The 71,140-nt window shown below is 41.8% G+C and overlaps 2 protein-coding genes and 1 long non-coding RNA gene across 11 annotated transcripts; 2 read left to right on the top strand and 1 right to left on the bottom strand.

Moving 5' to 3' along the window:
- Positions 1 to 16,376: 16,376 nt before the first annotated feature.
- On the top strand, positions 16,377 to 34,793 carry LOC112986815 (very long chain fatty acid elongase 7-like). 5 transcript variants are annotated; one of them, XM_064517606.1, is made up of 9 exons: positions 16,377 to 17,596; positions 17,880 to 18,018; positions 19,647 to 19,712; positions 21,480 to 21,667; positions 22,773 to 22,899; positions 24,923 to 25,037; positions 25,826 to 25,953; positions 27,859 to 27,996; positions 33,297 to 34,793. In XM_064517606.1, exons 3-8 carry the CDS (start codon positions 19,655 to 19,657, stop codon positions 27,972 to 27,974), a joined length of 732 nt encoding a protein of 243 aa, XP_064373676.1. In that variant the 5' UTR covers positions 16,377 to 17,596; positions 17,880 to 18,018; positions 19,647 to 19,654; the 3' UTR covers positions 27,975 to 27,996; positions 33,297 to 34,793. The 5 variants fall into 5 exon arrangements, with proteins under 5 accessions (XP_064373676.1, XP_064373681.1, XP_064373686.1 ...); XM_064517611.1 differs by lacking the exon at positions 16,377 to 17,596 and having other exon boundaries at positions 17,627 to 18,018; positions 33,474 to 34,793; XM_064517616.1 differs by lacking the exons at positions 16,377 to 17,596; positions 27,859 to 27,996 and having other exon boundaries at positions 17,627 to 18,018; positions 33,474 to 34,793.
- LOC112986816 (uncharacterized) lies at positions 29,784 to 35,420 on the bottom strand. The gene is made up of 3 exons (XR_003260118.2): positions 35,338 to 35,420; positions 34,729 to 34,930; positions 29,784 to 30,476 (listed from the first exon to the last, which is right to left on the bottom strand). It is a non-coding gene; the product is annotated as an uncharacterized LOC112986816 (long non-coding RNA).
- LOC112986813 (potassium voltage-gated channel subfamily A member 5-like) lies at positions 35,392 to 64,905 on the top strand. 5 transcript variants are annotated; one of them, XR_003260117.2, is made up of 5 exons: positions 35,392 to 35,468; positions 38,994 to 39,113; positions 46,810 to 46,905; positions 47,278 to 47,456; positions 64,209 to 64,905. XR_003260117.2 is itself a non-coding variant. In XM_026106283.2 (5 exons), the coding sequence occupies exon 1, from the start codon at positions 35,769 to 35,771 to the stop codon at positions 37,644 to 37,646; it is 1,878 nt and encodes a 625-aa protein (XP_025962068.2). In that variant the 5' UTR covers positions 35,567 to 35,768; the 3' UTR covers positions 37,647 to 39,113; positions 46,810 to 46,905; positions 47,278 to 47,456; positions 63,055 to 63,122; positions 64,209 to 64,905. The 5 variants fall into 5 exon arrangements, 4 of the variants coding, with proteins under 4 accessions (XP_025962068.2, XP_025962069.2, XP_025962070.2 ...); XM_026106283.2 differs by lacking the exon at positions 35,392 to 35,468 and adding an exon at positions 63,055 to 63,122 and having other exon boundaries at positions 35,567 to 39,113; XM_026106284.2 differs by lacking the exon at positions 35,392 to 35,468 and having other exon boundaries at positions 35,567 to 39,113; positions 47,281 to 47,456.
- The last annotated feature ends 6,235 nt before the right edge of the window (positions 64,906 to 71,140 follow it).

The raw sequence follows: 71,140 nt of genomic DNA, 5'->3' as shown, positions 1-71,140 counted from the left end.
CCACAGGTCTCTTCTCAGCCAGTGATCATCAAAAACCCAAGAAGATTTGCTATGGTTTACAGTGATTTCCTGTAAGAAATTGAAGGCCAGCATAAGCAGGGTCAAATCAAAACTGAAGTAATTGCCGCTTCCACAGAAACAACCATTCTTTTACTTCCCAGGCTGTAGATCACTGGAAACTTTAGGCAAATTCTATTTAAAACAGAAAAAAAAATGTTTTAGGCTAAGTAAGCCAAGTACCTGAGTAAATCCCAGAATGGCAAAAGGTCTGAAAGGAAAGAAAATAGTCATTTCTACCCCACCTTTCCCCAAAATAGTCCCATAAAAGCTAAAAAGGGTTTTCATTCTGCCTTTACTTACAGCATCTTTACATGAATTTAATACTATTGACCATAACAATAAACCTCAACATGAAGGACTGGACTTAAGACTTATCTAAGACTTATCTAAGCCACAGCTCTGGTCAACAGGTATACATTTCAGGGGAAGGGTTCCTAAAGGGTTAAACAAGCCCTTATCCCTGCTTTCCACAGTTCCCTACCTCAGCAATACAAGAAAATGCAGTATGTCCTCCTGCCCCATGTGACTTTTGCTGTCATCATCCCCCTTCTAAATCTGGATAGGTCATCAATGGGGGGAAAGGGAACTAAACCCCCAAAGGGCACTCCTGTTCATTGAGGCTGAGAAGAGCAGATCTCAGGTGAAGCGAATGCCAGAGCAATCCATACCTGAGGTAGTGCAGTTCAGGAGTGAGGTGCATTAACAGCACTGCAGAGGCTGTTTACCCAGCACCTGACTGTTCTGAACCTGTCTCAAGTGAAAAATATGAGTCTATGGCTTCTCATGAGTTTTAAATCGAGCTGTTCGTTTCAAAACCCTGTAGTAATTTGCTTTTTCCTCTTTTTTTTTTTTCATCTCCCCCACTCAAGCCTTCCCGTCAGTGACTTTGCTGTGTAGGCTTGGGAGGGACACTGGGAGCAGAGCATGAGCTGAAGGCTGAATCTCTGCAGCCCACTCCACTCCTGGCAGGGAACGGAAAGGGGGCCACTGCAGCAAGAGTATTGTTAATGACCTTTGCAGGCTTCCACTTCCACCAAATACGTAAGCTGTGTGTGCACATGAGGAATCTCTGTGTTTTACCAGCCCGTTTTGCTCTATAGCTATATGAGTTCTGAGTATGTATGCTAAATGGAAAGCTGGTAGAAGCAGAACCTCTGTTAACTTCTGTAGATTTGTACCTTAATTATATTCATAACCTGAGAAACTGAAATGAGGGGAAAAAAGTGAAACTTATCATTATTTCAAAGGTAAATACATTTTACTGCATGGACCACAGTTAACAAAAATCTCTGTGTCTGGGTATATACATAATGAGAGTGAGCATATTTGCAGGTCTCTGTTTTTCCCATCAGTCTTGGGAAGTCATACTTCTCTTGGTAAGCAAGTGCATGATCACACTGATATCATCAGCGTCGTCGAAAAGCATACATTGGACAAATATTTTCTCAGCACTGGTAAATGTACATGACTCTCCTGCAAGGCTTGATGTCTTTTCATAACTATATTTTGATGTAGCAGATTCTTTTAATATAGAAGGCAGAGGTTGTTCATGTTTTTAATGCAGTAGCTATGCTGCCTATTTTATTTCCCAAATATTTTGCTTACTTATGGTTATAAATATTTGGTGATTTCCTGGCTTGCAATATCTAAACACTGGTTAAGCTTATGTTCTAGAACATGTGTAGCTCCAGCACACCCCTTGCTCATCTTCAACTCACTGTCCCATTTTCTGACAGGTAGCTTTTCACAAAGTTATTTTGGCTTTATACCAGTCTTTTTCATCAGTTAACCTCACAACAGAAAGACAGCTTTCTAGCCTTTGTCTTTTCTGGCCCATGATAATTAGCCACATCACTAAATAGGCTTAGTTGGGACAGCTTGTACATTTAAATCTTATACTATGAACACTGGAAGAATGTTGCTTTTCAGATATACTTGTAAAGAATAATCTTTAGAGCTTTTTAAATTATCTTTGGAGGGGGAAGAAGCATGATTGGCTTATTTTACTAATTTAAATTTGAGCTGTGTGATATAAAGGGACAGGTGTGAAAATGGAAATCCAGAAGTCCAGCAGGAAAAATGTTAGGACTGTGATTAAAATGGGGATCAAGAACAGAATAAGCTCAAGTCTCTTGTGTAATTTGTTTATGTAATGGGTATGTTTCCTCTTGTTTACCTCATCCTTTCCAGTTTTGCTCTGAGAATAAAGCTGCAGCCATAAAGCCCCATTTTAAAACTACCTGTGGTCTGTTGCCTTCTACTGCTCAGGTGGTGTGGACATATTGGTAATCTTGGTAATAGTAGATGAGCCTATATGGAGTTCTTCTGGAGACTACCTTTATAATGTTGGGCAGATCATTTAACCTCTCCGTAGGAGGTAGACATATAGTGCTGCTGCGAGGATAAGTGTGGTTGGCTCTAAAATGGCATATATAAGAAGGAGGAAAAAAATAAACTGTTTTGGAAGACGCCTGTTCCCAGTGTACCAGATCTGAAATGAATCAGCTGTACTCTTGTGCTCCCTGCACAACTAGTGCAGCTCCACGAATGGACTGAGGAGGGATCTAGGGTGCAGCGGGAGCTGGTCTCAGTCCCTTTCCATGAAACACGATGCTTTCAGTCCTGCAGTTGAAGCTCTCAGTTACAGCTGTGCCAAACAACAGGGTATAAATGTATGGTGTTTGTAGATGTCATCAAGAACAAAATTTAGCCTGCGGAGCTCGGATCCTGACTGGTTTTGCAGAAGTGTCAGTTAAACCTTATAAACCAGTCCTAATAGATCCAGCATCACAGAGGGGTGACGTCCTTAGAGCTCAGTTCAATAGTCATCTCTCAAAGTATAACTATCCTAGGTCTCAGACAGTTGAGAAATGCACAGGGATTATCAAGCACATGCTTGTTGTACAGTTTGGGTCTTTACTTATCTGTGCTGTTGTTTCCTAAGTATAGTCCTGGCTGGAATGATAGAGATGCCCAAGATAAAGTCCTGAAGAGGAATAGCCAAGACCTTTACTGTCTCTCTGCCTTGGGCTGCTTTGTGATATACTATGTAATGTGGTGCTTAGTAGGAATCGCCTTTGTACAATTAAGAATCAGATTTGCCTAAATGGTATTTTGCTGAGGAGATTTTTAAAAATTCCAAAGCACTTAATTGCCAAAGATCACCTATCAAAGACGGTGTAAACATGGTGGAACAGAGCTGGCTGTGTGTGGTCTACAAACCATTGCTAGATATTGAAGGGACTGAAGGAAGAATGCCCCTATCAAAACAAACTGTAACATCAGCATTTCTAAGCTTTTGAAAATTACACATCTTGGCTTTGCATACTGAATATGTCTTGTAAGAGCAAGGCCTTCCTGCACATCAAACAGAAGCAATGATGTCTTATTAGCCCCTTCCTAAACATATTTACCTCCAGCTTAATATATTAAGTTTTTGGCCCTCATTACACCGGTTAGAAGACTGTTCTGGAGCCTTGCTGCTCAGTGTTAGAGAAGAATCTCCAGCCCCCAGTAACTTATTGATTTATGGACAGATTATACTCGTGCCATTCCCTCTTGCGCTGATATTTCTGTTAAGCTTAAGGAGTCTTCCTCTTGTAGACATCTGCTCTCCGATAGACTTTCTGTGGGCATTCAGCCCCTCTCCACATCTGTTTTGCTAATCTAAACAAGACAGTTTCCCCTAGTCCTCCCTCTTAAAAGCCTCATCCCTCCAATCATCCTTCTGTTTTTTTCTGTATCTGCTTTCTTGAGCCATTCTTTCCTAACCAGAGAACCACAGAGTACTTTGGTCAGATAGGGATCTCAGGAAGTCTCCTTTCTAACTTCACAATCAAAGCTAAGATCAGGTTGTTCAGAGCATTGCCCAATCAAGTTTTGAAACTCCCCAACAATGGTGATTCAACCATATCTCTAGGAGTCCTGTTCCAGTGTCGCACCACTCTATTTTTTTTTCCCTTATATCTGTTCGGCAAATCCCCTGCTGCAACTTCTGACCATTCCACATGAAATAAGCAGAATATTTTGACAAGGGTTTCATGAGTCTGAAATACCTCCATGGCTGTGTTGGAATAATTTTATTTTGTTAAATCTTAAGTACTTTATTTGAATTTCGATCTCTTTTAAAGTGTTGATTAGTTTAAATTGAAATTGATTTTAAAGGAAATTTGAAGCTCAAAGACATTCTAAACTTAGGGAAAAAACATTTTCACTTAGACAACTTCTGTTTTAACTATTATAAACATTTCTAAAGTTTTTTTCACATAAAATAATAAAACTCAACTTTTTTTCTTTTTTATTTCAGTATATCAGTGTTTTTTGCTCAAAAAGGCCACTTTAATCAAAATGTATCCTACCGTATCAGTTCAGAAGTCCTTGGGAATGTCTGCACAATCAGGTACAGATAAATCTGATGTTAACTACACACTGGTGAGACATGATTTAGCTTTGATCCAGAGCTGTTTATATCAGTTAGTGCAGGTCCAGGCTGCACAGGAAAGTCTGCTGAGAAAAATTATCTCTTGAGCAGCATGTCAGGTAGCTTGAGCTACTGAGAGAATTGACCTTAAAGACCCTGCTTAGTCATTGGGGAATGAGGAAATGTTTCTAGAGCATGAATACCTAAGCTAGTAGCCTAGGCTAGTAATCTAGCCCAGCTACATGGTATAAACACTTCCCTCCCAAAGAGGATGGACAGAAGCAGAGAAGGTGATACCTGTACAAAATTTCTGAGTGGTGCTTTGAGCTTGCTTTTCTAAAGGATATTGGTGTGAATACCTTCTTCTGTGGGAAGGCAGGGGATTCCCAGAAATGGTAAAGCAAGCCTGTAGATGGTAAAGCAGAGTTGGGGTGAAAACTAGATTTGGGGTGGCAGGTTTCACCCCTGGTCCTCCCAGTGTAGGGAGGGGAACAACTGACGACTGAGTCATGCTGAGGTGTTCTGTCTCCAACGCCAGTAGGTTTAGTTATGCTTTTTATTAACTGCATGAGTTGAGTGACTGTTTAAAAAGCAAGAGTTTGGCTTGTGAAACATATGGGCCCACAAGTACCCACTGATGTGAGAACAACTACACCTGCTTCCAGCAGCTGAGAGGGCTAGTCTCTTGTGTGCAAAGCTAAGCTATTTGCTTGAAAGGCAGCCTTGGTCAGGTTGAAGGACTTGTTCTGGGATGAGAGAATGGGTGGTTCTGTACTTCCCACATATTTATTGCAGTGTTTCCATCAGCTTGCTGATGAAGTTTTGAGAAAGAGAGAAAACAAGCCTTCCTCGGTGACTCCAGCTGTGCATGCATTCTTTAGTAATCCCCAAAAAAGAATTCTAACTTTTTATGGCAAGAATTTCCTGGAGTTAGAAGCCGATTAGCTTTTCAGGGTCATTAAGTCCTCTGACTCCTCTGCATTGTTAGAAGAAGTAAATATGCTGTGATGCTAGGAACAGTGAGACTTAGATGGACTTTATCTCCCAGAGTTACTCTACAGCTGGCAGAAGAAAGCATAATTCTGCTTTGCTGTATTCTCCTATTTGAGGCTTTAAGCCTGAAGATTTGTTTATCAGCTTTTCGATATGCAAAGTGAAAATTCAGCACGTTATAATACTAACTAGAATGATGCTTAATTTTAGAAGACATTTCCCTTTCTGTGTGTGGGAAGATGGGTTTTGCTGTGCACTGAAGCGCACAATAATGCTCTTATCAAGCATACCCATGCTGGTGTGAATTAGAAGCAGCACAGTTTAAAATCAGAAAAGCTGTACCCAGTTAAAATCAGTCTGTGTCCAAAGTCATTACAGTAGTATTTCTCACTGACTGTCTCAAGTTTGTATTGAGGGTCATTTTTTTTGGAGCTACGTCAGTTTGTATCTGCTGAGAACCTAACTTGGAATGTGTATTCTACCAAGTGTATCAGATTTGCTATGCTGTTTTGTGGTAAATTCTTAAAGGTTTGTATGGTGCATGGAGAAATGTGCTGGCAAGCAGAATAACGGGACCTGGATATGCTAGTGACCAAGCAGAAAAGATCACTTTCTGGGGAGGGAATGATAGGGAAGTCATTCACAGGGAGAAGGAAAACTTTTTGGATCACTTTCCCTGGGAGGAGAAGAAGGGAAGAATAGCCCATGAAGCTCCATGTTGCAGGAGCAGTGCAGGAATCAGTGCAGGGGCAGATGTGAGTCACCTGCAGGCTTTGGCTTGGATGGCAAGGAGGTGTTTCCATCTTCCAAACTCCCCCTCCAGTTGCTTTGTCACTACTTTTCTGCTCTCATACTCGGTGGTGACCTTCGGTTCTCTCTGCTCAGAGAGGGATGGTGGCAGCTCCATACAAAAGGAAAGAGCAGAACAGGAAGGCACAACCCCTGCTACAAGGATCTCAAAGTCATGCCTTTTTGCTAGGTGTTCAGTCAGCTGGTAGGGGACTGGCCTATGGGTCATCGGTAAGTCTGACGCTCCTGTGTTTTATAGTCATTTACACCCACAGAAGTTGGGGAGGAAACACTGGCAAATCAAAGCCTCCCCGTTGCTTCACAACTAGAGAGACTCAGACCCACATATTCTTGGTGCTGCTGTCAATATACAAGGCTGGAGGCAGTCAAAGGGACATTTCACCTGACTTGAACTATCTGATACTTAGGCATAAAGTCTGAGTTAATTGCCTAGGCTCTTTCTTTTGTTAGTAAAAAAGCTAAGCACTGTTAAAGGGTGATTCATACAACCCTGAGATAGATCTAACAAATAGGCGTCATGACTCACGTTCTAATAACGCCAGTATGTCTCCACTGACTGTGGGCTTGCTAAAGACATCTAACTTCCAGGTGGCTAAACTTAGATGAGGTGAAGCCCATCTCAGGAAGCAGGTTATGCTGCCATCTCTTACCTTCCTCTGCAAGTTCTTCCAGGGAAATGTGTGAGGTGACTTGTGAAGAAGTGTGCTCTTCAGTATTAAGCAGGGGAATGAATACTGTGCAATGTTAATGGTCGTGCTTACATCAGACCCAAGCAGCCTGCTTGTGGGGGAGTCTGAGAGCACATGAGTAACTCTTAGACCCAGAGTGGCAGCTTAGAGGATGTCAGACCTAGATGACCACCAGCCTGTTTGGTTTGTTATTGCACAGTGAGATTCAGTTACAGACTGATTTCTGAAATCCACAGAAAAGTGTTACTTACAGCTAAGGAAAATTTAGCCCTCTCAGAGCAAAGCAGAGTTATCTAATGGCCAAATTGACATGAAAGAACGTTAGAAACAGAACTATTATTCTGGAAATGCCCATCTCTTATGACTGTTTTAAAAGGAAAAAAAAACATTGTCCCAATAGCATTAATGCAGCATTTGTGCATAAGAGAGCTACATTTTACTGACTGCCAAAACCAGAGAGGATGTCAGCTAAGTTGTATCTTCAAATCAAATGCAAAAACATACTAGATGTGAAGACTTACTTCTAAACTCCTGTTTATTCCTAATTTGAAAGAAGCTGTCTGGAACTGGTTTGGTAGATCTCAGTCTGAGTAGTATTACATAACTGATTGACCCATCAGTTTTAAAGAGAGCTCCTCATCTGTGTGAAGTTATTTAAATGCATAAATGTTATTTGATTTGATTGTTAAAGGTCCTCTCTTATGGTCTTATGATCAAACCATCAAATAGTTGTTTATCTGAACTTTTTATCTCATTAGCAGAGAGTTGTCTTAGGAAGTTAAAATGAAATACGTAGAGATTTCTTTAAAAATGTAAGTAGATTTGTATTCAAAGTACTGTTGTGTCATTGACAGAAAATGTGGATTTTGCCACATATGCAGCACATCACAGGCATCTAGTGGTAGAAATACAGAACATATACATATATAATGATGTTACCTGTGTAACAGTTCCTGATGGCTCTTATTGCAGCCTTAAAAAACTGCCAACGCTTTCTATTTATAAATTTAGACTGCTAGTTTGCTCACTTGAGGGAAATGGAAATTCTGAAGAGGCACGAGATGTCAGGAACAATTTTCTGATAGTCTGGAAAATACAATGGAAAAGTAAACTAGTTTAAAACAAAAGTACATCATGAACAGCTCGAGTCCTGCTCAATTTCACAGGCTATTTGCACTAGCCAGAAGAAAGAAATACAATTCAAGCTTTCTCTGTGGGCCTGACAGGTTACATCCATGCCACATTGTACGAAAGCTCAAGACCCAGCACCCCTTTTTCTGCCAGTTCTGTGTGTGCACAGGGCCCTGCCAGTACATCTCAAATTCTGGCCATTGCCTGCTTGGTATCATGATCCCTGACAAGTTTTCAGGTGGTTAGTTGTCCAGCAACACCCTCCTTTCAACCCCTGAAATGAAGCATACGATGTTGCCAGGTTGATTTGGTAGCATTTAATGTTTTATTTGCCCAGCGATAAATAACTGTACAAATCACTAAGATGGTGACTAATCATCTCCCAGAGGTTTTTTTTCCTTTTAAAGGAAAAATTGTCTCTAATACTAAGAATAAAACTCTCAACCACAATTTCATTTCTGAGATAAACATGATATGAATACGATCCCCAGGGATGGGACTCGTGTACTGTTTCCATTACTACCTGTACTGTTTCCATTACCTACTTTCTTCTCAAGCATGTGTTCAAAAGAAGTCAAGAATTGCAGGTGAAGAACAGAAAAAGTGAGAATATGGAGGATGTGAAAGTAATGATTCCTGTGTTGTGGATAACATTAAATGGAGAGTTCTATGAAACACATAGAAGATTTGGGATGTGGGGGAAACTTTGTCTGGGAAAACAGAGATAGGAATACTTGCATATGTTTAATAAACATTAATGGTAACAAGGCCACTTGTTGTTATACCTTGCTCTTGAATGAAAGGATCTCAAAATACCACATAAATGTTAGTGAGCTAGTAAGGCTCACAGATTTGCTGTAGTGAAGTTATCCTTATTTTATAGGAATAAGGCCAGTGAAAGAGTAAAGGCAAATGCAGCCTGGCTCACATAAGAATAACTGACATGTGTGGGCAGTAGGGTTGTAGTGAACTGCACTGAAGCAGTATAAAACAGGATTCAGGCTTTCTAATAGGTAATGCATGCAACATCTCACCTTGTTACTATATTTTTAAGGGAGTTAATGGTGTATTAAACATTATTGATAGGAGTACTGTATGTAAAATAAGTGAGGAGGGTTACAAGTAATCTAAATAAATTATTCCACTCTTTTTTCCACTTAGGCCCTCAGCATTGGTCTACTACATTCTGGTGAAGAAGCAGGCAAATTTGATAGAGTTTGGAGGAGAACAATTGAGATGCTAAATATTTGGAGAACAAATACCCTAGGCAGAAAAGGTTAAGCAAAATGGAAAAGGTCACTCTGGAAAACAGATGATAGAGAGGATGTGTAAGCAAAATCTACATGCGACCCCACAGCAGGTTGTTGGAAAGGGGAGGTGTTAATTCTTTTCAGAATAAAAGCGGGGGGTTATGAGAGGCAGTGGAACAAGTTTAGTTGAAGATTGGGAAAAACTCTGTGGCCATTTTCCCCATCAATGTTAGTGAGTACAAGTGCAACTCAGCTGCAGTAACTCCTTTGGCTTTGTGACTGCCAGTTGGGTTGGCCACATGTACTAGTGTGACATTTGGGTTTTGAACCCTAGGAACAGCATGCACAATGGAACAAGTGACAGCAGAAGAAGATGAAATTTTGTTGAGGTAGATGTTCAAGTCAGAACAGCACATTTGAAAGTGAGCATGATACTGTAAGATACATCCTCTGGTGCTTAGACTTCTTTAGGTCCTTTTACTTCTGCTTACCAGAGAGACAAGCAAGTATCTATACTGTTAGTTTGTCAGGTAGATTAAAAAAGAACCCGCTCATCCTTTCATATACTCTTTTATTGCTTTCTTTTGGCTTTGCTTGTTATACTGTGTCCTGCCCAGGTGATGTATGAGTTGCACCATTTTGGTTTCTCAGAGCACCAACTTTTCTCAAACATTCCTGCTCACAGTCCCCCATGGACTTCTAGTGATCTACAGTCATGAGCTTGGAAACCACTGTTCTTCATTTACTTTGTGTCACTTGTAGTCCCGTGCTTGCTTATAGTGAAGTTTAAAGACCAGGTCAATTAATTCAGTTGTTGTCCATTGAGATGAAATCCTGTGGCCTACTGGAAATCAATTCCTTTCCAGAAGATTTCATGGGCGAGGGAAAAAATCCTACCATAGTATTAAGTAGTGCCCAGATATGCTATGAAACTTGCTTCATTCAGCACAGTAATCCTGGTTTCAGGGCATCCTGCCATTGTTGCTAAACCAACTTACACCAACTTTTAAAACAGATTATTTTTGCAGTAGTTGCAACTGCTTAATGTTCCCAAGTACAGAGAAAGAGATTGTGATGTCTAAGACATGAATAAAGGCTCATGGCTAGAGTGCAAAAAAATCCTTAGTTAATAAAGTAACTGGCATCAGTCCCCAGTCCACAACTGAGTCCTGGCATCCATAGCTGACTTCCAGGTAGCTCACAGAGAATGAATTTTAGCCTGAGATCTACATGATAGCTCTGATAAACCATTTAACTGATGTTTAGGGAACACAATGGAAATGATTTGCTGCTACTGCACAGAGGCGGGTTATTCTGTTGATTTAGGAACAAAACTGGTCTAGCCTCTTTCCGACGGGTCAGTGCCTCTCATGGGGGTAGTAGCCTTCTTTCCTCCTCCCATTGCAGAATGAATTTTCTTGCTGTATTGCCAACTTCCTAGCATATGACTGCAAGAACTTGGATGTCATATTAGGTCCTTCACTTGCCACCTTTTACTGTAGCAGCTGTTTGGCTAAGCTGTTATTTCTGGGGAGCAGGAGTGGGGAGATAAGGCTGTAAAATTCTGAAGTGAATCTATTTGTAAGTGGGGTGGGAGCAACCTACATAACTGACAGATTTTGTGGAGGGCTATTACTGTACTGGCCAGAAGTTTGCTGCACAAAACAGCCAGATGCCACACTTCTGCTTATCAGAGCCCTAAATGCAGTTCTGGGTATGCTTTTGCAGGGAGCAGCAGGAAACCTTTAAATCTGTGCTTCTGCCTTACCCGTGGGGCTCAGTGTGTTCTCCTAAATTCAGTGCACAGGGAGCACTGTGGGGCTCAGTGTGGGGCTCAGTGTGTTCTCCTAAACTGGGTGCACATAGAAAACTTACTGAAGGAGGTGGTGGTGAAAAGCCCTGGGGTTGTAATCTTGCTTCTAGGCAACCTTGAACAAGTCTATAACTTCTCTGGTTCTTAGTCCTATTCTGCTTTGTCAAGATACCCTCTAGTCTCTACAGTGGCATCCTCACCCTAAGCAAGCCTAAGAACAATATAGACTCTTCTGTAAACAAAAGTCCTTTTTCTTCTGGCTCTACCTGCTTTCTTTACATCATTATTTTTGGCATTGCTAGCTGTGCAGTCACTAAGTCACATTTTACTTGTCTAAATCTTCTCATGACAAAAAGTCATTTGAAAGGCTCCCTACCTATGTTAGACATGAAGGGAACAAGTTGTACACCATCCATTTTTTAGCAAACAAATGAGACAGAGGTATGTGATCTGCATACTCAGAAATAGTCCTTTTCAATGTCAGTGCCTGCTTTGCATTGCATTTTATCCCCTGCAGCAGAGATCAGCATTTTAATCTCTACAGAGTAGCATATGGACTTCCAATTAGGAGTATATGCTATTATTAAGAGTGTTTTTCCTATATTGATATATAGAATATTGTGTCCCAAAGCACTGGAGGGCAACAAGGACAAACCTGCAAGCTCAGGAGCTTCTGCAGTCCCAAACAGATCAGTGGACCTCTTTCAAGTTCCAAACTACTTACTTCAGATAAGAAAATAGAAAGGAAGGCTGAAGTACGTTGCATCTTAAGGTCTACTCAGTTACTAAAGCATGATTGCTAGCCCACATCATCACTCAAGATTTTTCCTGTAGCTTGTAAAGATGAAATGATCTATGACTGTAATCTAGGTTAGCTTTCCCTAGTATGTGACTCTATTGCAAAGGAATGCAAAGCAGTAGGTTGCACATTGCAGCAAATGCAGAAAGACTTCCCTCATGTTACTCTGGCTAATTTGTTGTCACCATTGTGAGGACTACACTAGCTAGCAGCAGTGATAATAATGATGCTTCCCATGAACATATTGTCTTTTATTTAAGAATCTCCAAGCATATGTAGACATTAATTAAGCTTCAGATCACCTCAGGGAGTTACAAAGGGCTCATTTCACTCATTTCTAGGATGCAGTTTTGTGGCTGTTTGGCTGCATATGGCCTTACTAGTTATGGATTGATTCACCACGAGCTTGGAGAGTCTGCCTGCACTGGAGTCAGAATTGCATCCTTTTTCTGAGGTAAATTACATATATATGTACACCTATATATGTGGGGGAATATCATTTTCCCCCATGCTGCTTTCATTGTTATGAAGGCATTATATAAAATCCGGTTGAAGTCCTTCCCAGTAAGCAAGTATTCACTCTTCCAGTTTGAAGGAAGATGTGCTGCCCCAGCAGAGAGTTTCACGTCATCGTGCCTTTCGTTATGGATTATATTAACTCAGGGCAAAGCCTTCTGTGTCACATAGGCCATGCACAGATACAGATTAAGGATGGGCCATAACAAAACTAAATCCCTTTTGCAATTGTAAATGCAAGGATCATTTTAGGAAGGTGTCTGCTGTTTCCCAAACTGTAATTACATCTCAAAGACAGAGATCAGAACACTATGTATTACCTATTGGCTACACAGTCTATCATTAGACATTGGAAAGTTGAATTGTTCATTTTATGGCTCCTATAAGTATCTGCTGTATCTGGCTTCCAGATCACTGGGAGCACATGTATGAGAGTATCATTGAAGGAAGAAAGAGGATTTTGCATCTTCAATTTTTACTGCTACTATAAGTACTTTGGTAGACAGTATGCAGGGAAGTGGACCCTGCAGAGCTTGCAATCTTCATGTTAGACATGATCAAAGTCTTTGCAGACATGGGCAGAATAAAGGTAGGAGTAGGCAAAAGGAGAGTAGGAAATAAAGTGGTTAGAGTTATGGAGACATTTTGGTTTGCCAGTTGCCTGTTGACCACTACATGCCAGTGATTTGCAGGCATTATTAGAGAGAAAGATTTGTAGATGTAAAGGAGTAGGACAGTAGCCTTACAAATTTCTGTGGGGAGTTTCCTCCAGGTGTGGGACTAATCCAGAAGGGGAAGAACACACAGTAGCATTGTAAAGAGATTTAGGCAGAACTGACTTGAAGTAGAAGCCTTTGCAGAGAGAAGATGAAATCAGTATCTGGTAAACCAGAAGAGGGAGTTGTATCCAACTGTAGGTCACCTTCACCATGTTCCTGTGAAACAGGCAAGTTTTCTGTCTGTTTTTCAGACGTTGAGAATGAGACATAGAGAGGATGATTGACTTTTCTGAGACCACAGAGCATATTTCGTATAGTTTTTGCAGAGTAATTGCACTGAAAGGTCTATGCTGGCAAAATTAAAGCTCTGTGTTTATTGAGGCCATGATTTACACAGGTGCTGCTGCTGCATCTACCATTCCAGTCCTATGCACAAAGGCTGACTGCTCAGTACCTCTCCCAAAGCTTTCCTTCCTGTAATCTGTGCTAATCTTTCCAAGGTCCATGCAATTGGTTGCATGGTATATCAGTGAGGCAATACAGAAGCAGAATCTCTGTGCAAAAAGGAGCTTCTTCCTTCAACTGCTTGACTGTTATTCTTTATGGGCTCCTATTCACTCTAAATAGGTAAGAGTTGGGTTTTTTCATGCACAAATGTTTTGAGGACTAGATTTGGTTATATTCAGAGTTTGGTTAGGTTTTCAGAGTCTGTTGATGATTGTTAATTGTCACTTGAAATCTACTTGAAAAAGTTCACTGTATTTCTCCAGAGATATGTATGAGCTGGTAATTGCATATTTACATAACAAACTGAATGATTCAATTATTTTCTGTAGGAAATTCTGTTGCTGTAAAAACGTCTATTATTAGGTTACCCATTATTGAGAGTACTCAAAAATGCAGCTGTTATTTATTTCTGTCATTAGCAGAAATGCTAATGTGACCATTAACACAGCGAGGTAGGGTGAGATTGCATTAACCTCCCTCAACAAATATGCTCATGATGATGCCAGTTCTGAAGTTCAGAGCTTTGTTTGGAGGACAGTCTTGCCAGTGAGCCAGGTAGTGCTTCCTCCACTGGTAGTGTTGATAATCTGATCTTATCATCCTTGAACATCTCTTGACTTTGGTACACTCATCCTAGGAGGTATGTTATCACATAAGTGGCTGTAGACCTTGTTTAGCAAGAACGCAGACATGAGCTCAATGAGAGACTTGGGTTCTTCTGGCTTTCCTGTGCTGTGGCATCTGCACCTCTCACACTCACATCTGATTGAAGTCCTTCTCCTACTTCAGGACCCTCCATGCTAGATGTAACTGGTCAGTAAAGAAGCAGCAGTGCTGTATGGTCACCTGGGATGTGTGCTGCAAACTAGTGCTGTAAGTTCTCCCTTGGACTTCATGGTCAGCTGGCCTGAAGCATGATTTTCATACACAAGTTGCAAGTAATTTTAAATATCTGCATATAACTAACACATGCATAAAAAACTTCAGAGTTCAGTTAAATTGCAAATGAAGTGAATTTGAGGCCATTCAAGTTGCCCAAGGGTGATGGCACATGTAAGTTTTAGAAGGTATTTGACCATCTTGTTGTGGTAGTTAAGGTTGGAGTGCCTTAACTGGCTAGATATTCTTTGATCCAGCTTAAAAACTCTACTGTTACTGCTTAGTATTTGATGTAGTGTATGCCTCTTCAGCAGGAAGAGACTGGATGTTGTCTTTCATTATTTGCACTACCACTCAATGTATCTCTGCAGTTTAAGATCTGAAAGGCAGCTTGTTTGATTGGCAAACTTATCATCTCAGCCACATTTTTCAGGTAGATTTATTGTTGCTTACTGGCATTGTATGAAATTAAGGAATGAACATGGCTTAGAACTTTGTAACATTAGGAGAATGAACTTCAATGAAACATTGGATTTGAGACTTTCCCACCCTGTAGGTCTTGGTTTAGACTCAGTGGATAATTGAAATAATAATATAATAATGTTTTAAAGTTTAGAAAAGTGAAAAATAGGACTTAAATTTGATGTTACAACTTCTTTAATAGAAAGAAGAATGTTTTTTTAAGCAATTTTAGTTATATTAAAATAAAATTGTTAGGTGGGTGAGTAATTTTGATCTTATTTTGCAAGAAGGTCAGCTAAATTGCTCACAGCTACAAGAGCTACAAGAGATGAGGTTTGAACCCGCTAGGTTTCGGACTTCAGACACATACTGCAGTGCATTTCTTTCATAAAAGTTGTAGGTGGGTCACACAAAGCACACTGTCATCTCTGATAAACCCCCACTGTGGTGCTGAAAGCATCAGCAGAATGCAGCCTAGGTATCTAGATTAAAATGGCCCACTGCTCTTTGTCTTTCTCAAGTATTGAAAGAGTTTTGGTAATTTGTATTTCTTGGACAGTTTTGTTCAGAAGGAGCAGCAGTAGAAGGACCAAAAAACAAACATTGCACTGTGCAGAAGCACTCAATTATTTTACTGTTGGTCTTCGTTACTGATAATTATTCCACAGCAAGCACCCAAGTAATGTGTGAGAGAGATCCAGGTTTTAAAATAGTTTTTGAGCATGGAGTCTTTTAAATCTTCCCTGACTGACTTGCCTAAGCTGACTGTCACATTTTGTAAATATTTGAATTGCTTATTACTGTGGCTGCAATCTATGTTCCTACAATACCCGTTTTTCTTGACAACTGACTGAATGAAAAACAATTCACTTTGGCATGCAGAGCTCCCTAAATACTATTTCAGGGAAGGAACAGTGTTATCTTTTCTACCAAGGTTTTGCAGAAACTGAAAGCCCGAAGAACTTTTGTGTGTGTTGAGTTGCCCTCAAGTTGTACTGAAACCCATTAGAGGACACCTCTTTTTTGGAGTGAACAAAGTACCATGTTAGTGATGTGATCTATCCATCAGCCAGTCATGTAACAGTATCATTGGGAATGCTTCAGGAATAAGGCGGGTTTTAAAAAATGAAATGTACTTCATCAGCGTTTTTGAATAGCTCTTTTCAGTTTGCATCAGCGATAAAATATTCTCCTCTAAATGAAATCTATTTGTGAAAATTCACTTCAGCTGAATTTCTTTTTCTCCCAGGGTAAAAAAGGTTTGTGTCTGTGTTTGAGTCTGATATGTGAATATAAATAGCTCAACAAATACTACTTAAAATTACCAGATAGGAATAATAGAATGCAGTCCTGTCTACACATAATAGACAGATAGAAAAAGCTGGTCCAATCTATGACCTCCACTGATTCACACAGATAAATCGCCCAACCTTTTTAAGAACTTAGGTACCAACACTGGAGAAACGAATCCTGTTGGTTAATGAGAGGATTAAAAACTTTGAGAAAGCACCTTTGTCATCCTCTCCCTGAAGCCTGGACGGACAAACCAATTGTTAGCGATATTATATCAAAGTTCAGTCAAACCTTCTCCAAAGCTTGGCTGCTCTACTGGTTCCCCCATCCCTGAACTGAAAAGCCCACACCATAAACCACTTTTTCCAAGAGTATGTCTTTAATTTCTCTTATAGTTTCCACAGATACTAGTTATTCAGGAGAACTGAAAGAACAATGTGTTTCAACCAAAAACTACCAACACATGCAATGTCTAATTCTCCCACTTCTAAAATCTGAGCTGTGGTGTTGTGCCCTTCAGAAGGGCTTGTGATGTGCTTGGTGACGGACACAACATAGTGATACAAGGCCTGATGCTAATCTCTTTTTCAGACTTCTAACAAACTGTCCACTGGGAAATTAATGAGATATGTCTACACCCCAAGTTCAGGTACACCCCAGTTGCTCAAGCAGAACCCTAGCTCTTGATGTTGTGTTGTCTCTTGGTGGGACAAGACCAGGATGCTGGAGCTGAGTTGGTACATCCACACAGCACTGAATCCCATACATTGTAACTTCTGACTTGAGCCTGGGCCTGCTAATGGGTCTCTGCATTGTTCCCTGACATGGTTGCTGGAGATCACAGAAGGGAAAAGTTGGCAGCACTGTCAAACTCCTCAAGAATTTTCCCATATCTTTAAAAATGGTAAATATGACTCTCCCAAGGATGGAGGCTGGATATGAGGGGGTGGTTCCAGCTGAGGTCTCCCTGCCTTGTCTGAGTGAGTGGTGGGTGTTGCCACCATTCTCCACTCTCTCATTTTCTGGCTTGTACTTATTCAATTTTGAGCATACCAAAGGCAAATTGACAACCCCTTGTGATGGCTGAAGGAGTGCTTCAAACAGACTGTTTGTCTAGGGCCTTGTCCAGGCATGATTCCTCATCTTTTTACCATTTGAAAAGCTGCCCTGACACATCCTGAAGAAATCTGCAGGAGAAATGCTGCCTTTGTTTCTGCAAGAAGATTTGGCCAGGCTCCCACGCACAAGGCCAGAGGTCAGTGGCTCATTGCTGTGGAATGCCAGTACTGGTCAGCATTCATTTCCCTTCTCTTTCCAGTCTCTTAATCTGATAAATCATGAGAGGAGGGGTGGGAGGGGGAGGGGGAGGGGACTGTATTTAACTCAGCTCTGGGAAAGTTAAGAGACTTCATTCAACTGTATGGTGCCTTCAACTTGCAGTCATTTGGGGTACCACGGGAGAACCCTGAATCATGCTAAAAAGGAGTGAAGATGGAGCATGTCTGTGTGAGACCCAGCTGATGATGTACTCACTTCAGTTGCAGCAAAGAAAACTGAGCTTAACAGCGCACACTCTTGCAGCTTCTTGCCTTGCTGTCTGCTGTGTGTACCCAGAGTGACAGGAGGACTGGCTGTTTTCTGGAGAAAGGGAGAAGCAAAGTTAGCTATACTTGTGGGGTAAGTTTGTTCCTGCTGCCTGGACTTTTCTCTCTCATTTGAGGCTTAAGCTTGTTGTTTGGGGGAAGGAAGGGACATGGAGTAAGTTGGGATGTGTGTGAAGTGTCTGAGGGTATGTAACCATCTGAAATCCTAGCTGGATTGACTCTGAGACAGCTGATAATCGCTCACTAATCCCTCTGCTGGCAGATCCTGCTGAGATTACAGGGCCATGTGTCTCTGTGCCAGGGTGCCTATAAGAGGTGTTTGCAGTGGGGGTCTTGAGGCATATGCCAGAGAAACAGACCAAAAAGTGTTTTGACTGCAGCAATTGACTGTAGAACAGAAATATGTGTGTGTATGCTCATGTCACTGTAACTGCTGTGTGTGCGGTTACATGTCAGGCTGGAGGGGTTAGCAGGCAGAGAGGTCAGTGGGTATTGCCAAATTTTGTTGCATGTTACATTTCACCAAAGTAAATCTGTAGACAATCAGGATACAGTCAATCATGTTAATTTTAACAGTTTTGGTTCAGATTTGCAAAATATACCTGGTCAGTAGCATCGGATATGTTTTAAGCATTTGTAGTTCTAGCAGAAGTATGTGATCTGTGGATTAAAAAGCTGCTTACACTAGTAAGGCCCCTTAAATACATTTATATCATGATCAAGGGCCCTGTACTAGGCTAGTTTTCCCTTCCCTGTAATGCACAAGCTACTGCTTTTGCTGCCAGGATCCAATGGGCACAGAAGAGCAGGAGACAGATCCAAAGGACGTGTGGGCACTCTGCTCCCCTTGGCAGTCAGTGGGAAGTTAAAGGAGAAAACGTGCTTTTGTCAGTACTAGGAGGACATGAAACTGGGGGGAAGCTGGCGCCATGTATTTTCTAATAGAGAGAACTAGTGCAGGTAACACAGCTTGTTGTCAGCAACTGCAATATGGAGTTTTCTAGGTGAGCTTTGGCCCTTCCGAATGCCACTGAAGAAGTCTGCCTGCTGGGGGAAAGGAGGGACAAGGAGGAGTACCATATTATATATGGCTGTTATATGGTATTACAATATAATATGTTATATTATATATAGTAGCTAAAGCAAAACATATCTAATGTGTAAACAAGGCATCAGAAAACCAAGTAACCGACATAGCTCAGTTAACATGTATGGAGTTGCAGTAGCAATGAAATAGTCCCAGATTGCCTATTAGCGTTGCAAATGTCCGAGAATGCCTGCATGAAAATACCGTTATGACACCTGCTGTCTGTCCCAGCATGAATGTTGTGCCCGTACTGTTCTGGGATAATATCACTCAGTTGATTTCCCCACATGGTACACAGAACTCCTGGCTCTGGTATTTTGAGTACAGCTAGTCAGAATATTTCTAGTGATGAAACATCAACAAGATATTGAAATCTGGAAATAGAAGTTATAAAAAGAAAGCTAATCATTGCAGAGGGCTTCTTTTTCTCCCTTTTTTAAACATCACTCTAATCCTGGTCCAGAACTTCAGTTTCTACAGAGAACAAAATACTTGCTTTTCATTAGCTGTAGTCCTGATCCTTTATCTAAGGAGCCTCCTTTTTCAGGACTCAGTCAAGACTAGGATAAATGGGGTTGCACTGACTCTGAATGCTCATTTTGATTTCTTTCCAGAACTTGTGATGGCTTCAGCTTGGCAGAAAACTCAGGAATACTACAACTGGGTCCTTGAAAGCGGAGGTAAGTGCCTTAAATAGGAATTTACACATCACTAGTGTGATCACCAAGAACAAACTTAGAAGGAAGGTGATCCTCATATGAGTGCACATTTTTTCACTGGGCATATTTTCACTTTTCCCTCCCCATGATCATGAACTTCCTTTAAGTCTTGAAATACCTATGAGCGAAATTCCAGCAGGATCATAATAAGGATTGAAGGGGTGGGAGATTTCCCTTGTCCATAGTGGAGAACTCTTGGCAACTTCCTGTCTCAAATACAATGGCAGACTGACCAAAAAGACATGCTCAGGACTGCCTGTTAAATTTGACATATTATAAAAAATGATTTTTTTAAAAATGCATACTGATGCATCATTGGAAACCTTAGTAGAACAAAGAGTTAGTACTTTGAGGTTTAAACTCATAAAGATGCCAGTAAGATCTGATATCTAATGAAATATTGACAGAAGCCACTGCTCAGTGTTTAAGGGTTTTTTCTCTTTTCAGTCAGGAGACTTCAGGACTTCAGTAGCTAAAGTTTCTGCAGGTCCAGTTTAGTAGAGCCTTGTGGCATCCCCAGAGTTAAATGTAAGGACATGCCACAAATTGGCATGAAGGTGGAATGGCAGGCCTGCATGGTGACCCTGATAGGGGAAGGACATGGGGCCACGTGCATAGGTTGTAAATATTTCAGGACTTGAATTTCAGAAGAGAGTCTAAATTGGGATTCGGGACTTCTGACAGACTGTCAAATCCAGAACTGTAATATCAAAGAGCTCTTGACAGAGAAATCATAGCAGGAATAGTAAAGGATTTGCAGGTTTAGAAGGAAGGGGGATTAACAGAGTTGTGTGGACAGGAATGGTGCCTTTAAAAATCCCTGAGGCCCAATGGCAAAAATGTGTGAAGAACACAGGAAGGGGAAGCAGAGTTAGTGTTTGTGCCATGTAACTTACCAGTGAGCCAAGGACTGATTTTCAGTAGAGGACTTCTGTGATGGTCCAAGGGCTAGAATAGTGAGAGGGGACCTGGGGCATGGGACTGGTACATCAGGAAGTAAAGGGAGATGTTGAGAGAGTTTAGCAGAGCAGTGACCACATTGGGAATAGGAGAAGAATGTGTGAATGGGAAATAGGATATTTTTCTCCTAGGATTTGGGGGAGGTGGCAGGACAGAAATTTTGTTGAACTTCCTTTCCTGAAGGGCTGAAGAACAGTTTTAAGAGAGACATGTTTAGTCATTTTCCAGTAAAACTGTATGCTTTCAAGGGAGTGCACTCTGTGAGTAAATATAAAAAGAAAGATATGGAGAATTTCAGATGGCCTGAACATTGTGGAGAAAAGAGGAAGTAGCCTCTGTGACTGAAGCAATTTACTACTGTGCTTTAAAGACTTAAGCTCTTGCAGATCCTGGAACTGGTTGGTTTGTTCTTTGCTTCCCTGCTGAACATGTCTTTAGCTAATTCTTTTCTCCTGTGAGGGACAGTGTTGCAGCCTGTCATGAGGAGTCCGGCTTGTGACAGGAAAGGCCAGTTCACCAACATGCAGCTAAAGGCTGGCACTCAGCAGGGGACTCTTCTAGGTCCTACAGCCCCAGCCCTAGTGTAGTGTCAAAGCCTTTTAGTAGAGGCTGGCACAGGGAGTCCCAAGCTGGAAGAAAAACAGTGGATCTGCTTTGTGTAGATGCATGAAATACCAGTTTACTGCCAGAGGACATGTGGGAGGGAAGCAGTGAAATCTATCTGCTGTAAAAGACATGTTGAGTTTAGCTGTGTGTTTTGCTTTTCAGATCCAAGGACAGATCCATGGCCCCTGGTCTACTCTTCACTTCCAGTCACCCTTTTCTTTGCCTTCTACTTCTTTGTTGTGGCACTGGGGCCGTGCCTCATGCACAAGCGGCAGCCGCTGAAGCTGAAAGGTCTACTGATTACCTACAACCTCACTATGGTGACATTATCAAGCTATATGTTTTATGAGGTGAGAAGACTGGATTGTCTCCTTCCAGGTAAACACCTGCGAAGTGTTTGAAAGCCAGGGCCATTTCAACAGCTTTGCTGATGAACCCTAATGGAGGGAGTGGGAACCAACTTGGACACATCCGCATTTTGCTGCAAGAGGGACAGTACTACCCTTTTGAAAGTGATGAATTATTACCAAAATATACCTCATTTCCTCTCAGTTCTCAGTCTTCCTGTTATTCATAAAATTAATGGTGAAAGGTTACTTAGTGAGCAAACTAAAAGTTGGAATCTCACAGGTGGTCACAGAGCATATGGAGGACTCCTCATTTTGTCTCAGACCAGGCTGATAAGGGGTTCATTTCTGAAAATGAGGGAGCTTCTTTTCTAGACTTGCACAATCCTCTCCAAGAGTATCAAGTGCACTGTAGCTTCCTGCTTCCATGAGAGTTGATGGCATTGCTTTCTGCTTGTTTTTAATGTGTGAATGTTTCTACAATGTTCTCAGATGAGACCCACTGACTTATCTTATGTACATCACTGAATATTCTTCAGATAGGTAGGGCTGAACAGATTTGATAAACATCTTGATGTTAATAAATTTTCCAATTAAATTTATGGCACTGTTCTTAGGTTTAGTTAAACTAAATTGCAAATTTTTTGAGGAAATACTATTAGATCTGCAGACAGGTATGAAAATTGATTGCCTATGCACGCTTGTTCAGTAATACTGGTTACTTGGTATAGCTTTTGGCTTTCTAGTTAACAGGCAAACGCAACCAGCCAAAACAAGTAGCAAGATGTTTACAAACCAAAATCCTATTTTCAGAGAAATTCTGAAGTCTAGGATTCACTGTTCCCACTAAAGTATTTTTGACCACTGCAGTAATTGCGTAAAGAGTTACAAACATGACCAAACTGAATATTCATTTTCTGATTCCAACAAGGACATGAAGTACTTTCTTTCAGGTTTTACTATTTACTCAGCCACAAAAGTTGTGTGGATTTTCAGTCAGTGAATGCTAGATTGAGACCGTGTGGCCTCTATCGTTAATGTGTACAACTTTTTGGAACAGATGATGTTGAGCAGAAAACGGATTTCTACTGCTTTTCTTTCATTTCAGTTTCTGGTAACTTCAGTCCTGGACAACTACAGCTACCTGTGCCAGCCAGTGGATTATAGCCAAAGCGAACTAGGAATAAGGGTACAGTTCTGTACAAAGCTTGCCTTAGACCCTGCTCCGTTTCTGGGTATGCACATTGTTTTGCTGGTAAATGGCAATTTGCATCCCTAAGAAGCGTTTTGCTCCAGTTTATTTGCTTGCATATTTATTGCACTAAATTGTCTGCTTTAACAGTTGCACTTAGCTTTATCTCTTTAGAGATTAATCACCTCATTTGATATAACCATCTAAGTTCCCTCCTACCATTTGAAGACAGATGTCTAATATATGTATTGCACATTACCTCTGAAAGATATGTGGCTCTCTCCATTGATTTTGTAAGGATTCTGGGTGATCATTGTCAACTAGAAAATCAATTTTTATATCCTAAAATTTGCATGACATAAATCTCACTCAAAATCTCTGCAAACTGGGGGATTTGGCTAAAACTATTTCTTGTTTGGCCATCACAGGAGGATTTAGGTCCCACCACCCTCAGCTTTTCAAAACACTGCATGATTTTTTGTCTCTGTCTGAATTTGGAACTATTATATTTTGCCCCTGGATAAAATCAGACTTCAAACAGATTAAAGCATGGATATTAGCTTTTCAGCTTTCCAGGTACTTGCCATCAGGCTAGAAACTGTTGTTGAACAGCTCACTTTGCCTTTTCAAAGAACAGACAACTTAGCAAACAAATCATTTAACCAACAAAAGCTACTAAAACACTAACTGAATGCTTCTCCTCCCCACAAATCCAGACTCCTTTCTGAGTGCCCACTCTGAGGAAAGCAACAGCCATAAAAGACCCACTTAGTTTTTCACCTTAGCTGTTGATCCCAGGTGGGCAGCTTTCACATACTGTATGGATCAGTGGTTAAAAATCTAAGACAGTAAAACTAAGCAGTGATTTTGCCTTGAAATCTAACAGCATTTCCTTGTGCTGCCCAGCAGATGGCAAGAGTGTGTTGGTGGTTCTTCTTCTCCAAAGTCCTTGAGCTGCTGGATACGGACTCTGTTCCACAGCAGAACTGGCGCTCTGAAATAAATCACTCCCTCATCAGGAAAGGGCAGAGTGCCAAAAGCTAATGTCCTAGGTTGATCCTGTATTGATTTGGTTGATGCTTTTCAGTAAATGCTTTTTTCATGTGTTCTGCTCTGCCTATTTGTGGGAATACAGCTTACACTGTCAAAGAGGAGGGCACAGCTTCAGAGTACTGTTACACAGAGATATTTTGCCTGCAAGAGTCCAGCACTGCCACTGGATATCATGCTGCTATGCTTCCTCAAAAGCCTCTTTCCAAGCAAACAAACAAACAAAAATCCTGAACCTATGTCCAATTTGCCAGTCTCTATCCCAGTGACTGTATACATGCTCCACTCCTCAGCACTCTTTCTGTAGGTGGACATTCCCTTTAAACCACAAACAGTCCCTAGGAGAGAAGCTTTAACCTTTGCTATTGCCAGAAGGTCTGCCAAAATTTTAGTTATTAGTTGATTAAGGCTGCTGGAATATCTGCTTCCACACAGGAGCTGTCATTGGTTGTCTGGACGTATGATAGTGGTTAGTTGTTCAGTAAAGGGACTGCAAATATACATGTGTCCTGGTATTTTTGCTGCCACAGATTATTCCAAAGCTGTGGGTTAAAGGTTTGTATCCCAGGTGAAATCAAAAGTCCATGTGAAGGCAGAACTATTTCATAGCTTGTATGTTAGGTGTTCTCCTATATTTCAAATAGTTGCCTAAACTAACAGGGGAATCCCATTTCTCAACTTGATTGGCCAAGGAAGGCTGTATTCTGGCCTGTCTAGGACTCCACAGTCTAGTGTTCTTCGGGGGGATAACCTGACAACAAACACGTTGTCTGCATAGTGAGTCAGCATGTGAAGCCCATCTAGACCTATTGCCAGTGGAGTCACCCAACCCCTCTGTGTTCTCATCAGCAAGGGAAGCTGCTTTTCATCATGATTTTGTTTTTTATCAACGGCAGAGAAAATGAGGTTGGGGAGATCCAGAATCACTATTAACTATTCTTATCACCTTCTGGTGTAATATCTTCCTCTGTCTAAACATATCAGCTCAAGACTTTCCTTTGTCTGGTTTCTTTCAGGTTTTCTTTATTCTGCGCAAGAAACAAGAACAAGTGACTTTCCTGCATGTATATCACCATGGAACAATGCTGTTCAACTAGTGGTCAGGGGTCAAATATGTGCCTGGGGGACAAGGTAAGTTTCTGTGGACACTGTGTGTTTCAGTTTTTCCTGTGCTTTGGAGATAACATAAACAGTGCAGATGGGGTGACTGATAGGCAGGAATCTCACCTATTTCCAAAGGTATGAAAAACAAGTGAGTTTCAGTGGATACCATCTGCTCAGTTCTTTGGGCTATTTAGATTGCTATGTTCACTGCACCATCTAGAACAAGAATGTGCCAGTCGTTCCCTGTCCAAACAGAAACAACAGTATCATATACAAGGTCTGTTTGTACTTCACCCAGACCTTTATTTCCCATTCAGCTGGGCCAGGTTCAGCAGCCTAGATTCTGACTGTACCTTTCTTGCCCTGACTGTATCCAGTTTATATCTCTCTCTAGTCTGTACCCAGACTGCTGCTTCTTTCTGCTCCACCTACACAGAAGCATCTGAAGCTGACACAGAGTACTAGACCATTATAGGCAGGTCCTACAGAAAAAGCTGGGTTATTGGTACTATTTTGGGGGGAAGTCACTTTGGCTAAATGGCCTTGACATCAGAATGGTATGAAATGCTTAGGCCAGATCAGTAATTCTTTCCTCTGCCTTTGAAGTTCTCTGAAAATGAGATATGGGATGGACACACACTGGACAGAACAGGGAGACTATGAAATACTTCCTAAGCAGAGACTAGACTGAAGGTTCACACGAATGGGTAACGTGATATATTTTGAGAGCATTATCACTGTGCATATCAGCTCATTGCAGGGTTAATCTTGAATGGTTTGTGTGTCTTGCTCATCCTGACTTCTTTACTCCTCAGCCTTCTTTATTGGGATGTTGAACTCCTTTGTACATGTCTTCATGTACACGTATTAGGCCCTGGCAAGCCTGGGACCACAGATGCAGCATTACCTGTGGTGGAAGCGTTGTCTAACCATCATGCAGCTGGTAATCAATTCCATGTATACATCTCTGCACTTTCATTTCTTGGATATGATGGTCCTTGCTCTCTGTCTCTGTCCCCTCTGTTTGTTTCCTGTGAAAATGATCATTTTCTTAGGTGTCCTAATGTCCCACAATGAGAGGTGAACTGATCGGTAATGTGTGCTGAATATGACTCTCAGGAAACTACCAAGAGGCCTTCAGTGACCACATTAGCTTCCAACTAATAAACTCCATTTCCATAATGGGAAGAAAAGAGAGAAAAATTAAAAATTAGACTTCTCTCTCTTTTGTTGTATGTATCAGCCTTTAGTCCTCTGGAACAGCTTGATTTTGAGGTGTTGGGCAGTAACTTGGTAGAGCTTTGGATTGTCAGTAGGGCAGAAAATCAGGCAGCTTTCATTCTGTTTCTTCAAAAAGGAAAGGCATGTCTAACTGCAGGCAAACAGAGAAGGGTTAAAGAAAATAAATATGTGAGTTTTACTCCCTTTGTGGAGAATCCCCTCGGATTTTCTTTCCCTCATCTCTGAAAAGATGGCAAATCCTGACAATTCCACTCTGCGTTTTTTCAAAAAAAAGCATAAAAGCAATGTTCTAGGCAAGGACAATGATTACAGTAAGTATGTGGGAGAGTTAATTCCACATGAACGGAGATTATGGAAACAAAGAGTATGTTGTTACCAAAGAAGAGAAGTAGACGTAAAATAGTCATGTATAGAAGGCTGGACAAGAACTCTTATTTATGCTGGATGGTAAAACCAGAACAAGAAAGGGCAGCATGAAATCAAAAGATATTTGTAATGCAAAATATAGCACAGGACATCAGTTTTTATTTAATCTATTCTCTGTATGTGGAACTTTCTAGTTCAGGGTATCAAGGCAAGTTCAAATGAAGAAAAGTAGCATCTGTAGTTCCTTCCTATAAGCTAAAATACCAGTCATAATGATTATGGGTATAATCTGATGGCCATCTGAGGAGAGGAGTCTCCCACCTTTAGTTTCCATATTCCAGAACAGAATTACTGGCCAGTGGCAGAGAAGGGACCCAAGGGCCATGGTCTGTTCTTACATGTGAGATGCTGAACTCCAGACCTGCTTCTTGTAGCAATGAACAAGATTCAACGTGATATCCTTCTGTGTTGTGCAAAACACTGTTGGGCTTGAAAGACAAGTTTTTCAAGGCATGCAGGTGGTACTCTGGGTTGAGGACACAACTAGTATGAGTGATGCTCTTTATGCTGGGCTAAAAGGTCAGTCTGGGTATGTCTTATGTAGGATCCCTAATCTGTCTGCTTCTTTCCTCCCCCTCTTTCAGTGCCAATTTGTGGCCATTGCTGCTCATTCTTCCTACAACCTCTTCACAGAGTACCTGTTCCCTGACAGCTTCAACGCTGCAGTCTTCCTCTACATTCTCAGCCTTATCGCACTCTTCCTACACTTCTACTGTCAAACCTACATTAGGAGAAAGCAGAAGCTAACCTAAAGAAAACCAAAGAGGAGAGTGAGCACAGTTTGATGAACTTGCACATTCTCTGCTGCTTCTACCATGATGGTGTGAAAAAAGTGTATTTAGAGAGGGTGTGGGAGAGCTATTTGTGCAGGCTCTTGGGTGCATCAAAATATTTCAAATTAGGAAGAGAAAAGGAAATACCTAAAAAGAAAAAAAAAGGGGGGGGGGGAATTAGAGTATTGAGGAGTTCACTTATTTGATGCTGATGCAAATCTAAGCCAAATAGTCATCAACATAGCAGCCTTTGTGAAATTAGTCTGAGAGGATCCCCTCCTGCCCCTCCATCTGTCAGCTCAGTTTGCAAGGTCTAGCATCCCACCATGACTCCTTGGCTCATTTCTTTGGCTACAAAGGCTTTGTTTCCATTCATGAGCCCATCTCAGTTTATCTTCCTTTATCAGGCAGGGTCAGGTGCCTCCAGCCTGGGAGTAGTGTCCAGGTAACAGGAGAAGCCAGGAACTCACTGGAACTGCAGGATGCACTCTCCTGTTTGCTGCATCCCAGCCTTTCCTATTAAAGATGCTCCCACCAGGACTAGGGTGAGTTACAGCTATATAGGCCTGATGATTTCACTTTACATTAGTGTAAACAAGATGGAAATTGGACATTATATGTGAAAAGCTGCCTCTGTTCTTTCACTGTTCTGAAAGTAAAGAGAAGGCATTATTAGTCTCTGGTCTGTCATTCAAGCATTTGCACCCTAAGCAAGAAATTAATGTAGTGAGAGTCATGGACCATTTTCTGGAACACTTATTTGTCTTCAGTTGCTCTCATAACACCAGAGAGAAAACTTTTTATGCATGAGGTTCTTGTCATTGCTGCTTAGAGATGCCACATTTTTGAATAGCCAGCATGGACTGAGGTTCCACATTCATAACTTCTTTCTCCAATTTGTAATAACTGTTATTATTTTAGTCTCTCATTAAAGGTGAAAAAGATTCACACCACCATAAACAATCACCTTCATGACTGAATTCTACTCCTATTAATACAAAATTTACAGAGTCAGCTCCCTGGCTAGTGTAAAGCTGCATAGCTCCATTGACTTCATTACATCAGTTATTGGCACCTTTTGGCTCCTAAATTGGCTATAATACTAGAATTTGGCCCCTATATTCATCTATAGGCACTTAAATACCCCTAAAGTTTTGATCTGGTAGCACTTTTGGAAATTCTAAATTTAGATTTTAAACTATAAAATAGTATTTATTTATTGCATTGTATATTTTGTTTTAGAAATACTATTATGCAGTAGTGATTTCTTTTACAGATAGCCCCTAAAGGAGCATTTTAGCTTTAAAATTTGTCACTTCAGGACATTGCTATTGCCAAGACAAATTCACCTCAAATGTAAACAGGCCTAACTCCTCTGGAAAGGAGTTAGAGGATTATATTCTAGCTTGTACCTAGAAAATGGGTGTATTCAAAAAACTGTGTGCTTTGCACCAATTTGGAATCCAGTGGCTATGCAAAATAAATGCAGCTTGTGCACCACTAGTCTGCATGCATATGCTATCCCTCTCCCCTTAGCTACTACATACACATCTAAGATAAACCAGTATTCTTCCATTCCATGCCCTCCTCCTCTCAAACACATATAGAAAGGATTTGTTTATGCTACCACAGTAATATATTATGAATGTCATTCCATTGATTTCAGTAGTCCTTTTTTTTGAATTTTCACTGGTAAATATGAAAAGAGATGCACAGCTTATTTTACATCTCTTTTCTAGCTGTTTTTCTTCCTGCCAAGTATTTCTCCACCCTACTTACTAAATAAATTGTGCTGCTTTTGCATACTAGAATATTACTATTTTTAGAGCTTTGAACAATAAACCTCTGGGCGAATCTTCTGTTCTTTCCCTCTGTTTGGAGAGGTGGGAGAAGAATCTGCTGTGTATCAAATACACTCTACTCACATTCAGGTTTTCTCCAAAGGCCTCTCCAGCACTGTATGCTTAGTGCAAGTAAAGCTGTTTTATTACTTCTGTCCACTTAATGATTCAGTTACAGCCCTATGATGCTTAAATCATCAATGCATTTGGCCCCCTAGTTTTATGGTAGAGCATAACTCTTCCTGCAGCTGGCTAAATTATCTGTGCTTAAAAAGAAATCCTAATAATTTCAGCTCATTTTCCTGTATGTGAGATGATCATAAACAGATCCTGACCTGAGTTTGCCCTCACATAAGCTTTCTCAGTTTGTAGTTACCAATTTGAAGGGCTTCACCAGAGTGATTTTATACCAGAGTGATACTCAAGTATTTTGACTTTCTTTGATTTATTCATAATTCAAGACAGCTTGAAAAACAGAAACGAGTTGGAAATTTGGATGAGATTACTGAACATCTTTGCAAATCTTTTTATTTAAATTTGTAAATATGTCAACTAGCTTTTAAGTAGCCCATCCAGTTAAATTTGCATCTGTGTAAGACAGAAATAACTGTAATGGGTTCTAGACCAGGACTGGCCTCACAGCTTGTAATGAAATGTGAAAGCTTCAAATTGCCACTTGACAACTTGTAGTCAGCAACCGGTCACCTAAATCACATGACAATTACTATTTGTCCTAATTATGTAATCTTCAGTCTACCTATCCTTGTCCCTCTTCCTCTCAGCCTGGGTTAGTGGCCTGATCTGGAACTTCTGAATTGGTAGGAGCTTTTTGCTCTGACTTCAGCGTGCACAGGATGAAAATGAACCATTTTCACCTGGGTGCTAAGGAAGGATTAAGTTTGCCCACAGACAACCTGCCTTGCATACATAGATAGATATTCATATGAAGCACAAAAACATCAATGCAAACAAAATCTATTTATGACAGTGCTTGCATCAACAATGAAGATAAAATTGCACAAGTACAGCTAAGTGGCTCTGCAGATCTTGATTCTTTCCTCTGTTAGATGGTATTCCTCCATCTTCATTTTTCTAGTTTAAATTGGGATATCAGAGTTGGTATTGTCTGCTGGGGGCATCCTGTTGTGACAAGAGCAAAAAACACAGAGTAGAGATATGTGGTCCTGGAATTAAAAAAAAAGAAAAAGAAAAAAGGCACAGAATGAGATTTCTCCTTTAAGATCAAGTCCCTAGAGTTACAGATTACATCACAGTAATGTACCGTAAGTCAAAAGGGCTGGAAATTACAAATTGCAAGTTCAGATGATGCATGCTGTTTGGCAGAGACCAAAGCTTTGAGGGTGAATTGAAAATATCCTGTGGCAGTTGTATTTATAAAAACCTTTGGGCCAAACGCTGATCTCATTGATATCAATGACGAAGCCTTCAGATTTTACTGGAAACAAGATGGCACAGCTGCATGCAAAAAAGGATGCATTCAGCTACATGGCCTGGTTTGTGTGGCAGGAGACCTGGGTGTTATTCAAGCTTGACAGATGACTTTTAAGGGCATAGTTGTGTGCAAGTCTCCCCCTTACAACATGTGGGTCATTATACCTTGTTAGAGCACTTTGCATTCACAGGATGTGAAGCATAATGTAAGTAGTGTATTTGAATGAATAGGTTTGATTTCTGGTAATGCTCAGCATTTTTCCTCCTTTAAGATACATGAGAGATTCTTATTTTAACCAAAATAAAATACAGAAAATAAAATAAATTATTATTTAATTTTTTCCCCAATCAGTGTGTGATAGAAAGTTTCCAGAGGAACTTAGGCTTATAATTGCAAAGCCATGTAAAATACTGGAATGTGGTTGGGTTTAACTATTGGATTTTTTTGGGATACTATCAAAAAATATGGTAGAGTTTTTAAAAAGGCAGAATGACTCTAAACAATTAATTAAGCAAAAATAGGATGCAGTAGGTTGTTATGTAAAATAAACAAAAAAATTGTTGATACAGATGTAAAACACCTCCAAAACAAACATTAAAATAGACCAGCCAACAGTATAAATAGAACAGTGTGAATTTGCTGAATTCATTAATGAATCACTTCATGGATTAGGCCTTGATAGATGGAGTGCTCACATCCAGATGTTTACTGTGATTTGTCAATGGCCTTGCACTTAATCCTCCTGGACAGGAAATAAGAGTCTTTGCTCTGGGGTCTCCCTCAGGGACTGCAGCAGACTCTCTTGCTCGCTCATGCTCTGGCCTGAATCATCACAACACAGGATCAGGCTGCTGGGGAATTAACAAAGTGGAAGGGGAACAGATTTGCCTTTAACCCCTTCAGGTTCTTTTTGGCTTCAAATGGCTTTCTCATCCTCTGCCAAGGTGGGGATGCTGTTTAGCCAGTGCGTGGAGAAGACTGAGAGGCATGACACACAGCCTCCCAGGATGCACATTCGTGGGATCCCCATCCCTACAACCTTCTAGTCTCACCAATGCTGAGGGGTAGTCCTGGGGGCAGAGCAGACCCCGAGAGGTTGGTGGATGTCTTCCACATCTCAGCATCATATGTTTATTTTTGTGTTGCTGCAACTCCACAGCAGCTGTCACTGATAGGGTTGGCCCAGTAGGGAGTATTTGTGAAAAGATGAGGTGTCCCTAAGGTGCCCTTAGTCAGGTATACCAGAGTGTGTGTAGAGTGCACACATGTGTATGGGTAGATGAATGCAGAGTCTCTGCAGACTACCTCAGTTTCTCACCTTACAACATGTGAGACCGCCACATGGGATGCATCACTTTTTTGGTAAGAAGGCCATGGCTTAGTCTGTGGAAGTGTGCCCCACTGAACGGCAGCCACACACACTATCACCACTCCTGTTCCATAACACAGTCCACTGGGTGCTGCTCATGATGGCCTGGATCAGCCAGTTGCATCCACCCCAGTACCTCAGTGCAGGGAGAGGCCACCATGCAATGCTGAAAATGCATCATAGGTAGGCTGCTGCTGAGGGAGCGGAAGATGGGAGATGGGAAACAGCTGCAGAAGTTTCATATGCGGTGCACATGATTTTACAGTTCTGAGCATGAGGTGTATTATTCATGTCCCTGGCATGATATTGTAAGGGGCAAGAGGATATGGTCCTTCTTTTCTCCTGGTGAAGGCATTGGTAAGTTAGTGTTGGGGATGCAGGTCTGCCTTCGCAGAAGGATAGAGACTTCCTGCTTTGGACAAAGCTGCTGCTTCTGCAAAGCATTACTCTTGTGTGAGCCTCACACAGGCACTAGCTGGTAAAATAGGGAATCTCAGAAGAATCACATTCAGATAGCGTCTCGATGTTACCCAAGAAACTAGGGCAGTCCCTTTTACTAGCCTCCTGTCCAGTCTCAGAAAACCTGCAAATGAGGTTGCAGGATAAGCCATCACTGATGCTGTGGGGAACCCACAGGGGAAAAAAATAAAAATAACACCTCATCCAGATGTGATGGCAACAGACCTCATGACTGGATTAGAAAAAATGATAGAAGTGGGAGCTGGAGAGAATGGTAAATTTTAGTGTGAATGTGCTGGAGTGTAAGAAACCCCAGGGAGCCCCTGGTTAAAACATTAGTAGCGCATGACAGCATGTGCTATGTCACACTATTCTGCATGCTCTCCTCCCTCTCCAATATCTTGGCTTTCTGCTGGTAGCACCACTCTTCAAGAAAATGTTCAGAGTCATTTCACCATACTCAGAAAATCAGGGATGCTACATAACAATTACACTCTAAACTTCCTTGCTTGGAGGAGAGGTTTTTTCCTCTTTAACATCACCCTCCCACTTTCTCTTGACTCTTCCTCTTATCTTCCCTTGCACACACTTATATGGATACCCTGTCCTAAATTCTCAGTGTTGCTGGAGCTCAGAGGAAGTAGTAGTTTTCTACTCAAACACTATACAAAGCAGCTGTATTTTACTGCTACATCAATTAATAATGCATATTTTCTTCATCAGGTTTTCAATAAGGTTTTCACAGAGATGAATGCGAGTGAGTCTGTCTCTTAGCACTTTAGCACAATCCCATCTGCCTGCAGATTCAGGATGTGAACACTGCCCTACGACATTGAGAACGCAAGCTAGAAACTTGTTTTTCATCAATGTAGAATTTAAATTCAGCATCATCTCTTCCAGGCATCCAAGAAGGGCTGCTACAGGACATAACAGAACGTGGCTTCTCTCCCTGTTGTTGATGAAGGAATGATGGGGATGGGTACAAGGGTGTATATGTTCAAATATGTGCAGGAACAGCAAGTTAAATGAAAAACCACAGAGGTGAGGGAGTACGCACAGGTGCTGACACATTTTGTGTTGTGTTACTGGCTATATTAATGTGCAGATGAGAGCACAGTTGCGTGTCTGTGAAAGGGAAGTGCTCACTGAGCAGGCTCCAATGGCGTACACAGTGCTGGCCATACACGAGAGTTCCTTGGGTGCAATTTTTTAATTCTGGACTGGCATTGCCTCCAGGAAGTCTACGTGGATGTGTCCAGAGATGTTTCTTCTTGAAATGAATGATTATTCAAGGAAGGGTTTGGAGGGACAATATCTTGCTTTAGACCAGCTGACAGAGCTGGAAAAACAGACAAATTTTCCAGCACGCAAGCCCTTCCTTCGGTTATTATCCCTGAGATGCATTGATAACAGATCAGCTGCTATGGGCTGGGGTGCACGGGTGTTTACTGTCAGAGTTTGCCATTCCCTAAGGATATTATACTATATTTTGAAGGTTTGATGTATTACCCTGTTAAATAACTGCTCTTGTAAATCAGATGACCATTGTTTTCAAAGGGCTGCTCTAGAAAACACACCTGTAATTTTGCATCTAGGAATTACTCATGTGAGTAAGTGGATCCTGTTTCCACCTGCACAGCTACATAACAAGTCAGTGATTCTATGCTCAGCTATCAGAGGGAAATTACAGAACATGACCACGTCACTGGGAAATCCTCACTTATGATGATTTCCCCATCAATATATATGCCATATAATTACTTTTTAAAAATGGCAGTTTTTAATATCTTTGGGCATATTTCATACAAAGAGGTAATATCTTACATTAGGTGAAAACCCACTAATCCCCATGAATCTAGGTAAAATCTCTGATGCAGCTATGAGTACTATTGCAAGGATTCAGTAAGAATGTCACTGCAGTGATGCCAATTGGAAGGCAAAATGGTTTTCCACTTAATTTTATATATTTTACAATAGTTTTTGTTAGAAACCTAGAAATTTCAAAGGAATATGTATGTCTATAGGTTTTAATGCTATAGTATTTGTATATGCATATATTATATTTCCCCGCAGACCTTCAATAGAATAGATAAGCTCATGATATGAATACAGAAAACAAATAAGATCTTAGCATTGATTGTATTACTGAACTTACTAAAGTGATCATGTAAAGTTGGTTCAAGCCCTTTTCTCTAATAAAGTGCACACCTATTGAAATTTATCGGCTTTAGATGTGGGTTTAAGAATGCATCGAAGGGAAACCATGCTCCTGGGTTGCAAATGCTAAAATGCTAGGCAGGAAGGTAGCCTGGTAGGAAGGCTGTGTCTTTCCCTGGCTTTGGAAGCTTCTTTTGGAGCTGCAACAAAATCACAATAAGCTTGTGAGGAAAAGCAAAGCAAAGCAAACCGACCCCCCCCCCCCCCCCGGCCAACTCTTTCTTTGTTCTTATTATGCGGGGCAGGGGAGGGGGAAACAAGAGGCCCAGGGAAGCCCGGGAGCATTCACCGCCAGTACCAGTTAAGTGGGGGGTTACCGCCAGAGCCCTGCCCGCGTCCGCCCACTCCCTTTAACAAGTAATCCACGCCTGGGGCCGCTCCGTAATCCCCTGGCTGCGGCGCGGGAGGGGGGGTCGCGGCGGTGCGCGGCTGCGGTGATGTCCCTGCCTGCCCGGGATCAGTCCCGCACAGCGCTCCGCACATCCCAGCGGGGCTTGGCCGCCCCTCGGCGTCTTCCCCCTTCCCGGCGCAGCCCCCCGCGGCACACCTAGGGTTGCGCCACGGCTCCCCCGGCGGGGTGGGGCGGGGCGGTGGGCGCACACGGAGCTTCACTCCCCGGAGAGGGCTTTCGCGGAGTCCCCGCGGCGGTCGGCCGGCTGGGCAGGATGCGGCAGCTTGGTAGGCGGAGGGGCTACGGGCTGCTGTCAGCGGGGGCGCGGGGGAGCTGGGATCCTCCTTGACGTCAAGCGCTAATAAATGCCCGCGCGTTCATATCCGGGTCCCTGCGCAGCTCCCCCGCGCTCCCCTCGGCCGCGCGCCGCCGCGCACTGAGCGCGGAGGCGGCTCGGGCCGCGCCGCGCCGCGCCGGGGAGGGCGCCCGCCCGGCCGCCCGCGCGCCTGCCCCGAGGTGTCCGCGGCGGCGGGGCGGGGAGCGCAGCGCAGCATGCCCGCCGCCGCCCGCTGCCGCCTCCGCTGCCCATGGAGATCGCGCTGGTGACTCTGGAGAACGGGGGCGCCACGACCATCGCGGCCGGCGAGGATGCTGCGGCAGGCGGCGGCGGCAGCGCCCGGGCTCGCCGCCGGGGCGACCTGCTCCGCATCGCCAGCGCCGCCGCGCCGCGCCTGAGCGACAGCAAGGAGGGCGCCCCGTCGCCGCCGGCGGACGAGGAGCAGCAGCGGCCGCCGCCTGCCCCCCGCAGAGGCGGCCCCGACGGGCGAGCGGTGCGCGGAGCCTCGCCGCCGCCGGCGCCCCCTCCGCGGCCGCCGCCGCACGCCCCACGCCCTGGCGCGGCCGAGATAGGCCCCCCGGAGGAAGGTGGGCACCGCCTGGGCATGGCCATGGCGGCGGTGGGCGAGGAGCAGGAGGAGACAACGGCAGCGGCGAGCCGGGGTGCCATGCACCACCAGCGGGTGCTGATCAACATCTCGGGGCTGCGCTTCGAGACCCAGCTGGGCACCCTCAACCAGTTCCCTGACACACTCCTGGGCGACCCGGATAAGCGCATGCGCTACTTTGACCCACTCCGCAATGAGTACTTCTTCGACCGGAACCGGCCCAGCTTCGATGGGATCCTCTACTTCTACCAGTCCGGGGGCAAGCTCCGCCGGCCTGTCAACGTCTCCATCGACGTCTTTGCTGATGAGATCCGCTTCTACCAGCTGGGTAAGGAGGCCATGGAGCGGTTCCGGGAGGACGAGGGCTTCATCAAGGAGGAACAGAAGCCCCTGCCCCGCAATGAGTTCCAGCGCCAGGTCTGGCTCATTTTTGAGTACCCTGAGAGCTCCGGCTCAGCCCGGGCCATCGCCATCGTCTCCGTGCTGGTGATCCTCATCTCCATCATCACCTTCTGTCTGGAGACCCTGCCTGAATTCAGGGACGAGAGGGAGATGCCTGTGCCCCTGCCTCCACAAATCAGAGGCTTGAATGGCACGGCCGGGGACTCCCAACCCATGCAGCCACCTAGCAGCCTCTCTGACCCCTTCTTCATCATTGAGACCACCTGCGTGATCTGGTTTACCTTTGAACTCCTCGTCCGCTTCTTCGCCTGCCCCAGTAAGCCCGAGTTCTCCCGCAACATCATGAACATCATTGACATTGTGGCCATCATCCCCTACTTCATCACCCTGGGCACTGAGCTGGCCCATGAGCAGCAGCAGCCTGGGACTAGCAGTAGCAATGGAGGTGGGGGCCAGCAGCAAGCCATGTCCTTGGCCATCCTCAGAGTCATCCGTCTGGTCAGGGTCTTCAGGATCTTCAAGCTCTCCAGGCACTCCAAGGGGCTGCAGATCTTGGGACAGACTTTGAAAGCCAGCATGAGGGAGCTGGGCCTCCTCATCTTCTTCCTCTTCATTGGGGTGATACTCTTCTCCAGTGCTGTCTACTTTGCTGAGGCTGATGACCCTGAGTCTCATTTTTCCAGCATCCCTGATGCTTTTTGGTGGGCAGTAGTGACCATGACCACCGTGGGCTATGGGGACATGCGGCCTGTCACTGTGGGGGGCAAGATCGTAGGTTCCTTGTGTGCCATTGCTGGAGTGCTCACCATCGCCCTACCTGTCCCTGTCATTGTATCCAACTTCAACTACTTCTACCACCGCGAGACTGATCACGAAGAGCAAGCTATTCTCAAAGATGAACACAGCAGTGCTCAGGGTAGCACAGCTGGGGGAGATGCAAAAAGAAGATCCAGTAAAAACTCTCTGAACAAATCTGTTGTGCATTTGGAAAACAGTGAAGGGTTCAACAATGGTACCAGTTCTTTAGAGAAAACCAATATCAAAGCTAAAAGTAATGTAGATCTCAGAAAATCTCTCTATGCTCTCTGTCTGGACACCAGTAGGGAAACAGACCTGTAAGGAAAGGCGAGAGTTCGAGTTCAGAGATGCAGAAAGATTTGCTGGTGTCAGAAACTTACAACTAATTTTACTGTTTTGGTACCACTTAGTATTTTAAGTCAGGCTATATTTTATAAATTGATCACTGTCCTGAGCAGACCTCCAGGAATACATGTTTTTATGTTCTTTTTCCATGGCACAAAGGGTCACCTATTTTTAAAATAGACTAAGAATAATCTACACTCCATGATGCAGGAGCTGGTAAATTATGACAGTGCAAAACCTAATTTGTAGACACTTATTTTAGCAAATGGTGGTTGGTTTTAAATGGGTCATTTGTAACCAATTTAGTTGCTCCAAGTTTAGTATTAAAGAGCTGGGGGATATGTGTGTGGAGAGTGGATGGATTTGAGGGTGGGAGGGGAGTTTGAGGTTTTTTTGTACTGTAGTTTCAAACTGAAATTATTCCAGTATATTTTATATTTGTATAACTGTATTTATGGGTGAAAGGGGTTTTCATATTCCTGTGAAATAGGACTTCATTAAAGCACTAGGAACATTAGCTGATCAGCACTTTCAGAATTTTCCACTTGTGATCAGTACAGATCTGGTTTTCTAGTATGTGAAGTGAATTTGGTGCTTTTAACCCTATAGCAGAAAACTTTTGTTGTCAATGAGATGTTAGTTTCTTGTGAGCCTTAAATTACTAAATATTGTAGATACACTTCTTTTTAAGTAATTTTATTATCTTACTGTTTCAGAATTTCTAAATAATGCAGTCCTGTGCTTTCTCTCTGAGAAAAGATGTCCAGCTTTTTTTTTTCTTCAGTTTTACAGTTTTATACCTTCAGTAAATTTTTGAGACTGAAATACAAAGGTTATTGTCTGCTGTTACTAGTTTTGTTCCAAGTGCACAACAGATAAAAAAAACATCAGGGGGTGGATAGATATAACCTGAAAGCTAATTACGAGTGCAAAACCTTTTTTGTTGTACACTTCAGATTGCTTTGGCACATGTATCAGTCACCTTTATATATCCATACCATTTGTGTACCTGGTTCACTGTTTGTAATTATCGTAGACTGGGAACGGATGGCACTTCAAGAGTCTAACATGGCTTGCCCTGGCTTATAGCTTGTACTGAGATGGAAGGCCTCACCTTTCACCATAACACGTCCTTGTTTTCTTTTATTTCCAAACAAAAACTTTTCAGTGCTGTGGATTTTACAGTTAAATTGTTGCTGAAAGATAAATGACAAATCATCTTCATCATGATAACACAGAACTGTGCAGCTTCCAAGTCAAGACTGATGCAAAGTTGCTTCTTTACTTTAAATGAAAAAGCTGTGTTATCCTTTTTTTTGCAAGGGACATCTCTCTTTTCCCTCGAACTCCCATTGAGTTGCTGAAGGATGTTTCCTGCCTTTACTGAGTACAGTGGCACAGCAAAACTAGCAGAAAGAGAAGTCTTGGCTGTCAACACTCAAGGTTTGTTTTTATCTAATTTTCTAATATACCTAAGTAAATATTATGCCAGGATTATAATTTCTGTAAGATATGAGATGAGATATAGACATGAGATATATGCATTGTGGTAAATTTAAATCATCCTTGCAAAATGCTCCTGTAACATTCTCTAGCCCAGACACAAATCCTGCTTACCTGTCCTTTACCATGACTTTCAATAATAATAATGGAAAAACGAATGATATTTTTTCTTCCTATTCAGTAAAACATTAGTCATGGTGAGTGCCGGGCAAGTAGAATTTTTCATGCTTTGTACAAAGAATCCTCACACAGAGCTCAGTCCAAAGCTAGGGGGAAGAGGCTGAATCTGACAACAAGAGTGCAGGATTCTTCATATTAATTTTAGGTGTTGGTTTCTTGGTTAGTTTGCTTGTTTATTTAGATGGGCAATGATGCTGTAATATGCTGAGAAACTATCTGCAACAGGACTAAGGTGCCAGTCCTGCTGCATGCTAGACATAGGCAGATCTCCTGTTTGCTTTAGGGGGAGTTTTTGCATCAGGATGAAGTGCAGAATTAGCCGTTTGGTGAGGACAAATCTAAAATGAAGCAAAGAAGTGGTACAATGTGCCAGTGGCACATTTAAAAATCTAGATGGATAGAATTAGAGTGTCTTTGTTTGTTTGTTTTGTTTTTTTAAATCAGGCGATTTAGTTTGATTGAGTTTAGCTGAATAAAGCCATCTAACAGCTGAATCAGTCCCAAACGATGCAGAGAGGCTTTCAGGATCAAACTTTGGCTATGTGTTTGTGTAACTGCTACCTCTCCCCATTCCTGACCACTGATCCCCCATCACTCTCCCAGCTATGCTGTGTGCTGAATTAGACTGTCAGCACTTCACAGCAGGGACCATAACAGTGGAAAACTGCACATGGCCAGGGCTTCTGGATATTAACGCAGTGAAAATGATATGTAATAGTAATTATTACAACCAGTGGTGTAACACTGGTGTAAAACTAATGTAGAGGAGAGCAGATGAGGCCTACGGAGAGTGGGTGGAGCTGATCTTGAAAGCCCATTGGGGATGGAGAGGGAAGCTCCTGTCTCTTTCCTTCCAGCTTGGTCCTCTTCCTCCCACTGTGTGTCCTTCTGCTGCTTACCCTGGACTGGTTCTGTTCTTGTATAAGTACACATGCAGGTATGGGCTCCACTTCCAGGAGCTGCTTGAGCTCACTAATCTGGCAGAAAAGCTAACCCAGCAACAACAAAAAATAGTGTTTTCTGTCACATTAGTGGGTTGAATAATTGTCTCACAGAAAAGCAACTGAGTGCCAGAGCCAGTGCAAGGAAGATGGGGGGGGGGGGGGGGAAGGTCTGTGGTGCAGGGGAGGCAGGAAAGCTTCCGCTTTCATTGGCAGTGAACTGTTAAATTGTCATGGCTGCTTGTTGAACCCTATTCTGTATTTGCAGAGATACCACAGGACTTGGTCTTGAAAGATGCTGAGGGCCCTTAACCTCCCACTGGAAACAGTTGGCAAAATTCAGCTCTCGGTTCCAGTGCTTGCACTCTGCTGGAACTGGGGGGAGGATTTGTCCCAGTAGGAGGAGTGGGATCTCTGCACAATCAAAGTCAAGCTCTGTGAGAGCAAAATATCCTGATTTCTGCACAGGGTTGTATTCAAGCTTGTCAAATCATGCCTCATCCTCCCATTTGAACATGCTGTGTTTTTCCATAATAAAAAAAAGAACTTTGGAATAAAAACAAAACCAATTATTCTCAAAATATGATTAAATATATTTGTTTTGGCTTGGCTTTCTTAACAGTTGTCAAGTGTAGTTTGAACTCAGCTTTGACACCTTCTTTACAAGGGTACATAATTTCTGTTGGCTTATAAGGCAGTAAAGGATTTGCTTTCTAATGAGAGAGGTTGCTGCCAGACACTGAGCAATAGGACCAGAAACATGGTTAAATCACAGTTCAGTAAAGCACTTTAGCTTAGCTTCAGCACATGCTGGAATGAAGCATTATTCAGGAGGTATTTTAGATGCATTGGTGTTTGAGAGTGTTACTTAAAGATGAACTATGTGCCCTACTGGAAACTTAGACCCATCAGTTCCCATTGGACTTTGGAAATAATTAGGTGCCTGAAATGTTTTGTGAGCCTAAAAATAAGTGGTGCTGCTGGACACTGGAATCAGAGCACCAGATTCTTACTGCTGAAGGAGTGCCTATTACTGCAGAAACTGCATGAGAACAGCCCTCTTGATATGACCCATTCCAAGCTGCATAACAGGACTATCTGCAGCAGTTTGCAAAGACTTGCAACTTTGGCCTGAATAAGAATGTAACTGTACTTTTCAGCAGCAAGGACCTGCTCTTGCTTTGACTTTGGTGTCAAGAGCCTTCACTGAGTTGAGTAGGTGCCATGTACTTGTGCCTGGGGTACAAACAGTGCAGAAGCCTAGTAATGTATAGATGAGAATTGCAGCCACAAAAGAAAATAAGAAAGACAAGCAAATCGCTCTGAAGAAGTTCATATAAATGTGAAACAAGAAGAGAGTTTAGGCTATGTGTGCCAATTTTGGGCTCATTTCAAGAAGGAAATCTGTCCAAATTGTTACTGCTTTTATGTTAGCTGACCTGGAATGAAAACCTCTTTGGAATATCACAGGCCACAAGATATCAGAGCTTAATGAATAGCAAATCATTGCAAACCAGGAAAACATCACTTTTTTAAAATTCTGATGACTAGTGAGCTACATCACAGGAGGTTCCTTACCCACACATTCCTGTATGCTGTAGTTATTAATGACTTGTCATTTTGAGTGGGACAGTATCTAGCAAAGGGCCATACCTTGCTGCTTGGGAGTGCTGAGCTGAATATTCTCTTGGGTCACCAAGTTTATTTTGCGCAGCCAGGCCCCAAGGGGAGACTGCATTCTCATTGTAGTTATCCGTGATTCCAAAAAATGATAAGACAGTAACTACCAGTTATATAACACCATTCATCTCCAACTACTTTATAAACAATGCTACAATAATCTTCTATATACAGACATGATAAGAGGAAAGACTGTGGGAAAGAGGATTGTGCCTTTTATAGGGGGACTGAGCTAGGATGAGGCACAATGATGAGTGGGTTTGGCTGGCCTGAAACATCTAAAATGAAGGGCCACCAAGAGGAGAGAAGGAGAGAGGGAAGGGAGCAGAGATGTACCCCGTGCTCTCCTTTCTGCTCTTTTGCCACCCTCCCGACAGTGGCAGCATGGCTCTTGGTGGCTCTGTGGGCATGGACTGTAAGCCAGCCTCCACTCACTGTGACCCATCTGGTGGGGTCACTGAGCACAGAGGGACAGTTAATGCTGCTTCAAGCTGCATAAATAAATCCTTCTTTTGTGTACTCTTTTTATCTGGACTACGTCAAGAGAAAATGGCACTTTCCCTGGCTGTTCCTTGGCTCCTGGTCCTGCAAACATGGCTCCCTCTGGCCATCCCCTTGGTGGTGGTGGTGAGGAGGGGCTGCTGGATCGGTACACGGAGCACCATGGAGCTTCCCTTCCCTGTGCACTGCCGTTCACCTCAAATTAGGTAACGGAGGGAGTATCCTTGCACTTTCTCTGCCTCCCTCACTATATGTATGTACACAAACAGCTTTATTCCACTGAAACACATCAGTGCAGGCCGTTCTGAGGCAAAACATGGAAACCATTTAACTCTGCAGCAGTGCTACTTCGCAGTAGTGAAGAACGAGATTTCTTTGGGTCATTCAGCAATATGTCATGACCAATAATGAAATTTGATGAAGACCTGCAGGCAGATTGCTGCTGTACTTCAGCAGTAATGAAGGGAGAGCTTTAAAGAGCTAGTCAAGACTTGGGCATCGCATCTTGCCCAAATGATGGGGTCAGTACATTGTATGTCAGTCAGGGTGTTGGAAAGACCTTTCACTTTGATTTTAGGGTTGATCCTGTTTGGGGCTGAGGGGCAGCAGGGAAGCTGTGAGCTAAATCTTTAACAGCATCTGCTTGCCTTTGGTGCTGCTTTAGCTGTCACTGTGTGACCATCAGGTTCACAAGCTTCAACCTCCTTCAGTTGGCTAAGTTAGCTACAAACATTTAAAGAATGAAATAGAAAAGGTGTATATAATACTATAGCCTGAAAAACCTTCAAAATCAGTGTGCCAGAATCAGAGTGCCAAGACATATGTAATATTCAGCACCACAATGTATTTTTAAAACATGCCATTTAGTGTACCTTTAGTAAGTTTTTCTTCTTCACTTTCTTACTGCATACATTAACCTCTCCCTGGTCCACCATGTCACCTTGTTGAACTTCTGTTGTTATTGTCTTAATTTGAGACATAACTGTGCTGATACTCACCAGTGAAACTTGGTCATGCTATTTGATGTTTGTGTGTCAGCTCATTGTAGAAATACACACAGATTCTCTAGTAACTACCTGTGGGTCCACTGGGCAGAAAATACCCCTATCTCTGTATGATGAAATATTGTAAAAAATATGGATACTATATCAGTAATACTATGTCTAATCATATGAGATAAGAAGCTTTATGATAACTGGAGTAGGCAAAAAGTAACGCTAAGAATGATATGGCTAAAGAATTAATTGAAATTAGATGTTGCAAAGATAAATATTAAATTATTTAAAGAAAAAAAGAATAGCATTCACACACAATTAGCATTATATATTGCAGTGCTTTCTCATTCTTGTAATTTAGTAATTTGGTGTCCTTATTTGGTATTTTTTGATTCCCAGGTATCTGTAATATATTTTACAGAGGCTTTCTCATTCTTGTAATTTAGTAATTTGGTGTCCTTATTTGGTATTTTTTGATTCCCAGGTATCTGTAATATATTTTACAGAGGCTGGGAAAAAAAAAGACTAAACCAGGGACAGGCCCTCAGCTGTTACTAACTAGTGACTTAAAGATGGTTTGTCTACCTGTAAGCTTTTTTTTTTTTTCCTCAGTAATACCAGTTGGTCTAATAAAAACTATTCTCTCTATACAAATATTGCAAGTAAGCATATTTGCATAATTAGCACAGCTTCTTTGAACTCACCTATGGATCCAAACCAGTAATTCCAGCTCCAGATTCTCAGCACAGTATCAGCACTATCTAACTTTGTGCATTCCCCACTGTTGGAAATGTGTGGGTCTTGATTCTGTGTTTGTACCAGTTCGTGTGCCACTTTCCTCTTTGAATTTACAGCTTAGCTGGCCTCTATAAGGTAATTACATCTTATCTGCAGTGTGTTGAATCTGACTCATCAAAAAGTTTGCAATTTTGCACTCTAAAACAGATTCCCAGGACACAACGAAGATAGCTAGCTAGTCAAACTTTACACTAGCGTTGCATCCCCATTTTTCGGTTTTTCTTTAAGAACTTCGTGCTAAGGACCTGAATTCTGTTCTCATTCATGCCTGGGTGAACTCAAAGCAACAGCATTCAGAACCACTGGATCTGTCTGCGATCTTGTTTCCATTGTTCTGAAAGAGACCCAACATCCTTTATTTTCAGCGCATTTCTCCTGCTTACACTTGGCATGACATGAAAATGAGGTTAACCTTTCCAATGGAACAGTGTTACTTTGAATTTTCAGCAGTGTAAAGTGACCTGATTTCCAGAAATGATCTATCTAATAGTAAAATTAATAACCATCCTAGCTGGCAGCAAAAGTTTTCCATTAGCACACTAGCTTCCCAGCACAAATATCTATATGATTACTGCACAATGAATTATCCAGACAGAATTCAGAATTTACCAAAAGTAGCCTGTAAATTCTCTTCTGTATTAGTAATCCACTCATGTTCCGTGTCACAAGGAAGATGTTTCCAGAGGAATCAGTGTGGGTTGTAACATTTTTCTGACATGTGGGAGAGCAAAGTGAAAGATATATCTCATCTCTGTGTTTCCACTACTGCCTGCCACGGAGAATGTCATTTGCTGTCTCGTGGGAAGCAGCTTTTAAGCAGCCAGGGGTAACTGTGCAGTTTTTCATGCTGTGTGATGTTTTCCCCTCCTAGAGTTTGTCACCTGCTGCAGTCCTTCTCACATGAGCAAAGACTTAGACTCAGGGTTTCCCAGTCTTAACAAATATTGTCTCAGAAAGCAAAGACACAAGATGAAGAGTTGTTCCTGCAAACAGGGGTGATTTGTACTTTTGCCTTCTGTTGACCCTGCACTTTTCCAACTGTGATTATTCTGCTCTTGGACTACCCTGGCTCTTGCCCTTTGGATTATACCTCACTGCTCACTTCCTCCCTTCACTTTTATCCCACAGGACATTTGATAGTGGTAATAGTCGTTAGTACAAAGCAGTGAGTGACAGGGCCATCCTGCTACAGATGTGATTAGTGCTAGGAATTCCTCATCTTGCTCCCTTCAGCTTTGGATAGATGTGTTGCTATAGCTGGTTATATTTGAAGTTGACATAGGAATAGATGTTGCTAGATAAGCCACCGGGCACCTCTGGTGCAAATCAGTAATAATTCTCTTTTCAGGAGAGTAGTCCTTCCTACAGGTGATGTGCATGATAAAACCGTGCAGCTGTCCTTACCAGCAAACAGCTGCGTAACAAATACCCCTATCCAGGGTTACAGTTTGTGTGCAGATAGTGGAGAAAGAGGTACTGTTTAAATATGCTAGATCAGTGGACAGTACAGCTATCTTAAAGTCCGAGGTGTGTAGAGGGAGCAAGGGTCAGTAAGGTTAAAATTCCCCACTTTGTACAGTAGCACTTCACTGACGGTATCCTAGCAGTTGGTAATTCCCCTCAAAAGTCTCAAAAATCCATACCAGGGTTTTCTTTGCTCCCTCCAGAGCTGGTAGGGATTACTTGGATTCTACCATACTTAATTCTCTCAAGCAAGTTCAATAAAATTTTAAATCTCTCAGTCTTCCCTGTTTAATTGTAAGTGGAAATGCATGTGATTTGAGAGAGAACAGCTGAAAGTGATTTGAATTATTTAAGTAGTATAGCCTTACATTTTTTTTTCCTCTCTTGTTGTAAAATGATTTGAAAATCTGAAGGTTGTAACTGAGGGAAGGCTTTAATGTGATTTTGCAGAGCAGTTTTTATGATTTTTTTACTTCAAAAAACACAGTAATTTTCAAGGCAGTGCTGCATAGTAGGGTTATTTAAAGATAAGAAAGGTTAATGTGAAAATGCATGTTGTTATTATTGTTATTTTATTATTATATAATTAAACCTTGGCATGCTTTAGTTAGGGAATATAATCTTTAGTGTGCTGGGAAATTCCAGCCATGCAAGAAAACTGATGAAAAGAAGTGATCAATCTGGCGAGTGACAGAGATAAGCTGAGCCACTGTGCCTTGAAGGAGACAAGATTCCCTTGAGGGAAGGGAAGAGCAGAAGTCTATAGCAGAGAAGTCATGGCACTCACCTAGGGAAGAAGGTGAAAGGGATGTTTGCTCCCAGGTCTGTTTCTGTATGACAGCTATCGGGCAAAATATCTATGCTGTATCACTCAGGACCATGTTTTAAAAGTCTGCTCAGTTCTTTGAATGAAAGGATATAGGCATGTGTCTTAGGTGAATGTGCCAAACTGTGGATCCCAAGCAGACACTGGCATCTTCTTGCAGCCTGAGTGGGTAAGTCCCAATAAGCAGTAAAATTTCATTCATATTCCTGCGTACCACTTTTCTCAGTTTTCTACACTTTTCTCATCTCCAGATGACCTCCTCCTTGGCTGAAGATTCTGCCTTTATTGGCTCGAATGTCAATGTGTTCAACGTTCAGAGATGCCCCAAACCTCCTTGTGTGCAAAAGGTAGCAAAGGCATTTCAGTCAGTGTTTTGTGCTCTGGAACTGAGAACTGCATTGATTCTTCAGTTGCTCTGTCCTAGGGACTGACAAAACGCAGATGAGCACTGTGAGCTGTGCATAGCTTGCTCATGTACTACAGAAGCACTAATTGTTGTTATTATTATTAAATATTGAAAAAAGATTATGTATTATTAGAAGCTAGTATTTTTAACTTGCTCTCATAGTTTTATTTCTGTTTAATGCAGAATTAATTTGGTGGCTTAGCAGAATGTTCAGAAGCTTATCCTGTTTGTTATTTGTTTGTTTAGGGGGTTGTTTTCAGTATCTCCAAATTTCAGCCACCTTCCTGACATTCTGAATTGCAATTGTCTTCAGCAGGCACTGGAAGAATACCAACAGATGTAAGAAGAATCTCAGTGAGGTATACTGATAAAGGAGCGGAGTCTGACAACTGTATGGTTTTGGAGCACAGGAGTGAAATCTCTCTGGAAGTCTTGGAAACACCATGCATTTCACAACAGAATTTGCACGGCTTCATGCAAACGGAAAACGGGGTAGGTCCTGTTCTTAATAAGGAAGCTGAATATTCCACTGAGAAGGAGGCAGGACTTCTCCTAGACATCCTGACTACATCTGTATTGGCAAATGAAATCTGCCCAGGACCGTTCTGTGACACTGAGACCACCTGGCATGCAACAGCTTGTGTTCATACTCTTAGATTATCTTTCCCTTCAAAGCAGGGTGGCCAGAGGCAGACTGCCTAATAGGCACAGTTCCTGGCCTCTGCCTATTCCCAGACTGTGCCTAGGTAGAGAGCTACCCAGTACAGGCTGCAAGTGTTCCCAGGGCCCTTTAACAATATAGATGATTGTGATTAATTGCTCAGGAATGTCCCCTTGAAACTATTTAATTGAGAAGGGTAGATACAGCTTCAGTTTCTCTCAGCCACCACTGTTCATGTTGAGGGCTGAGGACTGTGCCTTGTATGCTGCTGGCAATGAGGCTGCCCTGTTTGGTTGCTACATGGCATCTTGCTTTCAGGCTCATAGCTAAAAAGATTGAGGTGGGAACAATTTCTTGGAATATCCTAGAAGCTTTACATATTACCTCTCCTGGTACCTTCTGACCTTACACAGTAATCAGTTCCCACTGATTGAGCAGAAGTATTTCTGCAATGACGCTGGCAACTTCCTGCAGCTCGGAGTGAGTAAGTCCCAGTAAGTGGCAAAATAATGATCTAATAATAAAATAAAATAATGATCTAATAAAGTAATGGCTCAATTCTGCACCACCTATACTCAGCATATGCAGCTCTACCAAAAGTCACCACACAAAGCCCCCAGCTTTCTGAGTGCAAATGGAAGAGCACTGGTGTAGGATTTTGTCTACTTGACTCTCCTGTTTGCACAGCCTTACCATTGGCTATACACTGGGTTTCAACCACAGTATCTTGTGGGTTGTGGTATAATTAAGGTCCTGGTGGCCAAGTATTTCCTCTATTCTTGCTGTCAAGTGTGTTGCACTGGAAAATAACTGAAAATTTAGATGAGAAAAAGAGAGTGGGAGATGGGGAGGGAGGATACACTTCTACCTACATGCAAAGAGATTCAGGCAGGAGGAGACCTGGAAAGATCCCAGTGTCACCAACTTCCTTCCCAAAGAGATGGTCACTCACAACGAAATGATTCTCTGCAGATGTTTGCTTGGCCTGACATTGAGAAGGCATTTCTCTGTCATTGCATTGTGTTTACACTGTGGCTTAGATTTGTTTCCCTTTGCTTATATGTTAAGAGGATGATTTGGTCCTAAATTAATTGCAACTTGAGAGGGGAGTGAGGAAGGGTCAAAACAAATATGTACATTATAGGCATTGTTAGCTTCCAAATGGCTTTGTCTTCTCTAAATTTATGTGAGATAAATTCGGGGAAATGCCAAGTAAGGACTGATCTGAACGCATCACTAAGTTTCCCTTGCAGTGCATTGGGATTTTGGATGTAATGCTGGAAGCAGAACTATTACGAGAGCATGTAACTATGTCACTGCTTCCAGTGCTTTAGGAACCGTGGGCCACCCAGTAAGGGCAGGAAATGGACTGTCACTAGACTTTTTCTGCAACTCCAAGGGAAATCTTCTGCCAACAGTTGCTCTGTTGTGGTCTCCACGGAATGGAACATTAGTTAAGTTCTGTCAGATTGAGAAGTGAAAGTAAATGTCTGGAAGTAAATTCCCACTTGAAATCCTGTTTGACACTGTAATTCAGGGATCTCAGCAGCTTTAACTGCAGTAATTTATGAAGTTAATGCCCTCAGTCACACCAACAAGTGGGTGAGAAGCAAGTCCCTCTGAAGGAAGCACTAAGGACAGGTAAATGTATCATGAAAATTTTGGTTTTTAGGTTTTGTAGAAACAAAAATTCCATATGATCTGCTGCTGAACATAGTACTTTTCCTAATGACTTAGTTTTGGCCTTTGTCTCATTGATCTGACAGAAATTTTTACCATCTTAGGACAAGAATGGTATAGACAAGACTTCTGAGTACTGAAGGCCTTTTCGATGATGGCGATTTAAGCAAATATTCTGGGCTGTGGAATTTGCTAGCTGAGGAGTTTCTGCTACAGAAAAGGTTACCCCCAGCAGATGACTGGGCAAAAATGCTTAGGGTGGGATTTATGTCTTATGTGACTGCAGCAAAAACCATCAGAATTTGGGGTCTGGAAAGCAGAGATCCATCATTGGATCAAACTGAACATCATCAAACTTTTGTGTCAGTGCATCATCCTCTTTAAGGTCTATGTCAACAATGAGTAATGTCAAAGACTATCACATTTAGGAACTATTCAATATTTAGAGACAGGATACATACTCAAATTGGATGTTTCCCTGAAAAGGCATGTAGACTTGCAAGGAAGAAAAACTATGATTTAAGAGCCAAACAATATCTTGGAAGTAAGTGAACAAAATTACCATTGGACCCAGTAAGGGGCTGGGGTCTTTCTATTGATTTCCCCTGGAGAGAGATGTTTTAAATATATTATTGCAGTGGACATGGGCAGTGCAATATATGTTTTAAATAATTCAGGAGCATGTCCTCCTCTCTGTTCACTCTGTAATTATGGGTTAATCTTACTGAAGTCAGGAATCCTGCTCAGATAGGCTTAAGGACTGCAGTCATATCTTCTGTTTTCACTTGAGTCTTGACAGACCTAATTAAATAGGGATCTCTCTTACAGTGATAGTATTCGTAGGGCATATGCTGAGGGGAGAAGAGAATATGGAGATAATATGCTGAATATTACCCAAACTCAGCTTGCAAAATGGCAGGGTAGCATGTCTTGTATGTCTACACTTGTTTCCCTGGCAAAGCAGGTGATTCTGGGAAGGTGTGTGAAGGGTCCAAATTTGGAAGAGAAGGTAATTCAAGGCTGATGGCCGGAACAAAATGCTCAAGCCAAAATGCTTCCTCCCTGGGGAAACTCTCCCACAGCCAAATGTAGTCTTGTTTAGCTGTCTGGTTTTAATTCCAGGACTGCAAAGTAAGCATGGCTCTTAAGACCCTGTTTACCACTTTTTTTTTCTGCTCTTTGGTAATGAACCCAAGCATATAGGAATCATGCCTGAATAAAAACCTCACATACCATCCATTCCTCATCCCCGAAAGCCATACTATTCCCTTGCCTGACTTTTCTAATTGAATTGTTGGGGGTGTAAAATCACAGTGTAAAATTTCCTTATGTTATTTGCATAAAGTTTAGAGGCAGGAGCCAATGAAACATACATTGAATTTGTTTTCCTTTTTTAGAAGGAGTTTGCTTTTTGGATCCTTTTTTTCCCCCCCACCCCAGGCTAACTAATGTACATCTGATGTCAGGCTTCCCAGATGAGAATGGTTAGACTGGCGTTGACATTTTTAGAAATATTTGCGAATGGAAAAATATCCTGGGAGTGCTGCCAATGGCTGATTCTATAAAGTTTTAGAGTTTCTATTGAATAGGAAACATAAGCCAGGTACATTGACTGAAAAGACTGAAAAGAAGCCTTACTCCCAAAGTGTGTCCACTCAGGTGTGTGTAATGCATGCCTTCTCAATTTAAGAAAAGGGCAGGAGGGAATTCCAGCAGGTTCTGACTCAGTTAGGGTGCATTCAATTCCCCTTTCTGACCAGATGATAAGCAGCCAATTTTGTGCCTCTTTCCCAGAGGGAGGAACAGCTACAGCAATAGGTCCTGGCAAAAAGAGGATTTTCCAAGGTTTAACTGTGATGGCAGCAAAAAAAGTGGTTCAGACAAATCTCTTGCCCTGATTCATGTCTGTTCCTTCCAGTTTGATGCTGCTGTGACAAGGACAAAAGGACACAGAACTGAGCTGATATGCCAGGAATCAAGCCTGCGGTTTTCCATTTTGGAGGGAGATGGTAGAGTTTGGAGGATGAGTGCAGCTGATCAATAATGCTATGAATGTCAATAACTTTTATAGGCTTTGCAGTGTGCTCATTTTAACTGCCTCATCAGAGCAAATGCCTCATTAACAGATAGTCGCATTTTGTGCTGTGCAGGGCAAATGCTGCTCCCAGAGATTAGCATTGCACCATCCCCTTTACTTCAGCATTGCAGAGAAGCAGCCTACCCTAAGTGCATACGGGTGCCAGACATGCTCTAAGGGAGCAAAATCGATGCTCTCTGAAAACAGATTGGCTACGTCTATATCCAGGGCTACAGCTAGCTCCTGCTGAGCTGTTAGCTCCGTGGAGTTTGGATCTCAGTGGGAGCCTGGAGCCAGGAGCTGATGGAAAGGCAAAACAGTGCTCAGTGAGTAGCAGGGCCTTGCTGCTCCAGCTAGGCTCCATGCGCAGCCTGAGGTGCTGATTGGCAGTGTCTTGCTGCATCCAGAGTGCTCCTTTTCAGCATCACCTTTCTTCTGCCTATGTTATGCTTGCATGCGGACAAGCCTGCGTGGCCATACCTGGTGCTGCATGCTGGCCTCCATGCTGTGGAGTGCATGGTCTGGCCTCGACAGGGTGCTTCAGGCAGCTCATGTTGTGCATGGCCCCCACATTGTGACATGGTGACTTAATGGTGGCCCTAGAAGGAAGCCTAGATGCAGCTATTTGGGCACATCATTTGGTGGTGGGGTTGTTCTGTAACTGCTGTGCAGGGCACTGCAGAAATAGATTATGTCAGCTTTGCACAAAACAGGATATTGAACTGACCTGGATTAGCTCTGATCCTTTCTGTGAAAGGATTTGGTGGTTTCCTAAGGAAACAAAGTTGGTTTTTTTTTTTTTTTTTCAGTCACTCTATTTTGTTTGTCAATAACTTTTGAACTTGTCCAATTTCAACCAAATTTGGCAAAAAGGACACCAGGCTTGACAAAAATATGTTCTTACAACTTTTGTAAAGGTAGCAGTTGCACAGAGGAAAGAAAGACCTAAATTAATACCTCTCTTCTTACGTAAAAGTTATTACATTAGCTCCCCTAAACTCTCAGTCTACCAATACAGAAAAGACATTATGAATGAAATACATTATACACCAGGTTATATTCACAGACTTCCTCTCTGAGCTGTAGCAAATACTGATTAGATGGGGGTTACAGAATAACAGTGAGAAGCAGACTTGTGTTTAGAAATATGACAGTTAATGGCTTGCATAGATAGATACACATAGATACTTCTGGTGGTACTTTCTGAACGTTTTTCAGAATTCTACCTTGCTCCAACATCTGTTTTAACTGAGAGAGCAAGACTCCCCTTGACTTCAGTGAGTTTGGGGTCAGATTCATTAAGGTCCATCTCGTGCCATTCTGATGTTTTACAACTTAAGGAAACAAAGAGAGCAACTTAAAGCTTGTGTTCTTTGCTGCTGCACTGAAGTGGAGAGATTGGAGGGGTAGGAGGAAGGAAGGGGAGAGTTTACAAGAAGACCGTCTCTTTACTATTACACTTTAAATAGAGTGGCTTTAAGTAGATTGACTTACATGCCTTTTAGCAGCCCAGCCCAGCAGCAGCGTCACCTGTAGATCCTTTATTTCCTGGAACTGAGTAATTGCTCATCCTATTTGCTTTTCTAAGCATAAAGCACCCTACAGAGAGGTGGTTGATTCCTCCTTACTTACCCACAACTATCCATATTTGTAAGGCCAATGCTGGCATTTGCTATAGGACCTTCTGGCCTAGAGTATGAAGGGGGAGAAAAGCAGAGCAGACTATTGTGCTGTGTCTAAGACTGAACCTAAAAAGCACAGCTAAGCCCTAAATGTCTTGCCCAGGATCACGCAGTGCCTGGATGTGGAGCAGAGGGCACATTTCCTAATTGGGAAACTAATACCTTATTCCTAAGGATTGTGTGGTCACACTTTTTTCCTTCATGTTTTACATCCTTCAGGTGCTGGTTCTTTCATCCTCTCCTCATGGTGAGAGGTGTGAGCAGTGGAGAATCAGAGGTTTTTAGAAAGGAAATATAGATATACATGTATTAGCAATATATGATGTCTGAGAAGGCGGGTCAGAAAGTGCATCTTGAAGTTTGTTCTTTATCCTCCAAGCTTTGGCCCAGTCCAGAAGGAAGTGTTATTTCCTGCTCTTTTATGGTAGGAGGTTTTGCTGTGCGTGATGAAGAGATTCACTGACTGTAATCATCAACTTAGAGCTCTTAGTTGATTTTCTAAATACCTTGGGCCGAAGTTATTGATCATCCTGAAGGCAGGGTACTTAAACTTGATAGCTTTGCATATGGAAAAATCTGTGTGGGGGTTAAAAGGCATGTTTGATCTGCTGCCATTGTTAAAAAAGACTGCAGCAATTTGTCATAAATGTAGTGAAGGATTTCTTCAGGTATCCCTTAAAACATGAACACCAGGCCAGACACTAGCAACAACTGTAGCTTTTTATCATGCAAAGAAGACAGAATGTAATAATCAGAAGGTAAACAGAAAGAGCCCCATACTTAAAATTTGATTTTTAAGTTAATCTTATAATGTCATGGTGTCCGACTCACTGCTGTTGAATACTCAGCCTGTCCTATTCTGTGAAAAAGCAGCCTTCTTCTGAATTGGAAGAACCACTGCAGAAGAGGGGCAGAGGCCCAAAACACCTAGCTTTGTGTCCAGTGTGGACTTCCAAGTTCTAGAAAAACCTTCGGTGAAAGCTTGTACAGGATTTTGCTTCCCTTTATATTCTTTCACTGCAGAATAAATAGAATGGAGTCTGCTGCAAACTAACTAGAGCAGAACCTGCCATTTTCTCTTGACCGTTTTGAAATAGTCTGCTACAATAGCCCAAGAATGGCATACAGGCAGTTTGTGAAATCATTTTACATGAAGAGATTTCAAAAAGCTTCCCCAAAAGCTACCTACAGGTTATCGACTTTCACTTGAGGACCAGCTGCTCAGTGGCTTTTCAAAATAGTGCTACAAGCCCACACACTAAAACCAGGGACTATCTTAGAAAAGCATCTTTTACAGGAAAAAAGCCACATCCCCACATAATTGGGCTTTACCTTTTGTTTTTCCCCAAGGTGATTAATCATAAGGTATTTGGGGACAGAAGTTTATCTGGGGCATTGCCACAAAATGTGTATGTTCTGAGAATCATCTCTAAGTTTCTATGGCATAGTTTTACATATTTTGGTGACAACTACATTTGTTTGGAGAAAAGGCAATGGCTGTAACAGGGACCTTACTATGGCCCTTCAGACCTTACAATCAGGATGTTACAACAATCTTCCTGCTATAGAGAAAGACCAGGCATTGGAGGTGGGTTTTTTTTAAAGCCGTAGGGTGGGAACACTTGGGAAACTTAATCTGAATGAAGAAAAGGCTGGATCTGAAGTGTGATGACTTCAAATGGAGCAAACTCATCTATGAACAGTCACATCTGGAGTGAAGGTAGGCTGACTCAGTGTAACTTAGTCCACTTTGGAATATGAAAACAAATTAAAACTATATTATTTTCAAGGAGAATGACTATGCAGGACTTGGTCTGGTTGAACTAACCAGACTAAACATGACCTTTCTATAAGTAGACAATCCTCAATTTTAAAAGTTATCTGATCACTCAGGAAAGATATTGAAAGTCATTGATAGGGAGACATGCCATCATTATAATTTGCTGCAAAGAGCATAATTCTTTAAGATGCTGAGCAGTTTTTTTAGGTGCAAAGTTCCTTTTGTCACCTGTGGGTGTTGAAGGCAATTGGTATCTCTCAGGACAAGTTCAGAAGAATCAGACCTAGAGAAGCATTGAGAATGATCTGTGCTGCCTGATGGGCAGATAACACCTTAGCTCTCCTTGCATCTCATGGGTAATGGATGGAGAGTAATTTAATCTTATAAGACATGAAAAATTCTTTACCATTCCTAGCTGCAAAACTCACCAATGACTAGAACTGAGGCCACAGAGAAGCTTGCACAACTCTTCTTTGATTTGAGTTGTGTTTGAACACCAAAGGGCTCATCCTCTGCTATAGAACTGAATGGGGATTTTGCTACAGGTTTCAACAGATGTAGGATCAAGAGCTGTCAGGAACCTTTTCCAGTGCCTGTTGGAGAGAGTAGGAATGTGTCTGAGTTTTGCTCTGGACTCGTGAAAAAAATCACAATGAAAACACTTTGAAAAAGGTTGGGGATGAGATAATTGTTATGCACTGTCAGCTCTGAACCAAAATTGTGATTCAGTTTGTTTCTGTGCTCTCTAGAATGGCATCACATGGCACTATATAAGGCTGCGTGTCATCATCAGGGTGTAATGCTTAACCTGGAAAAAAGGGAGCTGCAGAAGGTAGACAGAATTTGAGGCAAATGGGACTTTGGGCTTTCCTTCAAGAAAATGTATCTGGGGAGTTACAAGTGACAATCTGATATTGAAAGGCCTTCTATAACATCACAGCATGCCGCACTGGTACATAGGAATGAGTGTTTAAAAAGGTGGGTGGAGTAGCAATCTATTCCGTGGGGGGTTTTTTGTTTTGTTTTGTTTTTTAAACTCTGGATAATCTGAATATTTCCATAAAGTCTACCTATGACTGAAGTGGAAAGTAAGCCTGAACTGGTTGCTGCCAAACCCCCTGGATGTTCACTGTGGCAAGAGTTAGGCTCATTCAGATTTAGATGCTAATGAACACTCTGGCTAGTTCCTCTTTAAACTGATTGTTTTTTTAATATACATTCATATACATTTATATACATATTTCAGCATGTATATAAACATTTAGATCCCTGTGATGCATGTAAGTATTTTTCCTTTCCAAATTATATAGCTGCAAATTTTTGGTGTGTATTCATCTAGCTCTTTCCTCTTTCTCTGAAGTTCCTCAAAATTTCCTTTTGTCCTGACCACTGTAAATAAATTGGGCATTTGCCAGCTTCTCTATCTCATGTCTACCTTTCCACAGAAATTACATATATTCAGTGAAACAAGACCATTGAGGATGCTTGCCTAGTCTCCTCCCATGAGGACACCAGAGGTGTCAGTAACAGTTGACGTTAAGCAGGTGCAGACTTCATGGGAAGAAATGACTAACACAGTCAGTGGAAGACAGTCCTTTGAATATGGAATGGGATGTTATGATCTGCTGTAATTTTGTTATTTTGATTTGGGGGCATTTGATTTTGGGTTTCTGTAGTTTCTAGGAGGCCAAGTTAAGGCTGGCGAGTGGCATAAGTTAGGAAGAATGACAATGAATGATTAAGGGCTCCATAGGGCACTGACTGGGTCCATTAGGCATTCTGGTGTCAGTAATCTTGTTTCTGAGGAGATGTTGAAGTGTTATAGTGAAAGTATAACTGCATCTCTTGGCTGTGGATGTGTTGGACTCAGATGAAACATCCTTTTCCTCGTTTTCAATTTGTAAATGGCCTGGTTCTTTGAACAGCTACAAAAAACGTGAGTGAAAGTGGCTTATCAAGCTGTCATTCAAGTTTTGACAGCCTCTGTGAGGCTCAGAGACATCACCTCATACGGGTTCTACCAGCAGCTGTTGAATTTGTGTTCTGTCAGACTCAGCATTGCCTCACCTGCCTGAATTTGCCCTTATTGACAGCTGTAGGACCAGGAACATGACTTGGTGTTACTTTATATTGAGAGGGATGGTGTTGTTTCAGTAGTCCCTGCCTTATTCTTAAGGTACTTTGTTCCTGATCTTCCTTCCCAGCTCACAGAGAAAGATGTCTGCCCTCATAGAGCCTGTGCAGAAGAAGGGACAGAAGAAAAATGATGCCACAGAATGATGGCTCTCATATCACTGAACATACGAAGTCTGATTTGATTAAATTGGATGCATAGAAATGAAAGAGATAATTTAACCCTTACGGTGGCAGTTGAAGTGTGCAGTTTTGGTAGATGCCAGTGTCTGTCTTAGAAACAATAGACCTGGTCCTGATCCAGTGGAAGACTCCTGGAGCCTTGCCATCAGCTGCACAGGGATCAGAATCGAGCTCAGCGTCCTGTTTTAGCAAGAGTGCAGTTCAAGGGGAGGATACTGACAAACTGCTTGATATTGTCCCATTCTACGAAATTAGAATATTTGTCAATAACTTAATACTGAATCCAATTGGCATCAGCTAATTTCTTGGGCAAGCCTGTTACAATATTCAGTATCACTATTGGATTTCAAAGGTGTGTTTGCTCAATTATTCTTTTCATAAAATCCCTTAATAAGGAAGTCTGCTCTCCATCTGGTGCTGATCTTACTTAAGTTACAGTGAGATTGGCTGCTAGTTCATTTGTGTACAGAATAAGTATAAAAATTGCAAATCTGTTAATAGTGATAAGTCCAAAATATACTTGTAGATTCTTGAGAAAGTAAACTATGAACCTTTCATCTTAAGACACGAGCTCTTTGTAAGATGAAAAATTATCTCACACATCTATGGTGCTGCAATGTCAAGTAGTGATGCTTGTTTTTTGCAGATTCCTTTCCTGTTAACTCTTGTTCCAAATACAGTACTATAATACTTGTCATAAAACTGGTTACACTTATGACTTTAAAGATTCTGTTCTATCCTTAAGGCTGCATCAGTTACTTTAAGTGCTTTTCAGTGATGCACTGAGCAAGAAACTAGTATCTTTCTGTGTTGCTTTCAGTGCCCAACAACATTTATATCCAATGGTGGGCATCCATTTACCGTGAAGCTGCAGTTGCAGGGAATGCAGTGTACAGACATCAGGTGATTTGATCAAGGCTATCCAGAAATAAATCGTCATTGTATATAGTTTAGGATTTAGTTTACCTTCTAGGTCAAAACTCCTTCTCCTGAATCACTAAAATAAAATCCTAATAGTTTTACTTTTTTCTAGAATCTCTACTAAAAATCTTTTTAAAAATAAGTAAGGGAAATTTGCTAGCAGATTAGGATGGAGCTTGCTAGGTGTAGGCCTAAAATGGCATGTGTTCATAAAAGAAACGTTTCATGGCTTTGTGGCTTAACAATGCCAAAAGACATTTTGTTAGGTAAGGATGTAAATATCCAAGCTAGAAGTCTATAATGACACCAACCACCAGTCACAGAATCAGAGCTTCAGTGACCTTTTCATTGAAAGAGCAAGAAGGGGAGGAGGGTGTGGAGGGTTGGTCTCAGCCTCCCAAGCTGTCAGAGATGAACGATCCTTCCAGGAGGCTGGCAGTAGTGAGAAAACACTGTCGGCTGCTCTATTTGACAGCTAGTTGACTGAAGTCCTTTGTGATCTTCAACTCTGAAGTTGACTGGGTATACCGTACTTCACACCCCATGATTTCTGGTTTGCTTCCTGCATAAGCTTCAACCACTTAATTTTTCATGTGAAGTGAAAGGAGGAGAGAATCAACATGAGAGACTCAGGTTCAAGTCCCTCGTCAGAATGCTGCCAACTTGGAGTTTGAACTGGCTTTTTACCATCCCAAGCAGATATCTGCTGAAGGAATGAGTTTATACTTTTGGTGCTCTCTTTTTCACAAGCAATCCCACCCAGGGCTTGACGCATAACACAGAAGAGTATAGTAGGTCAGGCTTTATTCATCCACCTGACTGATGCATCTGGCAATGTGACAAGACACAGAAATCCTCCCTTTAAACTTCTCTTTTGTTATCCTCTACTGCATGTTTCATGGTGTTCACGGTTGTCCTGTGAAGTCACACCGAGTGAGACAATTCTTTTTGTTGTTTCAGTTAGCAACAGGTTTAGACTGACCAGGAACAATTGCACAGTTACTGGCCAGGAAATGTGATCTTTCAGTCTAAAATGTCATTGGGGGAATTCTTTTAACCTTTCTTCTGAGGGCCTAACATCATTCAGAGAAGGTGATTAACTGGAGAAGTCCCTGCCCCTGTTCTATTCCATGTAACAGCTGACTACAAATGAGCTCATTGGACTGTGCCTCTGCATCCTTCTTTCCTGGTGTTTGTTTCCTCTCCTGGAAGAGGTGAGGGTGAAGAAGTGCAGAAACCCAGTACCAACCTGATGTGAATGGAGGGGTCCTCTTTGCAAGTGGTTCCCCAGCTGTTCTGAGCAATTGCTTTCCTGGCCTTTCATGCCTCTCAGATGATAAGACAAGGTTGGAAAGTAAGATATTGTCAGAGTCCTGTTTAATTCATAATTAGCTTAGAACAGCTCCAGACAAACACAAGTTCAGGACAAGAGACTGCAGTTTAGGACAAACATTACTCTAAAGGACTGCTGATAAGGATTTGACAAGTGAAAACTTGTCTTTGAGTCAGTAATACCAAGGAGCCTGGGATATTATCTACTGAACAGAACACTCACAGCTGCTCACAGCAGGACACTGCTGCTTTATCAGGCTTTTCTTTGGCTGTTCCAATTCCCCTTAGCTTTTTCTTCCCTTCTTCCCTTCTTCCATATCATCTTTCAAACTGCAACAGCATTTGTTGTCCTGAGGTTGCTGATTCTAGTGGAAGAGATTCTGGTGGAAGCTTCTACTGCAATTTACTCAGTTTTCATTTCAGGTCTCTAGTCACATCATCCTCTGGCTCTTGCTGTGAGTGTCCTCTTGCTGTGAGTGTCCTCCAGCTGGTGGAATTGTCTGGGAGACATGATGTGACTGGTGTGCTGCAGTCACATTTCTAGATTGAGGGTGGACTAAGGGAAGCTTCTGCCCTTTGTGTTCAGTGAAGACCTGACATTTGAATGTGGTGAGGATGTACAAGCCTTCAGTCTTCCTTCTCTCGCTTGCATATCTGCTGCCCTCCAGGTAGCCAGTCATTGGGAATGGACAATAGAAGAGAGCAGAGGATGTGATGGGTGACTTGAGTTGGCATCTGGACGCTGAAGAGTGAAGTGTGTTTGCTGCATTAGGCTACTTCACCAACACAGGACTCATTGCCCCCTGGTTCACCATCAGAAATCCCCATGAAGGACTTGAGTGGACGTGGCAGGATATTTTTGCCCCCAGGCTAATTTGGAGAACAAAACAGACACAGGAATACAACATGCTTTGTCTTCTCCAGTATTAGCTTTGAGAGAATGGAAAAGCAGGAGGCCAGGCAATCTAAAAGGATGAGATAAAAAGCTAGTTGAAACCTTCTGGTGAAGTTCTCTTTGAAAGTTGGAATAACACACTGGAGCACAAATGATCCCTCTGCTCACCTTACTCTGGAAGCAAGCTACTCCTACCATTTCAGCAGAATTACTTCAGCTAGGTAACCAAAAAAGTCCTCAGAGAGCTCACTGCTCCAGTAAGTAAATGGGAATCTTACTACTGAGTGGAATCCACAGCCCCGAGTTAGGATTTTAATTCCCTTTCCCCACATAAATGCCTTTTCTACCAGGTTGTAGGTATTCTGTGGGCAAGGGATCTTTGACTCCTTCTAGTGGAGAATTTCATTTTTTAAAGTCACAGGGCCAAAAAGGAAGAAGCAGCAGCCTTCTAGCTTCAGTCAGTGGTTATTTCCTGGTAAGAATCTTTTTGTAAGGGTGGTATATTGTCCAGTTGCTGATTGAAGTGATGCTGAGGTACTCCCTCTAGCACAGGGAATATTCACTTGTTCATACGAAGTGTGAATCCTCTGTGACCATTGCTTCTGACTGCTTACAAAATGCCCTCAGGAAGCTGGAGATGAAAGTTCAAATACAGCCAAAGGAGGGAACTGGGAATCTTGGAGAAGAGCTCGAGCACTCAGCTTGGCGAAACAAGAGAGTAACTGTATTTCCTCTGACCATCCTAATTTCTGAGACCTGGTAGAGCCTGACCCTGAGGTCCTAATAGGTGAACGCCCTGTCACTTCTGGGGTTAAACAGAGGCCAGAACCTGGGCATTTGAAAAACTGAATCTCCTAAGAAGTGTGAATGCAGGGTTATACAGCAGCAGACTGGCTTGGGATTGTGATGTTTTGCACTTTGGTTTATGGTGCCTACATATGCAATTAGTAGGGATATTTTTTTATGACCTGGTCCTTCCTTCCCACATCAAGTAACTGTGTTTTGGCCTCATGAAGTACAGATCCTCAATGGTCTGTCTAGCGTGGCATCCAAGATCATGTCCTGAGATGATGCAGTTAATGAAGGAGCATTTTACTTTTATCCCAGTTGATTTACTGATACTGAATTTCACTAACCTGTCTCCCGTGAGGCCCTCATCACCTCACAGGAGGAGCCCTGTGAGCTTTCTAAAGGCTTGTAAGGTGTCAACTACCCATATAACTATCTGTAAATTGAACATTTCTACCACCTTCCTATCCAGGCACATGACCAAGGCAATAAATACAGGACAAACAGCAACCCTAACAAATACTGAAGACAATTTGCTAAAGACACTGCAGCTGTAGGACAAAGCAGTAAGTTATGTTGTCTCTCTTTGTTTTTTAGAGTGACCTGGAGCTCATGCAGTTGTGCTGTCCACGGCATTGTCTTCCATAGCACACTAGTGAGCCACAAGACTGGGATAGAAATTCCAGTGTGTGGGGGGGGTGTGAGTCATGGGATGGTGAGTGAAAGAAACAGCAGGATAAAAATAACAGAGCACACTACGATGCAGAATATTAATCTCTCACCCCGTGTTATCCTTGCTTGTACTGCATATACTACTATATCATACCATGGATACTCTATTGCCCAAAACAGATCTCTCTGTACGCCGCTCTGAAAGATTATGGCTCCAGATGCCAGATTGCTGGGGCTTTTAATATTTGTGCCTTTAAAATGGCTGAAAAGTCTTAATCAAGAAGACATTGCAAGAGAAAAAATATAACCAAATAATATCAAAATGCCACTTCTGCAGCATTCAGAATTTTTGTATTTTACATAAAAATGTAAGGCTCCAATTAATTTAACATCAATTGAATTGATTTGGAATTATTTCTCTTTTAGAGTTCCTGTCTTTTTCCAACTTTCATTTTGCATTACTTCCTGCTTTCCTTCAGAGGGAGAAAAGAAAGAAGAAAAGTGCAAAAATACCCTGAAAAAAATGACAAAATATTCAAATTTGATTCTAGTTAACATGAATCACTAGGGGGGAAAAAAGATAGAATCAGTAAAATTGGTAGAAAAGCCAAATGTTTAACTTTGAAATGTCATTCCCTATTTTTCTGTTCAGATCTGCCATTCTGGCCTGGCTGAGCTTTATTCTGAGGGAATCAGTTGCAAGAAAATCAGGAGCCCTTCTACACAACTATTATTTTCAGCTTGACTAGTTTTAAGTATGTAAGTAAAACATCTAAGTTAGGGACCCAGTCACCTTGATGTCTCCTATAGTCAACGGAGCAAAACAGGGATTTGCAGAGAGCTGTTCAGAGCTTAGGAAGACTATTACCATTGTTATTTTTCAATTCAGTCAGGAATCTGGGCCTCATTCCTGCATCATAAAGGGCAGCAGGAGCTTTTCCTTAACTTCAAAGGGCACCAGCTCTGGCTCTGAGTTTTCCCTGCAGAATACCACATGGACAGCTCTTTTGTTTGAAGCTCAGTGCCTCTTTTCTTTGGGCGTGGGGAGAAATGTTTATTTTATTTTGCATAGATTCAGTTCAAAATCTTCCAAATGGATTTCACTCTGCCTTTTTTCACAGAAGTCATCCTTCAGCTTTGTCAGGACTGCAGAAACCATTGCTGAAACAGGAACATAGTGGCAGGGCAGCCTTCTCCAACCATCAGCAAGGTGGTCGCGTGGTCCCAGGGATGCAATACTCAATACACAATAATGTGCAGCTCTCCCTCCTCGTTGCCTTTTCAGGGTGCCTGATAGAGTGAGGCATTTGAACACGCACTGAAAAAAGATGCTGTTTAATCATGGCATTTCAGGTGATTTGATTTAAGTCATGCGGGTGTATGTGAAGTAGTACATTTGAGGTGTGCAGTTATGATAATACTTCTTCCTCCCTTCCAGATCTTGCTGAAAACAATTTCTTTGATCCTCTAAGCTAAGATACTTTGTATAATCCTTTTTCTTTTTTTCCTTTTTTTTTTTTTTTCTATTTTGTCTTAAAGAGGCTACCTGGGAAGCTATTTGGGAATATCTGTATATATAAGTGTGTGTGTGTGTGTGTACACACATATATATACATTATCTAAATATATATTGGTTTTAACCAATCTTCTGGGTTTTTTACATTTATATTTGCATCTATTTAACTTATTCCCATATATCCTGTCTTTTTATTTTTCAATATACAAAGAATTTTTTTCTTTAATTACACAAAAAATGAAAGTCATTGTAATCATAGTTTGTTGTCTTTGGAACACATTTTATTTACTATTCAATAGCCACTGTTTTTATTAGGACATCGTTTGATCGTAACTTTAGGCCCAATAAAGTTCCAGGGCTAATCTCCTGGGAGAGGATATTTGTAGTCCATATTTTCAGAGAGAGAGTTTGGAAGTAGAAAAAAGCTTAGGTATTTAGGCCTTAGTTCAGCTTTGAAGTCAGGAGAAATTTGTCCATTGCAAATAGTCGTTTGGCCACCTGAATCAATAAGCATGTGCAAATATCCAGCTTGAAGGGGTAGTTGTATTCACTGTATTCATGGCAAGCAGAAACATATGCCTTCATTTGTATATATTACTGCAGGGAGACTGGCCTATTTTTCTTTGGAAAAAAATCTGCCTTAAAAATCTAACTTGCAAGAACTCTAAGAGGTGAAAAATAAAGTTTTTCTGCAGGATATTTGGTTATGTAAACAAACTGGTGAAGAGACTTTTCCAGCAGGATATCCACTCATGGTGCTTGATGACACTCAATGAATATTAACTCCCTTACGAAGACAGTGAAATAATGGTGCATCTTTCATTTGGCCATAATTCTGTATCTGATGTGGATCCTAACGATTTGCTCTTGATATTGACTATAACTTTTCACATTACAAAAGGCTTATTGCTTTTCTCCTACAGATGCTGCCCATTAGGAAGAAATTGCTGCAGAGACTGAAACCAAATCTGTTTATTCCTTGTTCTCAAACCATCTTCAGTTAGGAGACATTGCTGAAAAACTTTCACCTGGATAAATAACCATGATGTCTCCATCAAGAATACATCCTCAGTGAATTAGAATTCTTTTATTCAAATTGTTGAAAATCTGTTCTGCTTGGAGGTTTATATCATATGGAAATTATTCAGCACCACAAAAGGAGTATGCTGAGGCCCCATAAAAGTTTAAAAGCTACTTTGAACTCACTCTCGGGCACAAGGAGACTTTATTACTTGAGATTTTGTTTGGAAATATATCATAAATGAGTTTTTCTTATACATTAGATATCTTCTACCATGGCTCTTTCATATCCAAATTTCTCATCATTCTGGAATAAAATTAAGGCATTTGTGCTTTTTCTTTTTTGGCACTCATCTTTGTTTATTTATTTTGTATTCTTGATGTGTTGCATCTCTGGAGTTAGTATTCAACTTTTAGCATAAAAATGCTGTACATACAAGTCTAGAATGCCTCTGAAGATTACTCTAATTTTTAATGTGACTTTGACTTGAACATTTCTTTTCCTGCTTATGTTGCTATTTGAAAAATGTGCATTACCTGTATTCTTTATGCCTTTTGCCCTTTCTAAACTCAATAAAATTCTCTTCTTCCTGCAGAATATCATATGTGCATAGCAGTGATAAAAGTTTTTGAATAACAATGATTGATAATTAGATATAGATTAGATATAGATGTAAATACAGATGTAGAGTAATCTATTTGTATCTGTCACACCCTGAAAGTCTCCTGATGTGTGATTTGAAGTGCTGAAAATATACCAGTGACCAGTAAATTCAGTTCAGGAATATGTCTCCATAAGGCTATTTTGGACTTGAAAAGTAGATTTCCCTGCTCCCTAAATATGTACGTTTATTACATTTTACACCATGGCCAAAGTTTAGAACTGGTATTATTAGCCATGTGAGTCAATGGAGTAGTACCCATTTCATCAGGCTGCATGTCTGTTATGTCACTGCAGCTCAGGGATAAATAAAAGACTGCAGTATGTCCTTTGTCACAGAATACAGAAGTGCCTGAGGAGTGTCAGCATAACCTTTTGGAGCTGTAGTCTTTGTAAGATTAAGATGGAATGTAACCTAGTAGATTGATCACATGCAAAGACCTGGGTTAGGTTGAGCAGCCTAGCATGGATTTTCTTTCTGAGAGTAAGCAGTTGTCTTAGATGAGATCCAAGCATATGGCTTCCAGTGGAAGTAAGCTAGCTGAATACTTTGAGCATGGTACATCAAATACCTGTAAGAATCTGCATCCTACTGACTTGCTCATGTACCCTACTTTTGAGGCAGAGCACAGACAATACTAAGGTCTCAGTGAGCACCAAAGCAGCAGACCCAAGGGATGGGGGTTGTTTTGCTTTGCTGTTTGAAGAAGTTCACTGAAAAGAAAAGTCTCTGAGAAGTTTGCGTGAGAATAATGCTTTCTCTTGCTACTTTTTGAACTGAATGTTCAAAACGAATGTTCAGCCATTTTGGAGTCTTTCAGAGAGATTCTCAGCTGGCATAAGCTAGCCTCAATTCTTGGAGATTAGTGGAGCTCTTCTGTTTTTTATCCACTGAGGACCAGAAAGCGTAGCTACATTTAACTGAAACTTGCTTATATGAACAACAACCTTTTAAAGGAATTTGAGTTTTTCTTAATCTTCTCTAGCAAGGAAAAAAATAAAAGAGTAATTTGATCTGAGGAATCTATGGGGTGACGCAAGCCTTGTTCCTCTAACTGGTGGGCCTGCACCTTGTCACATGGATGTTCAACTTCTTTCCCACCCCCTTGATTTTCTGTGCTTCTCTTTTGTAGTGGTAGATCTACTGAGGTGTTCAATTCTGTGCTTAAGAGTATCCCTAGCTGATGTGAACAGACTACACAGATGCACAAATAGCTGCAGAACTGTGACTGTAATGAATAGATTTTTGTGTGTCTGGAAATAGGCTTTGATCTTCGAGTGAACTTGTCAAACCTCTGTGGGTTATAAGCATTCACAGACATTAAAATCCCTTAGAGCAGGACATACCCTCCAATGTCTCTTCTGCTTTGTGGCTTTTCTTGGCAGATTTGTTAGAAAATGTTTACTAGCAGAAGAAAGTTGAGGCCATTGTACAAAGGTAGCATTTACTGCCACAATATTCCTTTGGGTATCCAAAGTTTAATGAAATTCAATGAGAAATTTTCTATCAATTTCAGTGGTTTGGGAACACATCTTTGCTGCAGATAAGACTTCATCAAATATAGTTAATTTACAAAGTATTCAAAGAAAGACATTTCTCATCCTTCTCCATTTAATGCTGTGCTCCAGGCCCATGTTCGGGATTTTAAATTGAGTAAATTGAAAACTGTCCCATTTAAATCAAATGAAGTCTGAATTGATTCAGTATAGTTGTCACAGGTGAAAGGCAATAGGACCTCCAGAGAGATGTTTGAGGACTGAGAGGGATGACGGAAGTCTTTTTTCTTCTACCTTCCAGGGGCACACCTTGATATAAGATTATATGCATGTTACAGCTGTGACCTCAGACTGCACAGGCAACTAGTCCGACTCTGTCTCTAGAGACTCACTTCCAGCAAGACTTATCTTACTCACCACACTGTTGCCTGCACTCACATTTTTTTTTCTCTAACAAAAATGACAGCTTCTGCCTCCTGTTGCTTCTCAGAGATACAGTATACACATCTAGACATCTGCAATCAGTAATGATACATTCATGTAAACAGGCAGCGAGGGCTGGCTTATAATTAGAATTACTAGTATACGATGTCTTCTTTCATTTAAGTGAATGACTGCTTCTATTTTGCCAAAAGAATATTCATTAATTTCTTTCTAACTTCTCCTTATCATTATCAGAAGATGGAAAGCAAGTTTTGACTTCCTGCAGGAACTTGTTTACTTGAACAGATTATTGTGATTGTGGACAGCCAACGGCCTTTGGCTTCATTCCTTTTCTTGCCCCGCTCCTCTGATGCATGCTGCCAGAACAGTCAATGTTTATAGTGCCTGGTGTTTTCTATTTGCACAATCCAAAGAGAAGACTTCTCTTTATAATTAATTTACTGCTACAGCTTCTTCAAAATTCTGACAAGTGCATGGAATTGCAAAATATATATGGTAAAAAACCAGAACGTTCTGTCTACTTCCTGCTATGGTAAAGCCAGCAAAGCACAACCTGGATAGAAATCTTGAATTAGAAGCAGGGTTACCGTAGGGTGCAGCCCTCTGACAGAGACTAGGAGGATGTGTTCTGCTTCTAACATTATTCCTTAAGTATCTGCCATGGGATGAGTAGATTTTGGTTTGCTCTAGTACAGAAGTTCTTATTTAAGGAATAAACTGGGAAGGGGGTTCAAGCAAAGCATAACAACAAAAGCCTTTAATTTGAAGAACAGTAATCTTAGCTATGTGGTCTGCACAACAAGAGTTATATATCTAGATGGATTGATACTTCCCTGGTAGATTTGAGACCCTGGGATATTGCGTGCCAGGATCAGAGCATGCTGGTGGCAGAACTGCGTTTACTCATTCTTTGACAATTAGGAGATTCTGAGAATGACTTCCACTTTGAGCTGGAATGAAAAGTTAAAATAGCAAAAATGTTCCTGGTTCAAGAAGCTGGTATTTCTGACTAGGGTAATCAGATCAGTTTGGTACTATTTAAAATCCAATTTGGATGAAATGAAAATATCTTTGATCTGAAAATACAGTCTTTATTTAGAAATTGTCAGGGAAAATGGGAAAGTGAATTATCATTTGACATCACCATAACCTCCAGAGGTACTTCCTTGCTAGCAGGTTTTGGCTTTAATAAACTAACATTTTCTAATGATAAAAAAGCTTTTGCAAAAAGCCCTTTGGCTTTGTCCCCCAATCATCTCTAGCACTGTCCTTGGGCTTTAAGCCTATAATTATGTGGAGAAAAGTTCAAGGTAGGTAGGAAACACAACAAAAAGCTCCTTAATAGTAAGAAATGTAATAGATTAAAATCTATAGACTTGAATATGATACAAAGAGTTGAATACAAAACTGGGAGGAGTGGCTGATACACCAGAGGGCTGTGCTGCCATTCAGAGAGACCTGGACAGGCTGGAGAGTTGGGCGGAGAGGAACCTCATGAAGTTCAACAAAGGCAAGTGCAGGGTCCTGCACCTGGGGAGGAATAACCCCATGCACCAGGAGAGGTTGGGGGTTGACCTGCTGGAAAGCAGCCCTGCAGAGAAGAACCTGGGAGTCCTGATGGACAACAAGTTGACCATGAGTCAGCAATGTGCCCTTGTGGCCAAGAAGGCCAATGGTCTCCTGGGCTGCATTAGGAAGAGTGTTGCCAGCTGGTCGAGGGAGGTGATCCTCCCCCTCTACTCAGCCCTGGTGAGGCCACATCTGCAGTACTGTGTCCAATTCTGGGCTCCCCAGTGCAAGAGAGACATGGCACTACTGGAGAGAGTCCAGCGGAGGGCTACGAAGATGATTAGGGGACAGGAGCATCTCCTGTATGAGGAAAGGCTGAGAGAGCTGGGCCTGCTTAGCCTGGAGAAGAGAAGACTGAGAGGTGCTCTTATCAATGTATACAAATATCTAAAGGGAGGGTGTCAAGAGGATGGGACCAGACTCTTCTCAGTGACAGGGCAAGAGGCAACGGGCACAAACTGAAACACAGGAAGTTCCATCTGAATATGAGGAAAAATTTCTTTACTGTGAAGGTGACATAACACTCAGGCATAGGCTGCCCAGAGAGGTTGTGGAGTCTCCTTCTCTGGAGTTATTCAAAACCCACCTGTATGTGATTCTGTGCAATGTGCTCCAGGTGACCCTGCTTGACTGGGGGGGGGGGAAGGAAGGGTTGGACTAGATGATGTCCAGAGATCCCTTCCAACCTCAACCATTCTGTGTGGTTCTGTGATACTGTAATATGATACATGGATTTGACTACCAGGGGATGTTTCAGTGCGGGATTCAGGTCCATCAGATTGTGTGTGTTTGCAGCAAAGAAACCTTGCATAGCAAATGCCCATAATATGCACAGGTAAATCTGCTTCTAACACTCTACTGAACACAAAGTTCATTCATTGTTATTGCTGGGTTTTTAGGAGGCAAGATGAGCAAAATTAACATCAATTTCTAACAGATGGGTCTAGAGAAGGACAGCTGCAGGCAGCCAGTACACTACATACGGCATGCACGGGCACGTGGGATTCTCTTCATTCAGAGCACAGACATCTCCGTGACATGGACAGTGGAAAAATACAATTATCTGAATTGTCACTCCACAAATCCCTTTACTTTGTGCAGCCCAGTGGGAAAAAGTAGGCAGGAACACAGTGCAGAGGTGCAATTTGTCATGTGGAAGTAAGGGTAATAGTGACCGGGCATATTACTGTCTATGTGAGATGCGCAAAGACGTTCCTGTGAGCTTCCAGACTTTTCTTTTTGTTCTTGATATTTCTTTTCTTTTTTTTTTTTTTCTTTTTTTTTTTACCTCTGGGCTTGAAAAGCTGGTAAATAAGATTGCAGCACAGGCATGCAGAAAATAAAATATAGCAGGAACATGTGTGAACAAGATTAGTAGGCCAAAACAGTACCTCTTAGCACATTAACTGCACAGTGGGGGCAGTACAGCTGGGGCAGGCCTTGAGGCATTTTTGCCTGGGTACAGCAGTTGCAGGCAGAAAATACTAATGCAGTACTATAGAGACAATTGCTCTCATTACTGTTCATTAAGTGTGGCCAAATCCTGGCGTTCTGTCACAGCCCAAACAATAACTGCTTGGCTTTGTTTATTTCTGGAGAATGAGGTTGGGCAAGAAGCATAAAGAATTTGATTTTCTTTTTTTGTTGTTGTTCTGTTCTTTTTTTTCTCTTCAAATGAGCTTGGAATCCTGCAATTTTAAAGTTGTTTTAACTGTCCTTTGTCTATAGCACATGCTACACACACTTTCTAGCTCTGTAGGTCACAAAGGTAAGACATTAAGAGTCCCTTTGGGATTAGAAAACCAATAATAACCAAATATGTTTTGTTAATGATAGGGAGGGGATACTTTTGGATGTGATGTTTGCTGTTGATTTAAAATGCTTGAGGTTGCTGCTACAACCCTTGTGTGCTCAGTTTGGTAACCAGTCCTTTGTTCCATGGACTCTTCATTTCTGGGAGCTTGACATGAGGAAGGGGCCACTGGAGAGTAGAATTAGATCATGCCTAAAAAACACATCCTGGCAAAACCTCCACCTTTCTTCTTCCTGGCAAAATCCCTGCTCTCTCCCATGCAGTCCTGGCTGGAGAGACTTTCCTTGCAGCAAAAACCGCTTGCTAGCACCAGTCTTTTTTCACTCACTGCTCACTCCTCCCTCAAAGGCAGCTCTCTCTTCTGGTTCCAGAGGGGTGCCCCAGTAACATAATGGGGGCAAGGCAGAAGGGGAAAACATCTTTTTGGTGCTAGATGGGGTCAGGGTGCTTTTTCTAGCTACAAAGATTAGCAGGTCCAGTTCTGCAGAGAGCCTTCTACTTCACTCCGAAGGTTGAATTAAAGTCACCTCTGGCCCAGGCCTTGAAGCTATCTCTCTAGTTCATCTGGATTTAAAAATGCCTCCTTTCAAGCCATAGCTGAACCTGGTGTTTTGAGTCACTGAGTTTTAAGTAAGTACTAAATGGCTGTGAAGCTCGTGGCCATGAAGGAACCTTCAATGCATGTGATGAGCAAAATCTGGCCCACTCTGGCAGAAGAAGGACCAGTGATTCTGCAGAGGAGTCCTCTGGTGAACATAACCCCTAATTCCCCTCTGCTGACCAAGAGGAGGAGACAATACGGACCTCACTGAGCTGTGCTGAGTCTTGGTGGAGTCAAGGGCCCTTAGTTT

Source organism: Dromaius novaehollandiae, chromosome 1 (assembly GCF_036370855.1).
Source record: "Dromaius novaehollandiae isolate bDroNov1 chromosome 1, bDroNov1.hap1, whole genome shotgun sequence".
In the NCBI taxonomy this organism is placed as follows: domain Eukaryota; kingdom Metazoa; phylum Chordata; class Aves; order Casuariiformes; family Dromaiidae; genus Dromaius; species Dromaius novaehollandiae.
Note: the sequence above shows the minus strand (reverse complement) of the source record. Positions and strands in the feature narration are given on the sequence as shown.

What these genes read in the sequence shown, in the direction of transcription:
- LOC112986815 (XM_064517606.1), top strand. Translation starts at nt 19,655, where the DNA reads ATGGCTTCAGCTTGGCAGAAAACTCAGGAATACTACAACTGGGTCCTT. An exon ending in CTGGGTCCTTGAAAGCGGAG is followed by an intron (nt 19,713 to 21,479) that starts GTAAGTGCCTTA and finishes TTTGCTTTTCAG; the next exon opens with ATCCAAGGACAGATCCATGG. An exon ending in AGACCCTGCTCCGTTTCTGG is followed by an intron (nt 22,900 to 24,922) that starts GTATGCACATTG and finishes GGTTTCTTTCAG; the next exon opens with GTTTTCTTTATTCTGCGCAA.
- LOC112986813 (XM_026106284.2), top strand. Translation starts at nt 35,769, where the DNA reads ATGGAGATCGCGCTGGTGACTCTGGAGAACGGGGGCGCCACGACCATC.